The sequence below is a fragment of the Harpia harpyja genome, chromosome 9 (genome assembly GCF_026419915.1).
Source record: "Harpia harpyja isolate bHarHar1 chromosome 9, bHarHar1 primary haplotype, whole genome shotgun sequence".
Lineage (NCBI taxonomy): Eukaryota > Metazoa > Chordata > Aves > Accipitriformes > Accipitridae > Harpia > Harpia harpyja.
Window position 1 is genome coordinate 27,653,808 of NC_068948.1, and position 60,948 is coordinate 27,714,755.

The 60,948-nt window shown below is 48.6% G+C and overlaps 6 protein-coding genes across 20 annotated transcripts in view; 3 read left to right on the forward strand and 3 right to left on the reverse strand.

Annotated features, from left to right (window-relative positions):
- Positions 1-14,055, reverse strand: part of LOC128146155 (EF-hand calcium-binding domain-containing protein 12-like) — a 17,090-nt gene extending 3,035 nt beyond the window's left edge. For 3 of the 4 annotated variants that reach the window (XR_008236695.1, XM_052797316.1, XM_052797318.1), the window contains exons 1-15: positions 13,974-14,055; positions 13,268-13,320; positions 10,943-11,072; positions 10,494-10,618; positions 9,964-10,123; positions 8,751-9,007; positions 7,841-7,914; positions 6,144-6,238; positions 5,152-5,269; positions 4,388-4,478; positions 3,269-3,415; positions 1,493-1,750; positions 1,158-1,352; positions 506-659; positions 1-22 (exon numbers count right to left, since the gene is read on the reverse strand). The exon at positions 1-22 is cut by the window's left edge and continues 205 nt beyond it. Coding sequence is in view for 3 of the 4 variants with exons in the window: in XM_052797316.1 (XP_052653276.1) it covers positions 1-22; positions 506-659; positions 1,158-1,352; positions 1,493-1,750; positions 3,269-3,415; positions 4,388-4,478; positions 5,152-5,269; positions 6,144-6,238; positions 7,841-7,914; positions 8,751-9,007; positions 9,964-10,123; positions 10,494-10,618; positions 10,943-11,072; positions 13,268-13,300 (1,859 nt within the window). In the remaining variant the exon portion in view is untranslated. The remainder of the gene's footprint in view (positions 23-505; positions 660-1,157; positions 1,353-1,492; positions 1,751-3,268; positions 3,416-4,387; positions 4,479-5,151; positions 5,270-6,143; positions 6,239-7,840; positions 7,915-8,750; positions 9,008-9,963; positions 10,124-10,493; positions 10,619-10,942; positions 11,073-13,267; positions 13,321-13,973) is intronic. The other variant, XM_052797317.1, reaches the window with a different exon arrangement.
- Positions 14,056-14,454: 399 nt separating this feature from the next.
- Positions 14,455-17,783, reverse strand: LOC128146537 (translation initiation factor IF-2-like). The gene is made up of 5 exons (XM_052797968.1): positions 17,721-17,783; positions 17,246-17,664; positions 16,861-17,098; positions 15,440-15,524; positions 14,455-14,540 (listed from the first exon to the last, which is right to left on the reverse strand). Exons 1-4 carry the CDS (start codon positions 17,781-17,783, stop codon positions 15,462-15,464), a joined length of 783 nt encoding a protein of 260 aa, XP_052653928.1. The 3' UTR covers positions 14,455-14,540; positions 15,440-15,461.
- An 856-nt stretch (positions 17,784-18,639) lies between these two features.
- LOC128146159 (EF-hand calcium-binding domain-containing protein 12-like) lies at positions 18,640-23,587 on the reverse strand. The gene is made up of 7 exons (XM_052797324.1): positions 23,154-23,587; positions 22,819-23,013; positions 22,167-22,320; positions 21,457-21,683; positions 20,401-20,614; positions 19,759-19,924; positions 18,640-18,998 (listed from the first exon to the last, which is right to left on the reverse strand). Exons 1-7 carry the CDS (start codon positions 23,565-23,567, stop codon positions 18,836-18,838), a joined length of 1,533 nt encoding a protein of 510 aa, XP_052653284.1. The 5' UTR covers positions 23,568-23,587; the 3' UTR covers positions 18,640-18,835.
- Positions 23,588-27,410: 3,823 nt separating this feature from the next.
- Positions 27,411-42,239, forward strand: HORMAD1 (HORMA domain containing 1). Its single transcript, XM_052798127.1, has 13 exons — positions 27,411-27,457; positions 27,842-27,986; positions 28,310-28,373; positions 30,014-30,050; positions 30,451-30,471; positions 30,572-30,598; positions 31,317-31,384; positions 33,271-33,422; positions 34,020-34,276; positions 35,626-35,689; positions 39,234-39,310; positions 40,065-40,148; positions 42,108-42,239. Exons 1-13 carry the CDS (start codon positions 27,425-27,427, stop codon positions 42,186-42,188), a joined length of 1,110 nt encoding a protein of 369 aa, XP_052654087.1. The 5' UTR covers positions 27,411-27,424; the 3' UTR covers positions 42,189-42,239.
- A 1,921-nt stretch (positions 42,240-44,160) lies between these two features.
- GOLPH3L (golgi phosphoprotein 3 like) lies at positions 44,161-50,997 on the forward strand. 9 transcript variants are annotated; one of them, XM_052797440.1, is made up of 5 exons: positions 44,161-44,288; positions 44,978-45,172; positions 49,271-49,408; positions 49,590-49,704; positions 50,217-50,997. In XM_052797440.1, exons 2-5 carry the CDS (start codon positions 44,990-44,992, stop codon positions 50,642-50,644), a joined length of 864 nt encoding a protein of 287 aa, XP_052653400.1. In that variant the 5' UTR covers positions 44,161-44,288; positions 44,978-44,989; the 3' UTR covers positions 50,645-50,997. The 9 variants fall into 9 exon arrangements, with proteins under 9 accessions (XP_052653400.1, XP_052653404.1, XP_052653403.1 ...); XM_052797443.1 differs by having other exon boundaries at positions 44,162-44,288; positions 49,271-49,402; XM_052797441.1 differs by lacking the exon at positions 44,161-44,288 and adding an exon at positions 44,400-44,537.
- A 1,312-nt stretch (positions 50,998-52,309) lies between these two features.
- Positions 52,310-60,004, forward strand: ENSA (endosulfine alpha). Of its 4 annotated transcripts, none has more exons than XM_052797181.1 (3): positions 52,310-52,532; positions 55,781-55,906; positions 57,763-60,004. In XM_052797181.1, the coding sequence occupies exons 1-3, from the start codon at positions 52,476-52,478 to the stop codon at positions 57,931-57,933; spliced, it is 354 nt and encodes a 117-aa protein (XP_052653141.1). In that variant the 5' UTR covers positions 52,310-52,475; the 3' UTR covers positions 57,934-60,004. The 4 variants fall into 4 exon arrangements, with proteins under 4 accessions (XP_052653141.1, XP_052653140.1, XP_052653143.1 ...); XM_052797180.1 differs by lacking the exon at positions 52,310-52,532 and adding an exon at positions 52,575-52,693; XM_052797183.1 differs by lacking the exon at positions 52,310-52,532 and adding an exon at positions 52,579-52,727.
- The last annotated feature ends 944 nt before the right edge of the window (positions 60,005-60,948 follow it).

The window sequence follows — 60,948 nt, forward strand, 5'->3', positions numbered from 1 at the left end:
TTCTGGAACTGAGCACCTACACCTAGGATAGATTAAAAAACAAATAAACAAAAAGCCCAGAGAAGCCACGTTAGAGCATAGGAGAAAGGAACATCTGATCCATGTTTAAGACAAAGGGGTTTGGGCACGTTGTGCTGGTTGGAACTCCCAACAGAGCTTACTAAAGAATAAGCTCTTTGGGGTTTTCCAGCTGCCACCAGCAGCTGGAGAAAGGGTCTGCTCTGGGTGAGCTGGATGATGAATGCTAACAAATAAAAATCCAGTACAGGACGTTAAACCACAGGGTTCAGGCTTTGATCCCAACCTGAAAGATCGGCTAACCTGTCTCCTGCAATTGGGCTGACTATGATATTGAACATCCCCCAGATCATTCAGCTTCTCCCTACAAGTCTCCTTCTGGCCACTCTGCTCTAGGACAATGGTCTCAAGAAGCCATATTCTGGACCGCCTTTGGCATTTCCTGTGTGTGTAGAGATGCCTTCCCAACCCAGTGCTCTCCTCTCACCGGTTTTGGTCTCTTGGGATTGTCCTTTCCTCATTTCCAGCCACTGCTTTTGACAGTCAATCAGATCTTCAAGGCTTATAAAATTCCCCGGTTTTGAGGAAGTCAAGAAGATGACCACATCCTCCAGATCCTTCTCACTGATGGAAACTTTGGTCTGGCAACCAAAACAGAAAATGACAGTGGGATTACCAAAAGATCAAGGCTTGCCCCAGAGCGGGAGGGGCAAGCTTTGCTGTTATTCCAGTGAGGCCCAGTGTGAGCCGTGCTGTGTGAACATGTACTGAGAGGCAGTGCAGTGGGGAGATGTAGGAGCCTGGTGGGAGAAAGACCCAAGTATCAACACTGGGAAGTTCGGTGCCAGTTCAGGGTCTACAGCAGGATCCTGGCAGCCACATTACTGAGCGGTGACTGTCTTCCAAATCTATGAGGCAATGGGTTTCCTCACTCCCTGCTAGGACTCACTCTGCAGGTACATCTCTGCAGCTTCCCCTTCCCTTTGCCCTTCAGCTTTTCACAGGTTGTGGGAGCCATTCTCTGAGAGTAAGGCAAGCGAAAAGGCCCCTTGCTGAAGCTCTTCCGCTTGCTCTGGGTTGGCATGCAGGAAAATAGGGCAGAGTGGCAGCAGTTCATCACTTTTCTGTTCCCTATGTACCTCCTTGATGACTTTAATGAAGTCTGCTCTCTTGATCTTCCTCCCGTCCATACCAGCCTTCTTGAATATGTCCACCATGCTCAGCTTCTTTTTGTGCAGGAGGTTATGCAGCGTGCCAAGAGCCTGGGGGTATGGTGCACAAACAAGGGGAACGCTACCCTTCTTCCAGGGCTGGCTGCATTTTTGTGGTGAACGCTGAAAAGGATTAGAAAATACCCTGAGATCACCATTATCCAGGATCACCATGCCCATCAGTGTGGCATCAGCTGGCATAAAGCAGCGTCACTCCACCGATTTGACAGCAGACGCTATCTCCCACGCACTTCCGTACTTACGTCCAGGCTGTCAGTCACGGCTGATTTGACAGCAGCCCTCCTGTCTGCTCTGCGTGCCTTTATTCTTTGCCAGCACCTTTTTTCTTGATTGCTGAGGGAAGGTTTTTGAGTCAGCCATTTTTCAATGTCCCCTAAGCTTTCCAGCTCAGTTCGAAACTGCCTCCTCGCCTGAATCCAAGCCTCCGCCGTTTGTAGACCCTCTTCTGTATCAGAGGTGGTCCCTGGGGAGCTCAGGCTATATTCTTCCTCCCGGGGCAGCTGCAAGACAGACAAATGACAGAAATCCATGGCTCGACTTGGTTTCAAAAAGGGAGAAGCCAGTCTTGCCACAGGTGGAGCAAAAATAATGCGACACCTGGATTTGGATGGCCCACACCTACTTGCTTTTGGTTTAAAGGCAAAGGTTGGATACATATTTCTCCAATGGCGTCATTGGAAACGTGTGGGATACTTGGAAAGTAATGGGCACATAGTGAACAATCCAGACACGATAGAATTGATCAGTTTGTGAGCCAAGGATGTTTTGTAGGCAGTAGACTTCAAGGATGCTTTGCTTGTGGACACATATTTAGCTAACGGTAGTAAGAGCATTCCAGCTGCCTTTAGAAGGCCTTGAACAGAATAAACAAGAAGACAAAAAAAGAAAGATGCCAATTAGAAGAACACAGGTGCGCATTCCACGATAAAGGGAACTTGGCAAAGAACCTCATTTCCACAGCTTATCTTGACCAATTAGACTGAGACAAGTTTCGCATGTTTTATTTAATACAACCAATTATGCCTTATGTTTATGCGCGTGTACAGTGTTGTTATAACCAATCATTAGGTGTAACTAGGCGCGTGGACAGCTCATGCTAACCAATCTCTAATTTGCTTATGCATGAACAGTAACTAGAATGAACATATAAACCGAGCTATCTTGGCAATAAAGTGGCATCTGCTTGATCATATTGATTGTGCGCAGTGTCCGTGACTTCCACGTCTACAGGAGACCATGCTCCAAGACCACTTCTGGCTTGACATCAGTCAAACTCTCGATCACAGCCTTGCTGCTCACGCTGGTACTTTACACAACAACAGATGCACTTCTTGCAGAATCGAGAGCTGGGGTCAGGTGGATATGGTGGTTTCCAAAAACGGCAGCAAGCCCATCACAGAACAGTACGGAAACATGCATGGTAGGACGTGGTCAAAAACGGCGGCCTCCGTGTGTGTAGCGGGCAGGGGCCTCCAGTTCTGACGTGCTTCTGGCTGAACTGGGAGGTGTGGGGTGGGGTGGGATGGAGACAGGGCCGTCAGCAAACCGTAGAGCAGCATGAAAACAGGTGGATCCTGCCATGTCACAAAATGCTGGCTCCCTGCCACCAAGGAGCAGCTGAAGTAGCATGTCGGCCACTTAGCTTATGAAGAGCAGCTAGAGTGCTCTCCATACTACTTGTAGAGACAGCTCTCCCCCTCCACACCACTGAGTGGAGCTGACTCAAGCCATGTGACTGGTAGAGATCCTGCTCAAGCCCCAGAGCCAGTGTGTGGGCAGAGGTGGCCTCCTTTTCAGGGATGGAACAGGCCCTCTGATGCCCTCACACTGGCTGGCTGCTCGTTTTGTCCCTTGGCCTCTACTGGCAATTCCTCCCTCATAGCAGTGAGCAGGTGAGAATGAAAACCATAGCCACCCACCCTGCTCTTTGGAGGGAACAATGCTCCTGGCACTTCCAGACCTTCCCAACTCAGTGCCACCACAACCAGAAAAAGGCCGCTCTGTTGACAATCCCATACCTGGGCCCTCTGCATCTTGTCACTTTCTCTCCCAGCTTGCTGTTGAGGCAACCTTCCTGCTTTTCTGTTCTCTTCTTTCTCCTTCCTTTTGGCCATGGATGCCTCCAATTTTCTTCTACCGTTCAGCCCAAATACAGACTGTTCTTTCTACAGAAACCCAGAAATGCAATAGCAGCAGTTACTCATCTTTTTTTTTTTTTTAAATAATGCTCTCATCTCTCTCTCATCTTCCCTTTTTTCCAGTTTCTGTCAACAGACAGTTCTTACAGATGCAACCAGAATGTCCTTTTGTTACGACCAATGAACTAAGTCATCAAAGAGCTACTTTTTGAAAAGGGCTTGTTGTGGTTTAACCCCAGCCAGCAACTAAGCACCATGCAGCTGCTCACTCTCTCCCCCCCCCGCAGTGGGACGGGAGAGAGAATCAGGAAAAAAAAAAAAAAAAGTAAAACTTGTGGGTTGAGATAAGAACAGTTTAATAGAACTGAGAAGAGGAAACTAATAATGATAATGATAACACTAATAAAATGACAATAGTAAGAATAAAAGGATTGGAATATACAAGTGATGCACAGTGCAATTGCTCACCACTCGCCGACCAATGCCCAGTTAGTCCCCGAGCAGCAATCCCCCCACCACCACTCCCCCCAGTTTATATACTAGACATGACATCACATGGTATGGAATTCCCCTTTGGCCAGTTTGGGTCAGCTGTCCCGGCTGTGTCCCCTCCCAACTTCTTGTGCCCCACCAGCCTTCTTGCTGGCTGGGCATGAGAAGCTGAAAAATCCTCGACTTAGTCTAAACATTACTTAGCAACAACTGAAAACATCAGTGTGTTATCAACATTCTAGTACTGAACCCAAAACATAGCACTACACCAGCTACTAGGAAGACAATTAACTCTATTCCAGCCAAAACCAGGACAGGGCTACAGTTCCTTTTCTGAGATGAACAATACCCAAAATAGGTAATTGAACAGGAAAATGAGCCACAGTAAGAGATCTAGTCAGAATCGGTATCTGTGTATTTTTTTATGTACCTATTTCTCCTATGATATCCCCACTTGATTTTCTACAATCAAGTGACACAACGGGTGCCTCAATCCGTATTATGTACCTGTCCTGTCTGCCTGTGTTCTTCAGAAGTAGGCAATGGCAATTCAGGGCTCTCAAAAGGAGGTTCTTTGTGCTGCCTTCCTGGAAACAGTCTGAAAATACACACCAGTGTGAGTTGGTACGAGCGCAGGAACAGTTTCTTCTCCATCCTGTGCTCACGCCGCTCACCTGCTTTGGCAGCAGAGCGAGCTCTCTTCACCCAATTGTCTTCCCCTCCACAGAGATAGGGATAACCCTGAGCTGTAACGCTCAGATGTGCCAACAAGGAAGTCAAGGAGATGAGCTTTTTCCATAAGGCTCCGGGACACACAGCCTGATGCGGCCCTCTTGATGGAATGGGAGGATTTGCATCCTGTGCAATGACAGGCACCTGGAGATACTGGTATCTCCCTCCTGGCCATTACACCGACCACTGCAAAGCAGTCCCAAATACTGTGGGACTTCCCATCCAGCAAGGAAATGCACTGTGTGGCGATGTCTGTTAACAGCCCTTCTGAGTTAATACAAACACTGGGTCCAAAGGAAACAGGGGAACAGGTTTCTCAGAGAGCTTGGGCAGTCTGCATCCCTCAAGGCTTTGAAGACAAGCCTGGATAAAGTCCTGAGCAACCTGGTCTGACCTCAGCTCATAGCTGACTCTGCTTGGAGCAGCTGGTTGGACTAGGACCTCCCAAGAGCCCTTCCATTACTGTATGAGCCTATAAAACATCCCACACAAGTACTAAAGCACAAGGCCACTCTAATCGAGTCCTTTCAGAGTTTCACCTGCCAGGGGGCCCTTTTCCCTCCATTTTCTCCTCTGCTTCTTCCTCCATCTCAGCTCTGGCTAAGCAGTCTGGAGAAACACCCGTTTGCAGAAGGCGTAATGTGTGACGAACAGCCGCTGCAAGCATGAAAGGAGAAAACCTTTTAGAACAGGCAGGAGGAGGCACAGATCTGCTCTGCAGTGTTAGAAGCTGTTTAATGCCTCACTGGGATTCCTTCCGAGACCTGTTTTCTCAGAGGGAGATCTTGAGTCCTTTCTGACACCAGCCCTTGATCCTGTTCAACCCTTGATAGCCGAATTATTCTCTTCGGTGTGAGTTTTCTCCTGCTGCAGCTAGTCCTTCCTCTGCACAGTGGCTTTCGGGGCGAGACAGATCTTGGCGCTTAACAGCCTCTTTCAGGGGAACAATTTCTTAGCATTGCATACGTGTTTGGTATACAAAAATTTGCTATCATGGCACATTCAACTCAAACATGTTATAGCTCTGATGTTCCGGAGGAATTTAGGTCAAGGAGCTAGACTTCCCAGCTTCAAAAGAGAAATGAGGTCTCAGCACAGCTTAGCACCTTTGGCACAGTTGTTCTCTACGCAATTTTTCTCATTGAATCATGCCGCAGGGATTCCAAGAGATACACCAACCCCCCAGCCCCCCACAACTCAAGGCAGAGTTTGTGATTCACAGTGCTGATGGACTTCCCAAAACATTTACTCCCTCCTGCACAAACTCCTAAAATGGAACACTCCAGGGCATGGAGTGCAGGGGCAAAACATACTTCAGCACCATCAACTGCAGTTGGTGGTGCTGAGCCCACCTTGTTCCAAAATGAGTCCCTTGAGACTTACCAGGAGGGGTAAATAGAGGCACACAGGGTGCCTCTACCATCCCAGGCATCTCTTCTAGCCTGGGCCCTAAACACCCACCCGTAATGAAGACAGGCAAATGCGCAAACCTCTGCCAGGAATCGGTCACTCTCATTCCCATGCACATTACCTCTTATTCCCATGCTGCTCAAAGCACTCTCGAATTCTGCACATATCTCTTCGTCTGTGAGAGAAGCTGTTCGAGGCACAGCCCTAATCTCAAACCTGGAAATAGGAAGAAGGCACCATTCTGAGAAAAGGGCTGCTTTGCCAGAGGAATGTCAAAGTATCTCTATAGAGAGAGTCAACCTCACGTTCTAGGCCATTAAGGGAACCACCGAGCAGTGCTGGCCTCAGGAATGGCTCAGCAACCCCTCGCCAGACAGAGGTTTTGGTTTTTTGCCTCAGTCCTCCTGTGCCATCTTGACCCAAGCAGGCATTTCAGAGATACCTTTAGAATCATAGACTCATTTAGGTTGGAAAAGACCTTTAAGACCATCGAGTCCAACCACCAACCATGCCCACTAAACCATGTTCTGGAGTACCTTGTCTACACGCCTTTTGAATACCTCCAGGGATGGTGACTCAACCACTTCCCTGGGCAGCCTGTTCCAACGCCTGACAACCCTTTCAGCAAAGAAATTTTTTCCTAATATCCAATCTAAACCTCCACTGCCGCAACTTGAGGCCATTTCTTCTCGTCCTATCTCCAGCCACCTGACAGAAGAGACCAGCACCCACCTCACTACAACCTCCTTTCAGGTAGCTGTAGAGAGTGATAAGGTCTCCCTTCAGCCTCCTTCTCTCCAGACTAAACCACCCCAGTTCCCTCAGCCACTCCTCATAAGACTTGTGTTCCAGGCCCCTCACCAACTTGGTTGCCCTTCTCTGGACAAGCTCCAGCACCTCAATGTCTTTCCTGTAGTGAGGGGCCCAAAACTGAACACAGTACTCAAGGTGCAGCCTCACCAGTGCCGAGTACAGGGGAACAATCACTTCCCTGCTCCTGCTGGCCACACTATTTCTGACACATGTCAGGATGCCGTTGGCCTTCTTGGCCACCTGGGCACACTGCTCGCTCATATTCAGCCGGCTGTCAGCCACCACCCCCAGCCTTTTTCTGCCAGGCAGGCAGCTTTCCAGCCACTCTTCCCCAAGCCTGTAACGCTGCATGGGGTTGTTGTGACCGAAGTGCAGGACCCAGCACTTGGTCTTGTTGAACCTCATTCAATTGACCTCGGCCCATCGATCCGGCCTGTCCAGATCCCTCTGTAGACCCTTCCTACCCTTGAGCAGATCAACCCTCCCTCCCAACTTGGTGTCATCCACAAACTTACTAAGGGTGCACTCGATCCGCTCATCCAGATCATTAATAAAGATATTAAACAGAACTGGCCCCAGTATTGAACCCCAATACTGAGCAATACTTTGATTCACGTGACTTTCACAGAAGGCACGGAAACGTCACAGGCAGAGGACTTGCATGCATCCGGTCTCTGATCCACCCTCTAAGTGAAGCTTTCCATGTTATACTCAAAACAACAGAAATATTAGGGTCTTATTTCTGTTAAATGTTTGGGCAGTCTCTACCAATGGAAAGAGAATGAGCAGATGAAACGTTAGGAGGGTTGCCTAAATTCCTCTGCCTAGTGAACCAGTTCCCTCTGATTGGGGGTAATGGTAAAATGCAAACCACAATCAGTAATGGAGGATGCACAACTCCAGACTACGCAAAAGCAAGGATGACATTAACTGCAAACCAGTAATTTGACAAAGTGCTACATTTGCACTTGGTCAGATGAGGGCTGCAGAAACAAATATACTCACTGTGGAAACTGGTGGACACGGCCAAAACGGCTCAGAGAGAGAGTGGCTTCTTTGTCCGATATGACCCATTTCTTCTGCAACAGAGACAGAAACATCTGATGTGACTCCAGGGAAATGAACTCAATGCTCACAACGGCCTTTCCATAGCTCCAAGAATTAGCAGCCTCTCAGCAAACTTCTGGCCAAGTGCCTCAGCCCCTTGCTAAAACAAGCTGCACAGCGTATAATCTGCTAGGGCAAGGAACATTGCCAGCCTTTTTGCAAGGACCAGACTTGACGGTGTCAGGCAGGAGGCTCCTTGTTTACCAGGGAAGAAGTCAATGGAGGCAAACACATGGGAAGGCCCATTACGAGCCTGGGTTCCTGGCTGCTGGTTGCAGTGAGGTTGCTCGCTTTAACTATTGCTGAACTGAGAGCAAATAGTTCCAAGCTGATTTTATCCCCAGAGTCCTTCCAAAGACTTCCAAAGAGTATGCATGCCTCTGCAGCATGGAGGAATCCAGCCACCGGCTCCTTCTCTTCCATCAGGCCAGGAGAACTACACCAACAGCGTGCCAGCAGCCACGAGGGGCTGGTCTCAGCAAGGCCTTGGCATTTCTGCGCCTCAGCCTCATGTCCAGAGCGTGGGGTGAATGTCACCACCGCTGCCATTGCTTTGGCCTTTTTCCTATTTATGGCAAGGCCCTTCCAGGGCTTTCCCTTGCCCAGCAAAAGTAGTACAACGACGTGCCTTCCCAGCACCCTTGAACCACGGCAAATAAAAGAAACTACAGAAGGCTCTCACTGCTACACACCATGCCTAGCCCAAGTGACCCAGCAGGTTACAGCTGGCCAGCAGGGCTCAGTTCCCCAGTCCTTTGACGGGACGTCAAACCCTCTCTAGGTAGCACTGCAAAAGCAATAAACTTACAGTGAACAACTTCTCTACCACGTATGTAGACTCGTTGAGGCTTAGTAAAAAGTCTTCGCAAAATGCCATTGTCACTTCTGTTCCCCGGATAGCAAGAGTGCCAATGTCCTTTAAAATGAAGTCCGTGTCTTCTCTGTTTGTTAGGATGAAGTAGAAAAAGTTCAGGGTTTCCTGCATGCAGTTCTGCACAACTTCCTCAGAATATGGGACGTCTGAGTGGATCTTCTTGTAGTTCACTGACACTTGCTTAATCTCGCCTGGAAAAGAGGAGGAAGACTGTAACTCAGACAGCAGTTGAGCAGACTCAAAGTGCCAGCAGCTCCCGGGTAAAATACTTTGCTATAGCATTGTCTGGTCTAACCACCTGGTACAGCTCCTTAAAGGAGCTGATGTAGGCCCCTCCTCAAGTTAAGGTCAAATCACTCCATTAATGGATGTGCCAAGCCACAGCCATGATTCCTAAACAGAATGAGGAACATCTGTGTCCACACTGTGCAGGAGGGCAGGACAGGGTGGGACGAATGGGGTTGGTTCCCATGGGAAGAGCGGAGGGTGCTGGGCCATGGAGCTGAGCCCACACGTAGCACATTCCTGGTCTGGGGAGACTTGCATATAAACAGAAATAAACCACCAAACTCTTAGCGTTGCACAGGCCCTATCAATGGCACACTGCAGAAACAGCAATGGCAGCAATGGTCAGAAACGGCAACAAATCTGGTCATCAGCAGGTTTCTGTGCTAGCTATCATTTCCGTCTCTCATTCAAGGCTCTCTACAGCTGACTTTGACCCACTTCTCTGCATAAAAGTAGCTCTGAGGGTCTGTGGGTGTTTGCCTCAACAAGGTCTGGTGCAGTGCAAGAACAAAGCATCAGCATCATCTCAACGGCTTTATGGTAAACAGTTCCAATAAAGGACCAGCAGCCAGCAAGCATCCTACAAATCAATACATGTGGCTGGCACGAACCCAATTGCTCAAGCAGATTATGGAGAGATGGTCTAACTTTGTACAGCCTTAATAAAAACTAGTGCAAAAGAAATGGCCCCTTTCTAGGCATTGCTGCTTGGTGGGCTGTTTGTGTCATCCCATGGAGGTTGTTCTCGGGGCCTTCTGAAGGCCTCTGATGTGTCCATCATTGCTTCTAAACAGCAACCAGCATAAACACCAAATATATGGGCGTACGGGAAAACAAAGAATTTCTTTGCTGTTCTTACCAGGAACAGGTACAGAAGCACATTGCAGCCCACGGATCTGTGCAACAGTCCTGGACAGCAAAAACACAGGTCTCTGAAACGTGAGCACCTCGCCATTTTCAAAAGAGAGCCATTTTTGAAGATGAAATGTCCCCAGTCCTGTTACCCTGACAGCCCGAGGCTGGGAAAAAGAAGAGAAGGGCAAGCATTTGTAGGTTGAAAAACAGAGTAAGGACTTGTGAGAGCTTGCAAGGGGGGTGCCTTGCGCCCTGCCGCCTCCTGGTGCGGAACGCTTTTGCACACCTCAACCAGATTTTTATTTCTGTATTTATATATTGCATATATATAAAATATATATTTTATGTTACTTTTTAAAAAATTAATTTATTTATTTTATGTGTCTCAATTTATGGAGAAGCTGGTCTGGCACATTTGTGGCAAATCTGTAAATCGCAATGCAGTTCTGGGAAGAACAACAGCACTTGCTGGCACAGGGCTGCCGGGACGCCTGAAGCCATCTGGGCGAGGGGAGGGGTAGGGTAGGATCCCACCTTTCTCTTCAGGAGCTGTTGCCGAACATACTTAGACACACTGCTCCAAATAGTAGTGACATCTGAAAAGCAAGGGAAAGGCACGTCAAGCTCTAAGTCAGCCAGCTCACGTCCTGTCAGCACATCTGTAGACAAGGAGGCAGCAGATGCAAGTGTGCTTCAACACGCCTCACAGGATAAACCCACCTGTGACATGGGCCAAATCTTGGATTGGCCTCAGCCTTCTTCCCGTCACAGCCAGGTCCCTGAGTGTGACCCACTGCCGAGGGAAACCCGTCCATGGGACTGCCACCACGGCAAGGGGAGGGTGCTGCATGCACCAGACTCTGTGGGGCTCAGAGTGTTCCCAGGGGCCTTCTCGGCAGGGACGAAACCCCACTTCTCACAACTATTCATGCCATTCATCTTGTCTGCAGTGATACTCGTCAGAGAGCTCCCGAAGACCTTACCGTTGACAGAAAGCTTCTTGAGGGTGGGAAACGTGACCGTGCTGTAGCCGTCAGCCTTGCTGCAGAGCTCAATGTTGGTGATCAGCTCTTCCGGGTTTGTCATGTTCTTGCTTTGGGTCAGCACGTGAGGCTGCAGGGGGAACGATTTTAATGTCTCCTGCTAGGAAACACCCCTTCTCCGATGTCCTCCGCTGTGCTTCACAAAACAGCTCCCACACTGTCCTTTGTCCACCTCCCTTTGTCCTCTGCGTCTCTGAGGTACAGGAGAGACTCCTCATGTCCCCTGGATCAGAGACCTTGCCGAGGCCTCACAGGGAAGTGAAGGAAGGGTCTGGGGCACGGGGTTATGATGAGGAGGGGCTCTGTGACACAGGCTGGGGTCACAGAGGGATGACCCTACATCACCCCCATGCCCGCTGACCCAGCCAGGTTTGGTCCTGCAGTGAGAAGGGGGCTGCTCCCTAAAACACACACCCAATCTTCACTCCCCAAGGAGGCCATGGGGCAGGGAGAGCCTCCGAGATGTCACCAAATGATGGAAATGAGGACACAGAATCACACAATCACGGACTGGTTGAGGTTGGAAGGGACCTCTGGAGGTCATCTGGTCCCAACCCCCCTGCTCAAGCAGGGCCAGCTCTTTTTTTCCAAGTAAAACTGTGGTGCCTACAGTCATAAAGGACATCCCATTTTCCTCCCTCCAGTTCAGCACTGAGTATTGTGACCATGACACAGATATCACTTGGTCTCTGTGCATTGTTGATGGAATTGTAGACTTTCTTGGAAGAATTAAAGATCCGTTTCACTGTCTGAAAATCCTGTATGTGGTATCTGGAGGCAGGAATAGGTGGCAGAAAGAACTCCAGCTGGTCTGGCTCCGGCTGATAATCCTGTCATCTGGTGGTGCTCCCCCAAGTACGTACCTCTCACAAGATGCCTCAGCTCCCTTTTCCTACAGCCCAGCTATTTGATGCTCAAATCTGCCCACTTCCTGTCCCTGGCAGCTATGCCATAGTTTGCTTGCCCAAGGCATGGCAAATTCTTGCCAAAAAAGTGGGACAAAAACATTTCCTTGGGAAAGGGATGGTGTTTCAATGGCTCCTCCAGCTGGGAAACCTCTCACAAACCATGTTCCACTCCCACACCTTCAGCTTGAGTATACGTTCTTTAGTTAATACGTTTATTATATTCAGAAGCAGAGCCCAGATCCCCTGAGCTGACTGAGGGATCACAAAGCTGTGCACACATCTCCTGCTGCTTGGTAATAGTAATACTAATATTAAATTTAATATTTTAATTAAAAGAGTAATAGGGGCTGGCTGGTGATAGACAGTAACTGTAGCTCCGTTGAACGTCGGACTAGAACCTGTGGCTGCTTTCACTACTCCATTAGTAATTATCTCTTTAATTCGGTTAACAGCTCCTAGTTGACAGAATACGAAATTAATTTATATTTCGGCCCTTGTCAACTGCCCAGATTAACCAAATCATGAAATGACTAGGGTTACTTTCCCATATTCTGCAACAGCAGATCTACAGGCAAAAAGGTTGCTTCTGACAGCAGGGCCCAATATTAGCATCCTGGGATTGCATCACAAAGGATGGCAACAAGCATCAGGGCTCCTTCTCCACTCCCACCCCGATAAAGCTTAGGCTAATATAGGCAGGTGGGCGGTTTTAGCCCACATATTTTAGCAAATGCTAGAAACATCTACATTAACCCTGTACAGAATTTACATCTGCATGAATGAGCAAACTAACATGTAAAAAATGTTTACCGGCTGTGGAAATCAAGGTAGATACAAGTGGGCAGCTTCAAGTTTCAAGAGACAACTGAGGGCAAGCCCGTGAACTGATACGCAGAACAAATGAACACCTGAACAGTTTATAGTTTTCCTTTTTTTCTGGCAGGCATAGGCAAGACCGGAGTTCTTTGTGCTTCTAATGGAAATGTAGCTACCTCACAAAAAACGTTCACACTTGTATAGTAAAGGGAAGGTCTCCCTGTCACGACCTACTGTAATGGGATCTCAGCATGTTATCAGCAAATAAATTCACACAGAAGAGCTACACCTGCCTAGGAACCCTACTCACTCCCCCCACCTTCCTTGTTGTCTATCAAAAGTTTTATGTTAATGACTAATGCAGTACAGAGCACCTGAGGTAGTTTTGAGGCAGAGATCTTAACATCAATGTTTAAATGGGGTCTGTTATCGACACCAAGATATTTATAGTACCAATCCATACCGGTCACAACAAAGCCCCTTAGTAAAACCCCTTTATCACAAACAATGACAGGAAAAGAAGAACGCTTTGTGCACTTACTGTCAACCAACTCCCGTGTCTGACCCTGGACATGAAGATACAAAGGACGCTCCCTGGAAAGGAAACGTCAAACATACCATTAAACCCACAGAGAACATACAATAATGGATTCAATCTAATTATATTACAGTCATCTAGACACATGAAGTCTTCCATAAAGATCTGAAACACTCTTCACATAAGGAAGTAAATACATGTTCATTGAATATCACAGTGCTCAGTAAGCAACGCTTTGCACTGAAAACTGAAGAGATTCAGGAGTTATTTACACAACGACTTATTAAAGTTATACCACTGAAAACGTTAATTTGCTTGTCCACATGAAAGGTTAACTAACTAAAAGCCCCGAGTCTATGAAATATTAGCTCTCTTTGGGCAACTTTCCGGTTACGTTCTCAGCAAACTGCACAAGGGATCCAGTATAGCGTTGAGTCGAAGAAGTTCAGCACAGTCTGATCTGTCACGTTTGTGGTTTGTCTGGTTTTTTTAATTTCACCCTATCAGTACCAAGCAGGTGGGAAAGCAGCTATGCAGTCAGACTATCATAACAGTAAACATACTCGAAACACTCAACAGGCAATTCGCTCTGGCACCCAAAGGTGACACTGCTCACGAAAAACCAAAAAAAAAAAAAAAAACCAAAGCCCCCACCACTTAGCCACCCAATGAGAAAAAAAGCATAAGGCCCAAAAAAGAAAATACAAACCCGGGTCCCACTTTTGCTTTCTCTTCTGCAGTCATGAATCTCCCTCGAGTAGAGACAGCCGCTCCACTCAGCTGACTTATCTAAAACAATTTAAAAAACCCAGTGACAAGTTTACCAATAATAAACAAAGCACGCACAAAACACCCAAAGTGGTTTAAGCTATGTTGTTGTATAAAAAGACCAGAAGCCGTTAATAAAGTGGGAAGAGAATGAACAGTGCCTGCTGGAGGATACCAACTATGCTACCTTACCTCATCATATGACATTTTATCGAACAAACCAATAAACTACGAAATAAAGTGTCTTAGAAAACACAACAAGTTTTGTAAAAAGAGGAAACACCCACTGAATACGGTTTATTGCAAGCTCTTTTAACCTCACAAACAGGTACAAATGTGTTGCCAAGCCTAACAAGTCAGACGTAGATCCTGAACATACCTCATCCTGAGTCTGTCCTCTCGTCAGCAGGTTTCTGCATGTGAGGGGGACATCGTTGATTTCCACCTCTGCCACCACAAGGTCATCTTTGCTCTTACTTGTAGCCGGACCTTTTCCCAGAGCCTGCAGCTTCAAAGACAACCGTTGCAAAAGACCAGCAGTTGGAAAGCAGAGATAAATGATGTAACAAACAAATTGGCCCTAGTACTCTAGAGGTGAATATCCTTTCCATTCTCCCCTTTCAGCTGTTGAACCCAAAAGCTTTACAAACATTAGAAGAAAGCACGTTACATCTACTACTTAATAATCTACCTCTTCACAACCTTGTGCCCAAGTAAAAACACTAGTTTTATCCTCAACACATTTTAATATAATAAGTAATTACTGTTTCTGTTCTATAAATGGAGAAACACGTGTAGAACTAAGCAGTGAAGTTGCTCAAACGGAAACCAAGGCACCTCACACTTGAGTTGGCACCTCCGACAGAAATCTGCGAGACTAATAAAACATGCAATTCATGCTTCTCTCAACTCCCCTTACACAGAAACAGAATTTAGAATTTCTGTTCAAGATCTAAACTCATCCAACACTACAACCACGCTTGCCCCCACCTTGTTTTTTTAAAACAAGGGCATAATATTTTGTGTCAGTATCTAAGCGTCTAAGAAAGAAAAAGCCACGGAGCCACAAAGAGATGCAGAAGATATGACAGAAGACTTGTAGTTACAACAAAGACCTTATAGCTTTTCCCACGTACATAGAGTTAGATAGTACATCCTCCTAAAAATTTTGAAATGCTTTTGGGGACATAAGCATAAACCAAGACTCTGTAAAAAAAGAGCCTTCCAGTAACATCCAAAAGGCACACATCCGGTCTCATCAATATCACATGAAGCACAGCACTTGCATGAGAGCCAGAAGGCAGCTATAGAGGGACATAAGTCTAACGCGTTGTACATGCATCCTGTTTCTCCCTTCCTTCCACATGTTAACAAAAAAAAAAAAAAAAAAAAAGTACATTCATTAACCTGCAGGCTCCTCGGTTTCCATTCACTCACAACCTGAAGTGCCATCAGAGTTAATTACTCTGGAAATGTCATCATTGAACAGTTCCTAACAAAAGCAAGATATGCAATAAACAACCAATCCCATTTGCAAATTAATTGGCTAAGCAGTTCCCACAGCAATATAATTTGTCACAGGATGCCAGAATGCCACCAAAGCTTATGGAAAAAACATAGATGGAAGAATGAGACATCAGTATCTTCCGATTTTTAGGTGTTTCAAACTGCCAGTAAACGAACAGACTTCACTTCCATCTGGTATGACTGCAGAGGCTACGTGAAACCAAGCCACGCATTCTTCAATGCTGAAAATTTCACATCCTCAGGTGGACATTAAGTATCAAGAAGCAGGCACCACCACGCAGCACACAATGTGTTAAAACCATCTAGGACTGCCGATAGCAATGATCAAAGAAACACTCACTAATAAACCTCACGTATTAAAAAGGCTGTAACAATCATTTCGGATACAGAACCTACAGAAAACCAAATACGGTGAACACGTGGCAGGGTACATTTGCCACTCTTCCCTATATTATCTGTGAATAAGTCCAATGACAAAATGAAGACTCATTTTCATGCTGCCTCACAAGGCAAATGCCTAGAACATATCTGGCAGTCCCACCAATACTATGCATGTGAAAAAGAAGACACAATCCGCCCTGAAAACATACTCTTCTTGTTAACTTTGTATTTGAGCGAGTTTGGAAGGCAACGTGAAACAGCCTTCTAAGCTTGGCTCTAGCATAGGCTAAGAACACACAGGAAAGCAAGACTGTTCTTGTTACTGAAATGGGAAAACACGCTTGAAGTTACACTTGCTTTAGAATTTAAAAGTTCAGTTGGAAGGGACCTACAACGATCATCTAGTCCAGCTGCCTGACCGCTTCAGGACTGACCAAGGCTCACGTCAGGGCTGACCAGAAGCTGACCAGGTTGGTCAGCACTTGCACATACGGCTCCGACTGATAACTTGCTTAAGCATGAGAATAATTTCGTCTCATATTTCAAACCGGCGGTTTTATACAGCAGTTTTTATGTCAGCTGTACTACTTAGAAAATACTTCAGAAAAAAGTTTATCACGTTCCTACAGATCTCTTTGGTTAAGCCTTACAGAAGAGCAGCGGGACTGACCTCGCAGCTACGCCACTGTTTTCTGTTGCTGATAAAATTTGAAGAAAGGTTTCCCGATTGTTTTTTGTCACATCCTACTTCACGAAGCAAACCTCCATCGTTTCCCGTCTCACCGAGAGCCATTCCGACAAATAAAGGACGCAGGTCTCCAGAAAACAGACGCGGTACCCACCCTCGCCCACCACCTCCGGGCCTGGCGGTCCCACCGGCACGGCACGGCGCGGCTCCTGCCGCCCCTCCGGGCACCCACCTTGTCCGCCGTGCTGGGCGCCGGCTTCAGTTTCCCTTTAGCCATTAACATCGCGTTGATTTTCGCGGCCACGGCCGCGGCCGCATCCAGCGCTCCCGAGGGGGCTGCGGAGCTCTCGGAGCCCGCCACAGCGGAGCCACCATCTCCGCCGCCGGGAAAGGGGCGCCCAGGCAGCGGCGCCGTGCCGGGGAGAAGGAAAGCGGGGGCCGGGCCGGGCTGGTCCCACTTACTGCGGCGCCTGGAAAAGAGAGAGGCCTCAGTCCCGGCCGCCTCCGAGCCCGCTGCCCCGCGGGAGCTCCAGGACCTGCCGCGCCTCGGAACCGCCGCACCGAGGCCCTTCTCCAGGGGTGCCCGACGACCCGCCGCGCCCGCGGGCCAGCCTCACCCGCCAGCGGCCCCAGCGTCGCGCTGCCCTCCGCCACCCGCTGACATGGCTCCGGCCCGGCTCCGCCGCCTCCGCGCCAGCCGCGCCGTCATTTCCGGCCTCGAGGCCGCCTCGAAACGCCCCTTCCGGGCGTTGCCACGGAGACGGCGCGGCCCGCGGGCGGCGTCCGCTCCGGCGGAGGGGCCGGGAACTGACACCGGGCAGGCGAGGGGGAGCGGGGCGGGGCGCGGTACCTGCCCCCGCTCTCTTAGCGGGCGGCCCGCTCCGTGGCTGACCGTGGGAAACCGCCCACCGACCGCGCAGCGCAGCGGCAAAGGCGGGGCAGGGTGGGACAGGCCGGAGAGCACCCACCCCGCGGGGCTGCCGGCGATGACGTCGCGGAAGACGGCGGCTGCAGTCGAGCACGCGCGCTCCCGGTCCTGCAGACTTCACGCACGCGCACTGTTGCCCCTAGTGGGCCGGCCGGGCAGCCGACGCATGCGCACAGCCCCCCTGCCGCCTTCGCGCCAGCCACACTCTGCGCTGCCCCCTGGCGCATGCGCGCTGCTCCCTGGCGCGCTAAAGCGCGAGAGGCCGGTCCTGCCACGTTGAGTCCAGCGGCAGCTGAACTCTCACCTATGCTTTCTCCAGCTGGACAGAAATGGACAGAAACATTTCCCTGGGAAAGGGAGGGTGTTTCAAGGGCTCCCCCAGGAGGGAAACCTCTCAGAAGCTTCGTTTCCCTCCAAAGTATCATCCTATTCCTGAAGGAAAAAGCGGGGAAGAAGTCAGTTCGGGACTTGCCATGTCAAGGGCCCCAGCAGGAGCTGGCCCTGCTCCATGAGGAGACTGATGAATCCTGGCCCAGTAACGACTCCTCAGGTGTCACAAGGGAAGGGGACCATCGCAGCAGCAAATGCTGTGACAGCCTCCTGCACAGGGGTCATCTATCTCCATTAAATAATTAACAATTGCTTTGTTCTTTGCACTCCTAACTGGGGTTCCTGCAATCCTTCCCCAGGATCCATCAGGCTGATCATCTCTTCCGGGACTGAACTAGAGGCTCAGCGAGCTGGCAACCATCCTGAGCCCTGCCACACGTGTTTTGCAGATGGCTGCTCCACGGAGCCCCCAGCGTCTCCCTCTCACGAGACAGGGTCAGACCTCGGGAAGTGGCAGTGCCAGGTGCCACCCAGGGAAGGGTCGGATCCCGGCAGCTGAACGTCAAGAAGGGTGTCCCTCTGCCACCCGCTGCCCACATGCGCACTTCAGCTACAGCTCTTGGGCTGCAGAAGCGTACTGTTTGTTACCCATCACAAAATGCTGACGCCTTTTGTTACCAGGCAAGGGGAAAAGCTCCCAGTGGAGAAGTGTATTTTGTGGTCAGTCTGGCTCCCACGCCTTCAGCTCGAATATATGTTCTTTATTTAATACGTTTATTCTATCCAGAAGCGGGGCGCAGGGCCCCTGAGCTGACTGAGGGATCACAAAGCTGTGCGCGCATCTCCCGCTGCTTGGGGAAGAGCTTCAGGTGGAATGGGTCTTCTTGAAGGCAGTGTCTCTGGAGGCCAAGTGTCCTGGCTTGCTGAGGGGCTAGCTGCTGTCAGGGCTTTAGATACCACAGTAGGCGGGCTTGGTTGGATGAACGTAGCTGAACAAGGCATGTGCCCTGTCATGCTTCTTTTCAGGAAAGTAAAGGCATAGCTTGTCCAGGAGATGACCCGGCCAGAAGTTATTGTCGCTTGACTTTTGCATCTTACTCCTCTGAGGGTGCCTGTGAAAAAAAGCGGGGGAAAAAAGGGAAGAAAAAAAAAAATGTATATAAGAGAGAGTAGCAAGCTTTACAGAAATAAAATTCTGGGCAGTTTCACTGCTTCTCTTAGTCAGTGCAAAAGCGAGCCTGACAAGAACCGGCTATCTGGGCTTCCAGGCCCTGGGAAGCTCTGCCAGACCCGTGCTGACCCTGTAGGTACGTATTGGACGCGACCGACACAGGAAACGCCAGCTTGTGAAGCAAGTATCTTAAGAGCTGGCACGTTGCCCATCACTGTAGTATCGAAACACTTCAACTGAGATAACCAAAGACTATTGTGCTCTGCTTTGCAGTGTTCTTTTCTCTCCAAAAGCTTCTACAGCCATCCAAAGCTCGGCTCTCCAGGACTGTCTTTCTTCCACAAGAATAAACGTTCTCTGAGGGGATTTCAGACAAGCGTTGGCTCAGTCTGAGGAGAAGTTTTGTCACCTCTGTGGTTCAGAGCACAGAGCTAGTCCCAGCTAGTCTGCAAGGCTCCTGCCAGGCACCACAAACTGTTCACCAGCACCATTGCAACCCAATGACTTAGCTAAAACGCGGGAGTGGGCGTGTAGCTGAGAAGAGGATCTGCCCCTTCGCTGTTGCTCGCTGCCTTGCGGCATCCTAATGGCTCACTCCAGTACCTCGGTACTGCCTCTGACGCCGTGGGGACTGAGCACAGAGGGGTGGTACACAGCAGGACGGCAGGAGGGGACCGATCTTCAGCCCTCTTTGAACAAACCTATTTTCTGCCTCCTTGGCCTGGCTTCCAGATGCAGTTCCTGATCTGGAGGTGCTCCCAGGTGATGAAGCATCAGCACGTCCTGTGCTGTAGTATCCTCCAGGCTGCCTGATCTTCCTTATGTCTTCTCCTTCCTTGATGATCTTGTCTCCTGGATGCAGCAGGGCTGTTGGCAAAGTGCAGAGAGAAGAGAGTCATGCCTCGCCCTGGGATCATAAGCCCCGTTTCAGCTTAGATGTTGTAGGCGTAGCAGTCTGCAGCTCAGCCACAGCCATGCCTGTTCCTGGCTACGAACCCACTGATCCCGACCCTGGTCTGACTTCCCGGCTTGACCTTGGACATGCCCCATCACCACAAACTTGCTTCGTGAGCTGCACTCTCGGCTGAACCTGGCTACCGTTCCAGGGGCAACGGGAGAGGGCCCTGGCTGATCTGCAGAACCCTTTGATATCTCAGCCCTGCTCTGGCCCTGCTGATGATATTGCTGACCCCAACTGGCAGCATCTGCCGTGGCCCTCTGAGGGCTGCAAACACGCTCCATCAGCAGTGCCCCCTGACATTAGTTGTGCTTCTGGGCTTGGGAAGAGACATGAACTTGTCAGGTTTAGTGCATTCACATCAGGCTCTGGGTCTTTGCTCTACCTTTCTGCAGCGCTGGCTCGGCAATGTGAACGTTGCGCTCTTTGCACAGCTTGGAGCTCTTCAGATAGCTCGTGACGGCATTCCTACGATATCGGTCAACCAGTTCTCCCAAATCGGCCTCTACAGTTGACGGCAGGCAGTGCTCATCAATGGGGCCATCCCCAGATCTCACCATCCGGCGCTTTTCTTTCCGTTCTATCGGGCTGTCTTTGTTCTGCAAGTAAAGGGCAGGTCCCGATTAGCATTTGGTGGGGCCCTGGAGTTGCTGCATTCCCTTCAGGGAAGCTACAGGCAGGGATTCATCTCAAAAGTATGTGCAGACAGGAGCTGCCACCCTGCAGTGGCATCACAGGGACAGGCACTCCTCTGGGAGTTCGGTTCCCATCCAGAGCTGGGTCCTCAGACGGATACTCCCTGGAGAGCTTAGTAGAAGAGCAACACACCGGGCACAGGTGCCTCAGATGAAAAAAGCCTTGCAGTCACCTTCTCATTTCTGATTTTGTCAGGGAGCCAGAGGCTCTCCCCATTGCCGGTGACTGTGGCGCAGCATGCTGGCAAGAGGAGGTAGCTCTGGATTCTGCCGGAGTTCATCCAACCCAAGATGCTCCAAAGAAAACATTTGGGAGTGAGCGAATGAGTGAGTCACTGTTATGTTTCCATTGGACCGCCTTGCACTGAGCCTCACAACTGAACAGGACAAAGTGCTTATCAGCACCTTAAGGGACAAATCACCTGTCTGGCGGACAGGTTGACGAGATGATCAGAAGACAACTCCGTCCCCAGACGTAGAACCCGCTTCAACTTCTCCTCCTCCTCCTTCTTGCCAGTTACCCAGAAAAAGCGTTTACCTCACCAGAGTGTTCAGAAGCCAAACGAATTGTTTGAGATGGCTTGTAGCACCTCAGCTGCAAGGCACCACGTGCTCAAGAGACTACTGAGAAGCTAATACTCACGATAACGCCTTGCCCTTTCCTCTACTGCTGCACTGTCCTCTAAACCACCCCACATTCACCAAGGCATGGAGGTGCACTTGTTCTCCTGCCTCATACACAGTACCTTCTCCCACCGTCTCCTCTCTCTTAAGTTTTTTCCAATCTCTTCCATTTCATCACAGCTCAGATGCCGTCGTTCTGGCTCGGTGTTGACTGGTGGAAGTTCCAAGCGTATTAACTTTCTTTCAGGCTTGGTAGGAGCATGAGGCTTCATCCCTTTGGCTGTGCCCCCAGAAGAAGGTAGACAAGTGGCAGTTTTGCAGGTGGCCTTCTGGAACTGAGCACCTACACCTAGGATAGATTAAAAAACAAATAAACAAAAAGCCCAGAGAAGCCACGTTAGAGCATAGGAGAAAGGAACATCTGATCCATGTTTAAGACAAAGGGGTTTGGGCACGTTGTGCTGGTTGGAACTCCCAACAGAGCTTACTAAAGAATAAGCTCTTTGGGGTTTTCCAGCTGCCACCAGCAGCTGGAGAAAGGGTCTGCTCTGGGTGAGCTGGATGATGAATGCTAACAAATAAAAATCCAGTACAGGACGTTAAACCACAGGGTTCAGGCTTTGATCCCAACCTGAAAGATCGGCTAACCTGTCTCCTGCAATTGGGCTGACTATGATATTGAACATCCCCCAGATCATTCAGCTTCTCCCTACAAGTCTCCTTCTGGCCACTCTGCTCTAGGACAATGGTCTCAAGAAGCCATATTCTGGACCGCCTTTGGCATTTCCTGTGTGTGTAGAGATGCCTTCCCAACCCAGTGCTCTCCTCTCACCGGTTTTGGTCTCTTGGGATTGTCCTTTCCTCATTTCCAGCCACTGCTTTTGACAGTCAATCAGATCTTCAAGGCTTATAAAATTCCCCGGTTTTGAGGAAGTCAAGAAGATGACCACATCCTCCAGATCCTTCTCACTGATGGAAACTTTGGTCTGGCAACCAAAACAGAAAATGACAGTGGGATTACCAAAAGATCAAGGCTTGCCCCAGAGCGGGAGGGGCAAGCTTTGCTGTTATTCCAGTGAGGCCCAGTGTGAGCCGTGCTGTGTGAACATGTACTGAGAGGCAGTGCAGTGGGGAGATGTAGGAGCCTGGTGGGAGAAAGACCCAAGTATCAACACTGGGAAGTTCGGTGCCAGTTCAGGGTCTACAGCAGGATCCTGGCAGCCACATTACTGAGCGGTGACTGTCTTCCAAATCTATGAGGCAATGGGTTTCCTCACTCCCTGCTAGGACTCACTCTGCAGGTACATCTCTGCAGCTTCCCCTTCCCTTTGCCCTTCAGCTTTTCACAGGTTGTGGGAGCCATTCTCTGAGAGTAAGGCAAGCGAAAAGGCCCCTTGCTGAAGCTCTTCCGCTTGCTCTGGGTTGGCATGCAGGAAAATAGGGCAGAGTGGCAGCAGTTCATCACTTTTCTGTTCCCTATGTACCTCCTTGATGACTTTAATGAAGTCTGCTCTCTTGATCTTCCTCCCGTCCATACCAGCCTTCTTGAATATGTCCACCATGCTCAGCTTCTTTTTGTGCAGGAGGTTATGCAGCGTGCCAAGAGCCTGGGGGTATGGTGTACAAACAAGGGGAACGCTACCCTTCTTCCAGGGCTGGCTGCATTTTTGTGGTGAACGCTGAAAAGGATTAGAAAATACCCTGAGATCACCATTATCCAGGATCACCATGCCCATCAGTGTGGCATCAGCTGGCATAAAGCAGCGTCACTCCACCGATTTGACAGCAGACGCTATCTCCCACGCACTTCCGTACTTACGTCCAGGCTGTCAGTCACGGCTGATTTGACAGCAGCCCTCCTGTCTGCTCTGCGTGCCTTTATTCTTTGCCAGCACCTTTTTTCTTGATTGCTGAGGGAAGGTTTTTGAGTCAGCCATTTTTCAATGTCCCCTAAGCTTTCCAGCTCAGTTCGAAACTGCCTCCTCGCCTGAATCCAAGCCTCCGCCGTTTGTAGACCCTCTTCTGTATCAGAGGTGGTCCCTGGGGAGCTCAGGCTATATTCTTCCTCCCGGGGCAGCTGCAAGACAGACAAATGACAGAAATCCATGGCTCGACTTGGTTTCAAAAAGGGAGAAGCCAGTCTTGCCACAGGTGGAGCAAAAATAATGCGACACCTGGATTTGGATGGCCCACACCTACTTGCTTTTGGTTTAAAGGCAAAGGTTGGATACATATTTCTCCAATGGCGTCATTGGAAACGTGTGGGATACTTGGAAAGTAATGGGCACATAGTGAACAATCCAGACACGATAGAATTGATCAGTTTGTGAGCCAAGGATGTTTTGTAGGCAGTAGACTTCAAGGATGCTTTGCTTGTGGACACATATTTAGCTAACGGTAGTAAGAGCATTCCAGCTGCCTTTAGAAGGCCTTGAACAGAATAAACAAGAAGACAAAAAAAGAAAGATGCCAATTAGAAGAACACAGGTGCGCATTCCACGATAAAGGGAACTTGGCAAAGAACCTCATTTCCACAGCTTATCTTGACCAATTAGACTGAGACAAGTTTCGCATGTTTTATTTAATACAACCAATTATGCCTTATGTTTATGCGCGTGTACAGTGTTGTTATAACCAATCATTAGGTGTAACTAGGCGCGTGGACAGCTCATGCTAACCAATCTCTAATTTGCTTATGCATGAACAGTAACTAGAATGAACATATAAACCGAGCTATCTTGGCAATAAAGTGGCATCTGCTTGATCATATTGATTGTGCGCAGTGTCCGTGACTTCCACGTCTACAGGAGACCATGCTCCAAGACCACTTCTGGCTTGACATCAGTCAAACTCTCGATCACAGCCTTGCTGCTCACGCTGGTACTTTACACAACAACAGATGCACTTCTTGCAGAATCGAGAGCTGGGGTCAGGTGGATATGGTGGTTTCCAAAAACGGCAGCAAGCCCATCACAGAACAGTACGGAAACATGCATGGTAGGACGTGGTCAAAAACGGCGGCCTCCGTGTGTGTAGCGGGCAGGGGCCTCCAGTTCTGACGTGCTTCTGGCTGAACTGGGAGGTGTGGGGTGGGGTGGGATGGAGACAGGGCCGTCAGCAAACCGTAGAGCAGCATGAAAACAGGTGGATCCTGCCATGTCACAAAATGCTGGCTCCCTGCCACCAAGGAGCAGCTGAAATAACATGTCATGTTTACCCAGAAGTTTGGCCCAGATCCCCTGAGCTGACTGAGGGATCACAAAGCTGTGCACGCATCTCCCGCTGCTTGGAGAAGAGCTTCAGGTGGAATGGGTCTTCTTGAAGGCAGTGTCTCTGGAGGCCAAGTGTCCTGGCCTTGTATTGTCCCACTGAGGCCCTCACTCTGGGCGGCTGCTCTTTATTTTTGTTTTGTTTGTGATTTGGGAATGGAGGGTATGGACCATACTATTGCTGCCAAAGTGTGGGGAGGGAAGGTAGCCACTGTCAGTGGTTTCACGTTGACGCAAGTTTTGGCCATAATGACACTGAAATTAAGATGTTGTCACTGGCACTTTCAGCTGCCATTGGACCCACACAACAACCTGGGATCAAGCACAGAGCTTGCATCGAACAGAGAGGTAAAACCAATTCTGAAGGAAAAAGGTCTTCATGTATAAACTGTTCGTTGAGACTGCAATCTCACTAAAACCGTTTCTTCATGCTCAAGCATAAATTACACTGATATCATGTTGCCTCAAGCCTTCAAAAGACTGATTAACAAATAAGAAGGCAGAGGTAGCTTAAAGAAAAAAAACCTAAAACATGAGAAGTGTGATATGCTTGCTATTAAAGGACTGTTTAGATTATGTGTACTCAAGGTAAAGCTTATCTAGTTTAAGATTCTGCTCACAACAGAGAATGCTTAAGGAGTGTTTGCATAATAGTCAAGGCACCAGGTAATAGACATTTCAGAGTCACAGACTTGCTAATTAAGGACATACATCCTCCTTCGGCATTGAGAAACTAGGAGGTGGCAAAAGAAACAGAGACCCTGGTGTCCTCAGATGACACATGACCGTAAAAGGAGAAAAGGAGTAGGGGTATTCTTCCCCAAATGACCACCAAAGACCCCCAAAGACCACCAGAGCTCCCGCAGAAGAGCAGGCGTAAAAGACTCTGGGATGATTGCTCAAGAGAACAACACGTCGTGCTTGCTCAACATAATGAATATGCAATAGTTAGAATCATAGACTCATTTAGGTTGGAAAAGACCTTCGAGATCATCGAGTCCAACCATCATCCATGCCCACTAAACCATGTTCTGGAGTACCTTGTCTATGCGTCTTTTGAATACCTGCAGGGATGGTGACTCAACCACTTCCCTGGGCAGCCTATTCCAAAGTCTGACAACTCTCTCAGTAAAGAAATTTTTCCTAATATCCAATCTAAACCTCCACTGCCGCAACTTGAGGCCATTTCCTCTCGTCCTATCACCAGCCACCTGACAGAAGAGACCAGCACCCACCTCACTACAACCCCCCTTCAGGTAGTTGTAGAGAGCGATAAGGTCTCCCCTCAGCCTCCACTTCTCCAGATTAAACAGCCCCAGCTCCCTCAGCTGCTCCTCATAAGAAACCTGGTTAGGTGGAAGATATGTATTGGATAGGTGCAGTGTTTTAACTGCAGCGTGTTAAGTATAGACTGAAAACCTCAGTAGGTGCGCTCGAGTTGTGGAAACCTTCCACCTTGCACCCTGCCCAGAATAAAGCAATGTCTCCTCTCTAAACATACTCTGTGTGTTTTGGGAGTTACTTTCTGATCAATAGCAATAAGGCTTACACGCTGGCTTAAAAATCCTTTAGTGAACAACAGCTGGTGTGAATCACTTTTGTATTTAGTTGGGCTAAAGAGCTAAGAGTGGCAATGCATTGCTTTAATCCGCGTGTGTAAATTAGATTAAAACCCAACTTCACGCCAAACTCACCTCCATTTTCCTGTGGAGAGAGACGGGCACTTCGTGCGGCAGCGCTGCGCACAGCCCATCGCACTGCGTGCCGGAGGGCGAGCCCTGTCCCGACGTTTGCACACGGCCCCTTGCCGTGCGGAGGAGGTGGGGCGAGCAGAGGCCGCGCCCGGCAGTGCCACAGGGTGAGGGGGGGCGGCCAGGTCGGGTTGGGCCTGTGTGGTAGTGTTGTTCTCGGGCGTGAGGGTTGTGTCTGGTTCCTCACTTTCTGTGGTGTTTTGGCTCTGTTCATGCTGTTCTTGCCTTTTGTCTCAGTTTGTGGGTGGCTTTTATACCTTGAGGAGGCAGGTTTTTTTTTCTAGGGGTGATAGTGCTGGGAAGGGGCTCCTCTGTTTCTGCATTTCTCTCAAAAGTGCTGAGCTCAGCTGTGTACTGAGATCAAGTGGGTTTGTGGAGGCTCAGCTGAGGGGCAGCTCAGTTCCTGCGTGGTCCAGTGCCGACCTCCTGCTTAGGAAAGGCATTTTCCATGTCCTTATGCATGGATGCAGTTCATTTTTACAGATGGTGGGGAAAGCTTGTCTTGTGGAGACAGGCGCACGGTGCTGAGGGTTGAACGCTTAATGAAAACATGGCTCAACAAAAAGAATAGCTGGAGAGGGGTCTCTTTTTCCAATACTCATTTAAATTACAGAGAAAAATAACCCAAGCCTGGAGGCGTTAAGGTGATGGCTCAGCTTTGGCTGGAAGTGACTTAAATGTGGGGAGCCACTTAGGGTCCTTTGAAAATCTGTTAGGCTGGGTGCTAGTTAGTGCTGCAGAGCATTGCTTTCAAAGGCTCATGTTTCATATAAATAGGCACACAGTATTCTAAGTGGCGCATACTGCAACCTTGGGGGAGGTCTGTGCTGGTGTGAAAATCAAGAACCTAATGCTGGTGGTGATTAGATGAACAATCCTGCTCTGTTTCCTTTAAATTATGGGGTTTGTTTGAACTGATACAGATTAATTGTGCAGGAAGTGTTTGTAGGTTCAGGTACTGACTTGTTAAAGCTGAATAGCTACAGTCTGGGCTCATATGCACTTGTGAATGGTGGCCGTACATGTGTTAATACAGATGTTTTATTAACAGACAGAAGAGCATCTGCAAAATGGCAACTGCTCAGAAGCAAAGGAATTGTGTGGTACGATTTTCTTGTGTATTTCAGCACAGTATATTATTTGAATTGGAAAAGTCAGTGGATTTTAGCTGAAATAGTGCACCCAGCTGCTGTGTATTATTTCTTCACTTGAAAATTACAGGCTAATTCAGTCTTTTAACTATGAATAAAGATGCTTAATAGCAAAATAGTTTGAGTCTGAGCTCGCGGTCATGCACTTGGTAGAAATCAGCAATGTCCTAAAAATATAGTTACACCAAGTGTTAGGAATATGCTTAACTTTATAAATGATGAAAGTCATACTTTTCAATTAATTTAAAATGTTAAGCAGGCATTGTACCAGATTGTAGACTGTACAGGTTTGTTGTTGTGGTCAGAGATTAATTCTTTTCTTTCTCTAACTTTCAGAGTGCAGTTGTATTTCCTAACAAAATATCTACTGAACAGCAATCCCTGATGCTAGTGAAGAGGCTCCTGGCAGTAGCAGTATCCTGCATTACATATCTGAGAGGAATTTTTCCTGAAAGTGCCTATGGAACAAGATACATGGATGGTAACAGGCTGTTTTCTTGATTCTTTGCAAAATCTGTTGTCATAGGGTTGTAAAGAAGTTACTGAGTGTTTTTAAAGCCACTTGGTCTTCTTAACTAAAGATAATAGCTATTTTCAATGATTGTAATGGAAACTTCACTAATACATTCATCGTTGAATTTTGTTAGTGGTGATGCTAAGTCATCAAAACTATGCCTGCACCTGTTGGTAATGTTAATTTTAGTCTGCTTTGATATATACTTTTAGGGAATGAACTTCACTTTCTTAGCAATGTAGTTTCATTTTGTCCTAAGTAAATATGTATGCATATATTCTTTTTTTGAGATGTCTGTGTCAAAATTCTGAGGGAAGACAAGAACTGTCCTGGCTCTACTCAGCTGGTGAAATGGTATGTTAATTACAGTGCATATATAACACTTGAATAGTGTATCAGTTCTGAAAGATACCTTTCTGGCTGCTTGCAGTTACAAAGAAAAAAGTTCACTTGCTGTGAGTGAACAACTGCTCAGGCAGTGCTTTTAGTGCATGGTATTTATTATGTTGACAATTTTTTTTTTTAAATGGAAAGTCAAAATATGTGTGTTTTCAGTAGAGATGTAATTGACTTGTATAGTCATGTTTCTAGAAAGGCTTACAACTTGGTGCTTACTAAAGCACAAATCTTTGTTTACAGAATGCTTATACTTACGTTTAGTTTCTGTGGGTGTATATGCATGCTCAAGGGCGCATGTAAATGCAGAAATCTAACCAGTAGTTCCTCTCTAGTTGAACAGGAGATGCAGTGTTACCATTTTGCATTTTGAATTTAAAGATTTTGCTCTCAGACTTGTATAAGAAAGCGGTACTGTTGGCCTTTATATTCAAAGGCAGAGTTGTGTCTGCAAATGATAGTCTATCTGCTTGTACATTCACACAGTTGAGTGTAAGTATGTCATTTGGGACTAGAGGTATTTATTTTGATTTTCTTTCTGCTCACAATAACTGTGAGATTTGTTCATGGCTGCTCTCCTTGTTGTTTAGAAAAGACTATGTAAGGCCTTTGCCTTATATACACATTCCTATTTTTTGTTATCTCTATAAAAGTAATCTTTATTCTTTTCACACTTTTACCAGTTGTAGTACAAGGTAAGGCATTAGAAATGATGCTGCATTCAGGAGAGGGGGTTTGCAGCCGCTGTCAGTGTTGAGGTGTTCAGAGATGTAGGTCTGAGTTCTGATGTTAAAGGTGAAATTAGCCATCCACTCTTTGTCCACGTGCCGTCACTAAGAGAGAGGGGGTAAAAAGGCTTCCTTTACTGTAACCTGGAATTTCTTAATTGATCTTCTGTAGTAGAGGAAACTGAAGCGGTGCCAAGTGCATTCCACCTTACCCTCATGCATCAAACTTTAGCAAGGGCAGTGGTGTGGCAGCCTGTGGATGCTGACAAGGAAAAGCTCCCTGTTTTTTGTGGAAAGGGTGTGTGCTACCTTTTTGGAGTTTACAGGTGAGTAGCCTTTCTTAACTCAGCATCGTGTACACACCAAAACCAATTTTTGCTTGTTGACTATATTCAAAAGAAATGTTAGAAAAAAATTAGGGTAAGTTTTGGTTCACTGTTTGACTGTTGTTTACATGTTATATAAAAAGCAAATTGCAACATCTAAATAAAGGCAATAACACTCCTTTGTGCTTCAGAGATGATGGTGTTCACCTGAAGCACTTATTTGTAAACTGATTAATGAATACATGTGTTAGAAGGTGTTTGAAAAGGGTAGGTGTACAACTGCATTATGTTTTTACTGATAAATTACTTACAGATTATAGTTTTACTTATTCTGCAAAGAAGTTAGGATGATGTGGTGTTACAAAGATAGTCATCGCTTGTATCACTACTAATAAGATAGAATAATGGAATAAGTATTATTTATTGCTGTAACATAATATTAAGAAGGCTAAGCAAGAATTTCATTTTGGGGGACTTTTTTGTAGTCAGAAGCAAAGCAAATGGAAATTAGTAGTAGATGGACAATATGATTTGATTTTTGCAGGATGTTAGGATGCTATGATGCCTTGCAGAAGAAATACGTAAGTCTTCCAATACAATTTAGCTATTTTAAATGTATTGAAACATTCATTTATGTAAGTCCATTAGCTGCCAGTGTAATTATAGGATTTGGGAATGGCTGTGCTTTAATATGTTAAAACAGTTAGCTACAATGTGGGATGCACAGACACTTCAGGATAATATTCTTTGTAAACAAAACCACTTAAAGTCAGGGATACGTAGGCATTTGCTTCTGCCAGTTGAGGAAGTCCTTTCTTAAACAGATAAAGAGTTAAGCATATGAAGAGGTTTTTCTCGAAACAGGCCTTAGTTGTCTATATTGCTTTCCAGAGCTAGAGAAACAAAACAGTTTGGTAAGCAGAAATGGGCTATGGAATACATTTAATGTTGTTTTTCTTTCTCTAATTATGTTTCTGACAGCTGAGAATGATTGTCCTGGCAGTAAGTATCTTTCAAAAGTAAGGTACGCATTTTTTAAGGTAGATGCTTAAAGATATGTACAGTTCTTACTCTGTTTCCTCTCTTTACTTTAAAAATACAGGTCTATACCCATCCAGAAGATCCTCAGGTAAATCTGCTAGAATATTTTACTGGTGTGAAGAGAGCAACGGGCTGGAGCTGGCTTCAACCCATGTATTCCTTCCCTGTGACTGGGGATGCCCCATGTCATGACCGTGTATACGAGCAAGAGTGTCACATTAAAAAAAAAAAAAAAAAAAGACATCTTAATATCTAATGTAAGAATCACTAGAGCTAATCAGAATTGCCACACAGTGAATTGCCTTTGAATATCTAGTGTCAGGTTATTCTCAGGCCAGTACAAGAAACCCAAAGTGTTGTTGCAGAGTTAAATGCCCGTAAAGATGCATCGTCCTAACTCTGTATAACAAATTTATGGACCTTCTTTGTGAAAAACACGGTATGTTTTAACTGACCACTGGGTGTCACCATGTCTGTTACATGTGTGAAACATTTTTGTAGTGATTAAAATTTGAATGAGTATTTCATTCTGAAAACATAAGCTGATGTTTCAAAATATTTTATCATGGTGATTCCTGGAAAATAATGTAGATCATAATTTTTATTTGATGACAATTATATACATTAATACTGTTAATTGTTACAGCATTAGAAAGCTGTATTCAGTGCATGTAAGTGGATAAGACAGGAGTTGGGCTATCATTATTTTCTTTAAATGCAAGGTTAATAGATTACTAGACAGAAGCAGCAGCAGTAGTAGTTTGCTTGACAGCTGATAGTTTAATAATTACTGGACTTGTTTGCAGACAATTACAGAATGTTACCACTTCAAATTCAAGTACACCCACAATGGGCCACTCCTGGATTTCAGCAGGTACTGTCGCTGTGATTTTACTTTGCTCTGTGGTTTTACAGTCCATTTCCATACACCTGAATGTAAAAGCTTTGGATTTTATCTGTTTGGTGTTTCCTTTTTTAATTCTGGATCTTAAGACTAATTTTATCAACCTACACTATTAGCTTAGACTTAAAATACAATGAATCGTTTTGTGAGATTATGGTCATATTTTTAAATATCCACTCAAAAGGTGATTCTTAGTGTCAGAGTCCAATACTCTCTGATAAGGTTTTTTAAAATATTCCATGAGTGGAGGGTGAAATGTTTCATATCAGATTTACTTATCTGAAGATACTTGATGTTACATGGGATTTCTCATTTAGCAGAGTTGATACAAAATACACTGAAAATGCAATACAAATGTAAGCTATGCTTATCAAAGCATAGCTATTGCAATACACAGTTCAATCATGATACCAATGCGATTCCCATTACTGGTCTCTATAATACGTTCACAGTCATGATATGGGGCATCCCCAGTCACAGGGAAGGAATGCATGGGTTGAAGCCAGCTCCAGCCCGTTGCTCTCTTCAAAGTTCTTCTATTAGTTGTTTAGTTCTTATACTCTGGACTGAGCCACATATTCACTCCCCCCATACTGGTCTGGCTAACTCAAGCAGACATTCATGCACTTCTAATGAACTTGGGGAGAAACATGTACACCACCAGTTGATCCACTCAACTGACATAGCTATTTATCTAAAATGAAGGCCATGGTCAGGTCCCCTGTGTGTTGAGATAAAGTCAGCTTCCTTTGCAACAGCTGTGATGACCTGCGTTACTCCCTGAGCTTCATGGGCACATCACCCTTGCCCACCTCCACTGAGTCTTCTGTTGTAGGGGTTTATTGGTCAGTCACAGCTGCAAGGAAATGGCTTATTTTAAGACAATCGAAATGTAGCAAGTTCATACCTAACAAACTTCTCCCAGCTTTCCTCCTGCATAAAATGCTTTTTAAATTAGAAAAAAAAAAAAAAAAAAAAGAAGAAAGGCTGCAGTGCTGCAGACCTAGGTCCCTTGGGCTGCATTTAGTTACTTACCTCTGAAGGAGGTTGTAAGTCACGTAAAAAACACTGGTGGAAGGGGATGTGACTCTCAGCCACACCACTTTTCCTTAGTGTATTAGCATAAATTCATGCCAGACTAATTTGGAAATATAAGGCATAAGCCTACTTCTCTGACACCCTGCAGGGAAGGAGATAGCCATCTGCAGAGGGGTGAGACATTTGAAACCATCACAGTTTAAGGGTATGATTCCAAAAGACAGGGTTACCCAATGAAATAACTCACAGTTGCTTGCCTTGCACTGGCTGTTCAGGTCCTCGGGTGCCTCTCTAAGCTGTGTGGCTGTGAGGAGCAGGGGAGTAGAGGGAGAGCATTTTTAGTGGCAGTAAGGTACGATTTGGGTCACCTGCTGGCAGAACAGGAGCATGGAAATGTCAGAATGCCAAGAGTCACTTAGACATGCATTTTTTTATCAGTAGCCATTCTTGTCAAAGTCAATACTGTTACTTTTTTTATTTAAGGGAAAGCAAGTATGTAAGACTTCTCAGAACTGGGGCCTTGAAAAGTATCTACTTTTTTCTTTCTTTCAGATTGGGTGGTTTTTAGGCATTGTGTAATGTAAAATACAGTAGTTGGTCACAGCTGCTGAACCATAATGCTTTCATGATGTCCCTGGCTCAGGATTTGATCTTCCAAGGGGCAGAGAACATGCAGGTCACTCAGTATTAGGAATTGCAGTGCATGTAATCTCAGACCTTAGGAAATAAATGTGATGTCTGTTAAACAGTCATCTGTCAGTACTAGAAGCAGCTTACTCTGTATAAAAAAAAAATCTGAATACTTTGTCTATTTTTAGTAAGAATAAAAGGAATGATTCCACGATCACCTGTGCAGACACCAAGAAAGCAAGTGTCCTCCTCATTCGCAAGATTTATATTCTGATGCAAAACCTGAGTCCATTACCAAATGATGTTTTCCTGACTATGAAGCTGTTTTATTACGATGAAGGTAGGATTTCCATATTACCTAGATTTATCAACTGTGTTCAGACTTTGAAAACAATTCAACGAAATATTTTAATGGATAGTCTCTATGGTTGCTGGGACCTCTTAAATGATGTTATTTTGCATGTCTCTGTTTCTCATGACAATTTCTAAAATCCAAGGGGAACAGATTTGATCTTGCTATGGGAACACAATCTTGTCATTGACTTCATTGGAGCAAGGATTTCAGTGTGTTTTAAAAACAAATCAAGTGTTCCTGATTATGTTAGGATGTAACATGTTTGCCAGACTAGTTCTAGTTTAGGTGACTATTTAAAAGTCTAGCTCTGCTTTCAGAATGTATTATTGCTTTATAATGAAAAATCAGAGCTTCTAGCTCATCTCTTTGCATGTATAAACTGTTTCAAATAGCGTTAATTGGGTTTTGCCTGTTGAGTAGGGGAAAAAGAACTTCATTTACTACAAGTTGAATATTGATTATTCCCCTCCCCACACACAACTTTTTTGGAGTAGGGAGAAGAGTCTTTTTGCTGCACAAGTTAAACTTAATTTTACAAGAATGTGTTTCATCCTAACACATTTAATGAATTCTTTTCTGCAGTTACACCGTCTGATTACCAACCTCCTGGTTTTAAGGAGGGTGAATGTGAGGGGATGATATTTGAGGGGGAGCCTATGTATCTGAATGTGGGTGAAGTGCCAACGCCTTTTCATATGCTGAAAGTTAAAGTTACAACTGAAAAACAACGAATGGAAAATGTTGATAAAAGCATCCTAAAGCATGGAGAGACTGACGTGCCTCTCCAGGTGCTCAGAGTGGACAGGGATGATCCAGAAGAAGAGAACCAGGACATGAATGTAAGAGCGCAAATGTTTTATGTAGCTTGTTGAAATTTTTTGCGATTTATAGTCTAGAAAAGGGCCATTGTTTTACTGCGTGTCTTACTATAACATCAATAAAAACCTGCGTTTCCAGATATATTTAAGCAAGACAATGTCTTCAATACATTTTTGCTTTAATTTTACTGCTCTAGTTAGCAATCTGTCATTCTTAAAACAGTATTGAACAAGTGTATCCGCATAAAGTCTGTCAGCAGCAGCAGCATTGTTAGTAGTCGTGTCTCTGTGAGACTAGAGAGGAGCAGCAGGGTAAGAAGCAGAGGGGCAGCTTCGTGCTGTGGGTACAGGTGCCATTTGTTCAGCTCCACGCACAGGACACAGGTGAAACCTCCCTGGAGCTGTCCCATACTAGTCCCAAGTGAGCTGCTGCAGCCAGGCGGTTTTGACTGGCAATAAATTTGCTCTGGGATCCTCTTGTATGGCAGTACACATACAACCAGTGATGCCACAGCTAAAGTTAAAACAAACCCAATTCTGTATTGGGATTTTTCCCTGGGGAAATTGGCCTAGAAAAAAGCACAAAGCAAAGCTTGCTGAAGGCACGAGTGCATGACAGACTTGTGCATCCTGCTGCTGATGGTAGAGCGCCTGAGATGGCTCTTTGGACTGTGTTTGTGCAGGCTTCAGCAATTGGAGGCATAGATTTCTGGGGTCAGTTCAGGCTGGCAGCAAATACCTTTAGTCATGTTAGAAAGTGCAAATATGTGTGCTGATCTATACTGTTCATAGGTGAGATGGAGGCAGAGCCTCAAGGCCTTTGGCTGCTTACTTTCACAGCTTACTCTGGACCTGTCTGCCCTTTTCTCTTATTGCATACATGGAGCATTTTGATAATTGCAAGTGAACATTTTTAACTTTAGTTTTAATAGGCACAAGTTCTAGCAAAGCATTTTTGTTGGTATGAATCTTGGCAAACTGAGTTTCCTCAGTTAGCATTGGTAGGGAGGCCTGTAGGTGATGAGATGGAAATAAACCCCTTGGCCCTCTAAATCTGCATATGCCTCTGAATTGCTGTTTCACAGGCAATAGGAGGGTGGTAATTGATGCGCTGATAGTATTCTTTCAATATCAATTGTTACAATTTTAGTATTTTTTACAGATGTTTTTCTTGGTAGTTGAATTAAATGTGCGCTTGCATTAATAACTAAATAATGCTGAGCTAGTTTGTACGTTCCATGTCAGTTTCAATTATTTCAATACAGTTTGTTCCACTGAGAATCCATCTAAAGCTCTGGTCCTAAGCATCTGAGTACAAACCCTCTTCCTTATTTGTCTGCAGTAAGTGATAGACCTTTTTCTTAATCTAGGAAGATCTTGTCTTGGATAATAAAGTAGAAGATAGGAATAATGTACATATTTCAGAAACTCAAGGTAACGTTTACATATATTTTTCCAAGTCTTCAGTTTGTGCCTCTTTTTCCTGATGTTACTAAAACGAAAACTCAATTTTCTGACATAGACCCCTATATTAAAATTTGCATTCTATTTTCTTCATATACATTGCTATGACTTTATTTTCTAGTGTGGCTTTGTTCTGTGAAGCGTTTGGTTAGCAAATGCACATTTTCATGTTTGTGTTCTAAAAATCTGATCTTTCATTCCATTTTATCAGATAAGCTAAATTTAATGGGTTAAATATTTAGAAACTAATTTTGCTGTTTGATTGTTCTATTATTATTGTTACTGTTGTTTTACTAACGTATTTAATTTCCACATAAAGCTTGCAGAGGTGTTTTGCTCTTGAGTTCATTATTACAGACTTGAGAAGCAGAATTCTGTGTTCAAAAAGTGGTCCAGGTCTATTTTTCTTTAAATCACAGCTGTTTGGACTATATCCTCACAGCTTCAGCCACTAAGTAAGTTTAGCAGAAATACCACTTTTAGCCACCTTTTTTCCTTAAGCTCTGACTGTGGTAGGACCATGGTCTGATTCTGCAACGTATACATGCTTCAATCTGTCTGGTTGTGGAGGAGTTGAGACTGTTGGGGCTTGTGCACACAGAAGAGTTTTTATGTTGCGATAGACTGAATGATACCCATGTAAAAATACCTATGTATATGATGCATGTTCTTCTGTACAAAGGAAGTTGTTCATTACTGTGGTGTGCTATTCCTGATACAATCAGTAGCTTCATCTCAAAATATGTTTTGTTTTATGAATGACTGTATGATTATGTCTGTGCTGCTGGCTATTTTTGTGCCTTTTCTAGCTGCTTACTTTCACAGCTTACTCTGGACCTGTCTGCCCTTTTCTCTTATTGCATACATGGAGCATTTTGATAATTGCAAGTGAACATTTTTAACTTTAGTTTTAATAGGTACAAGTTCTAGCAAAGCATTTTTGTTGGTATGAATCTTGGCAAACTGAGTTTCCTCAAGTAAAACCCTAACACTGTAAAATCTGTCAATGTAAAGCTATACAAACAATGTGAGTAGCAGCAAAAAGCAAATTCCAGCCGGAAGCCTATCAGGCAGCACTTCTCAAAAAGGTACCAAAAACATTTACTTCTGTTTCACTTAAAAAAAAAAAAAAAATTTCATATAACAACTTCAATAAGCAATTGAACTGAGAGTTCTGCAGAGAGTACAAATAATTTTATGTTTTGGAAGCGCTCTGAGGACTCTTAACACTGCAAGGCAAAGCTGCCTTCTCCCTTGTTATCAAATAAACAGTTATGCCCTTCCCACTATGCAGGACATTAGGAAGTACCTGCTTATCCTTTCTGATGAAAAACAGTAGCACCTCTTGTCGGATTTTTCTTAGCCTTTATAAATAGATAGTTTCTGTGCTGTTTACTTAGGATCATATAAGTGTCCTCCACTGCAAGCTCTGAATGCAGAAGTGCCAATAAAATAACTGCCCTGACTATACCATCCTGACTGCAGCTCCTACCAGAAATATGCCCTGGAAGCATTCCACTCTTTTTTTTTTTTTTTAATCAGTGCTCCATGATGTGGACCCAGACCATCTCCAATTCAAGACATGAGACAGCAAACTCTGTCCTCAGGGATCTCTGTGAGCAAAAGCTTCCCTTTAAGATTTTAGAGAAACTGGGAGGAAAAGCAGAAGATGATTTATCTTCAGATTCCCCAAGATAGCCCAGGGGCTCCAAGATTGAACTTTGCTACCAAATGAACAGAAGAATGAATTGCTGCTTGTTGATCTGCTCATCTTGGAGATGCTATATAGGAAGCATCCAGACAATACTGGTACCCATTTGCTGTACATAAAGCATTTCAAACATAGCAAAGAAAGATGAAAAGAGGAACTAAGTGCCTGTTTTGGAAGAAGATTAAGTAGAGATGATGTAGACAAGTATGCTCAGAAATGCTCTGATATGCTGATGTAAAATAGGATAGATAAAGGAACACAGTTCTCAAGACTGTGAAGTAAAAAAACAAACTTTATGACCAAAACCGGCGGTGGGGGGTGCAACCCTTTATTTGGATGAGAAGCCTATGTAAAATGCTTTTTTTTTTTTCTGTAGCAGACGTAGAGGCTTCTGTGGAGCTAATGAATATATGGCACTCCTAGAAGAAGTGCCCGTTAGTGCTGCTGCTTGCTCTGTTCACTCTTCTTAATGCATTTCCCTAAAGTTGCATCTGCTTTGAAATATAACTCTGGTTCTGCAGACTTCAGAAACACCAATTTTCCATAAAAACTTCCAGACGTGTTGCTTTCCACATAACTATAAAAGTGGCAACTGTGTCAGTGCTGAGGCTTTTGGTCCTCCCAACCCAAACAAGACTAGCAGCTTGTTGGGGCTACCATGGTGTCTGAGTGCTTGCAGAGGCAGCTGGACAAAGCAAGTTGAGCCTGGATTTTATATTTTTAGAATGGGTTGGAGTGTCCTGTCATTCAAGCCCAACACTGAACAGGCTGTGCTGCATATTTAAATAGTGACATTAATGTTGGCTGTGTTTTTTCAGAAATAAAACATGCAACTTTGCAAAAACAGCTAACATTTCCATGCTGTTCAAAAATGATCATGGAAATGTGTAGGAAATGGTATGTGTAGATCAGCGTGCTTATCTTGACAATGCTAGTAGGCTGCAGAACTGGAATAACCACATAAAGCTGTATCTGGTGCTTTTAGATATTCATGGAAGTTCCAAAACCATGCAAAAATGCAGTGAATTGCTTGTCTTGTGGAGTTGGTATGATGTTTTATTTACAGGAACTACAAGACACAGGAAAATGCATTTGTCACCCTGAAATTCTTCAGTCATTTCCACAGCTTAAGCACAGTCATCTTGAACCAGTTTATGCTTATATCTGTATCCTAGAAAAAAAAACCCAGTATAGATTAGAAACAACAGCAACAAAAAAAAAAATCTCCAGAACTGACTGCTCATTCTTCATGGCCTGTTCATGCAGCTGCAGGCAGTGACAAGGGAACTGTAGCTACAGGAACTGCAGCCAAAGTTGCTCAGTTGTGTGTGGTTGGGTTACAAATGGGAGCCGTCTGCTGGCAGTGGGTTCAGAATAGGCAGAAGCTGTGCCAGAGTGGCCCCACAGAGCCGTTTGCCCATTCTGCAGTGCAAAATGAGCTCATGAGGCTTTTTACTTGGAAGCAAATACCAGTGTAGGTGAGCCTTTACCAGTACAGTGTACATATGAGTTCAGGGATCAGGCCCACTCTTCCGAAGAGCCCTGTGTGTAAATCTGTACTACCTAGCATCAGCATCTCTTGCGTGCCTGTCATTGGAACTTGTGATAGGAAATAGCTGAATTAAATATGTAAGAGAGTGTAATGCTTGATGGCGTTAGTGACTTGCTTGCACATAGAGAGTTAGAGCCCTTTTGAAGCACCTGTTCCCTGCAAGTGCATGTGTTCCTTGTAGCAAAACATCAGCGTTAAGAGGCTGCTAGTGTGTTGTCAACAGTGCGCTTTATTATTTAACTCTTTTATAGAACCAAATTTAACATGTGAAGAAGATGAAGTTACAAAAGCTGGAGGGAACCAGAATCTATATGTTTCTAATCCTCAGGTATGAAAACTGCACTCTGTCTTAAACTTGTACTAAAGCTTTTGTGAAGCTTCTTCCCTACTTTGAGTGATTAATAGGTAATCTGCTAAAGGTTTATTTAACACAGTCAATATTTTCAGTAATGAGATGCCTTTACATTTTACTTTTTGGTGTTTTACAAAAAACAGTTAATATTTTAAAGCAATCAAAAGCAATAACAAAAGGCTGTTCCTCTGTGGTACAGTTTTCAAACCAAACAGATGGTCTGACTGTTATTAAGAGAAATGGAAACGTAATTTCCATGTTTATGAACTGCCATAACTAAACACTCTGCCTAATAGAAATTTCTCTGCTAATTCTGACAGACCAAAATTTGTTTAAAGGGTGATGAAAACTTAAAATGCAGGTTTGTTACTCAGACTTAAAACTCAGGCTATATTCCTTGCATATAGCAAAATGGTACAATTTAAATGTGGAGGACTACTTCAGACGTAGGTCTGTAAGATTTCTTAAAAAGGAATAACCCTAGGTAACTGTGAGTGACTTACCGTATAAAAATAACTGATGCTTTGATCTGTCAGGGCTCTTTGACACATTCAGCTGTAAATAGTGCTGTTGACTTCAGTGGGTATACTCCTGTATTTAAATTTCAGCTCAAATGCTGTGGTGAGCAAAGCCAGAGCTCTTTGCACGCTACAGCACTGAACCCTGCTCTAGCCTCTAATATATATTTTTTTACTGCTGTTACAAGGCCACATCTATTTTGTGATTTTAGGTTGATCATTTGGCAAGCAGGACGTCTGAACTTAATGTCTCAGAGAGCAGGACAAGAAGTGGAAAGATATTTCAAACCAGCACTGTTAGTACTGCTTTTTCTCTAGTTCTGTTCTTTCTATTTCTGTTCTTCTTTAAGCCTTTTTCTGTTCCAAGCAGTGAATAAAACTCTAAGCTTTAATACATTTCATGTTGACAGAATGAAATTCTCATCACTTCTAAAATTCCCATTAAATTCAACACATTTGGATTCTTAGTGTCTAAAAAAATTTGGTTCCAAAGAGTTAAAAGCTGAGTGTGGATGTTGTTAACACAGGTTGAGAAAGATTGATTAGGATTGATTTATATCTTCTTGATAATGTGTTTAGCCAAATTTCCCCTGGTTTAACCCATTGTTGGTAGGAGTGTGTGCCAGCAGAGATCCCCCAGACCAGTGTACAGTATGCTTGCTAATGATTTTGCTTGGAAAATAAAAGGCCAAAATTTTAACCTCAGCTCAATGGCTCACTAATACCAAGAAAAATCCGTTATTTCTTTGCTTAATCACATTGCAGCAGATAAATCTTGTAGTGGGCACTACTTGTGGGGAGCCAAATTCTTCCAGCCTTGCACAGGTGGATGGGAAGTTGTCTCCAGGGTGGAATTTGGCCTGTGAGGATGGCATTGGGGGCCCCCATCTGCCTGTTTCTGCTGCCTTTACCAACTCAGCTTGGTAGCCTCAGCTTTGTGAGGCTCTGGGGGGCCTTCACAAGACCTCAACATCTCTGTTACTTGTGAATGTTCAGGGTTACTGGTAGGTTCTTCTCAGAAAAAGCTGTGGGGTGAATACTACCATTCTAGTAAGTGCTCTTCATTTAGAGTCAGGAGGGGAAATTACATGTCTGCCAAGGAAAATCATACCCTTCCTGTCCCTGCTCAGAAAAGCGCTTCGTTAATTTTTAGTGCAGTAGTTGTGTTAAGGATTCATAATGTACAGCTCGATTGTTGCCAATAGTTTTCTCCTAAACTAATAGTTGCCTTATTTCTGTAAAGGCTGATGGAAATCAAGCTTGGGACCATGCAAAATTCATTCCTCAGCAGAATGTTCTAAAGAAATCCAGAAGAGAAATTGGTCTGTGTCTTAAAAATATCTGTGTATGAAAGCTGCATGCGAAAAGGGCTATCAGCTTGCAGCAAATTCATGAAGTGGAGATGTTAAATTCAGAGTATAGAACTAGTAGATTCAGTCTTTTTGTAAAGTACTGCTTACTGCCGAATACAATTTTTTTTACTTCCAACCCAGGGTCACATGCAGTATTTTTTATGTTGTTCACTGATGTGGGGGGGCGGGGGGATAGAACATCATTCTGTATGCTCGCTATCACTGTATCTTTCTTCTAAAAAAAGGTTTTGTTACTGGAACTTAATACTAGAATTTAAAGCACAGCAGAGCTAAAAAGCAGCTGTGCTTTTAAATGATCAAAAGCACTGCAGAGTTAAAGGCTAAATGTCATCATTTCACACATGTGCAAGTCAGAAATAATGGGATTAAACTCAGTAAGGCAAGCCTGTCTGGTGCTGAGCCCCCTCTCTCATTGGTACGGGGCACTTGGCTGTTGTGCAAAGCCCTCCTGGTGCCGCCTGGCTCTGCACTGTCTGGAGTTGGGGCCACTGTGTTGGGTCCCAGCTGCTCACGGAATTGGACTTCAGGTGTGTTGCCTCAGTGGAGGGAGAACAGCCTTCATTATGTTCTCTTGAAGCTGTGACACACAGGAGGTCCTGCCCTTACAGTATAAATACATCCCAGCCCTCCTTCAGTAATTTGGAGGGAGGGTCAATTCTGCCAGAAAAAATATACAGATGTTACTCCAGGCTTAGCACCTCTGGGCAGGGACCAGGTAATAGCGAGGTTGAGCCAGATGCTTGACATGCAGCTCTCGATGCATCACACAGCTGTCTTGTTCGGGGTGGGCTTTTTCCATGTTAAACTTGCTAATGCTACGGAGCAAGCCATGGTCTGTGCTGTGTGGCAACCTGTAATGCAGTATTTATTTTCCCTTGGCAGGTTCATCAGTTTGAGCTCTCATCTAGTCAAGATGTGCTGCCAAAAAGGAGAAAGATCAGTGAACCAAAGGAGCAGTTTTAGATAGCCATCTCCCCTGCTGTTTGTTTATAGAGTTCTTCTCCGTACCACTTCCATTTTGTTGTTTAATGTGAATGTTCATATTTAAATATCTTTCGGGGATCTTTTCTGTTCTATTTGTAGTCAAAATGGAGGGTATTTTAAGGAAAGAAAATCTGTCAAGAAGCCCAGCTGAAGCAATCAGAACTTATTTTTTATAGGAGGTCACACCCCATCAGGAAAGAGAGAAGGTACCTGACTACTGATGTAATTGAGAAAATTTCTGTTAACAAAGGTGACTTGGGAGGTTTGGACTCCCTGCTTATAGTGTTTTTAAATCCTGATGGTGATTGTGTAATGTTCATTACCCACAACACAAGGTTTCATCAGTAACTTTGGGCTGTATTTCAAAGCTGAGGAACTCCTTGTGCATAACCTGCCTTATGGGGCACAAAACCCCTCAAGTCTTGGGTTAATTTCTAGAGCTTTACATGGCAGGTTGAGGAGGGCTCTGTTGTCAGTTACAGCAGTATTACATTTTTTGCTTTTACTACTGGGACAGTTAGGGGGGCTTGATTCTTTGCATTTCTTCCAGACTGAAGGCAGCAGACCAGTTTGTAAAAAAACAAACATTCTTCATACCTTGAATTACATATTTCATGCCAGAACACAGGAATTTCTGTACAGCTGTGATAAAACATATCTAATTACAAAGTCTTAATCTGTGACAGGCATCTATTATAACGGCATGAGATTATTTGAAGAACCCACATGTACTTAAAATGATTAATTGCAGAAGTTGGACATGGCGCCATTTCTTTTTCTAACAAAAAAATGTTAATTTTTCCTGGGCTGTGAATGAATTGGACTGAAGCTGTTTCTGCATGGCGAAGAGCTGCTGCTGTCTTTAGGTAGGAATAGCTAAACATTTCTTGACATTTTTGACTTCTAACTTAAGAATGTCTTTTTATCATTCCTCAGTTAAAACAATGTTAACATTTAGTTGCTGTGTATTTCTTTACCGCGTGGATTGGCATGCATACGTTTGGGGGCTTTAATGAAATGCGGGTAATACTTGGGAGCTCTAGCTCTGTAGGCTGCGGCTCCTTGGTCTTGTTCCAGCTGCTGGTTCTCTGGGGCTGACCCTGTATGGGATGATCAGAGCAGGGGTGTGTGGGCAGCAGGTCGGAGCGAGGCAAGAGTGAATTTGGCAAAAAAAGTTGAAACAGGGTTTGTTGGTGGAAGCAGCTGTGCGGGGCAGGCACTTGCTGAGGGTGCGCGTTTCTCTTGGGATCATCGCACTGAACCGGATCCCTGGGATTTAATTGGTGAGGACTGCTGGTGCCTTGGGCTGGTTTGATGAGGTTGGCTGCATGACTGTTGATTAATGCATTTATTTCTGTAGGCTGAGAGAGTTGGGGTTGTTCAGCCTGGAGAAGAGAAGCTTCTGGGGAGACTTTAGAGCAGCCTGCCAGTACCTAAAGGGGCCCTAGAAAGGGGCTGGAGAGGGACTTTTTACAAGGGCATGTAGTGACAGAACAAGGGGTAATGGCTTTACACTGAAAGAGGGTAGATTTATATTAGATGTAAGGAAGAAATGTTTTACAATGAGGGTGGTGAGGCACTGGAGCAGGCTGCCCACACAGGTTGTGGATACCCCCTCCCTTGCAGTGTTCAAGGCCAGGCTGGATGGGGCTCTGAGCAGCCTGCTTTAGTGGAAGGTGCCCCCTCCGCCATGGCAGGGGGGATGGAACTCGATGATCTTTAAGGTTCTTTCACCCCAAACCGTTCTGCGACTCCACAGCCGAGAGCTGCCCCGTCCTGCCGCCCCCTCGCCCGGCTCCGCGTGCAAAGCGGTGGGGTGCGGGGGGGGTCGGAGCCGGCAGCCCCCCCGCTCGCGCCGCCTTCCTCCCCAGGAGGAGGAGGGGCGGTCCCACCCCCGGCCGCGCTCATTGGAGGCTGCCGGCCGGGCGGGCTCCCATTCGCCGTCGCCGCGGGCCGGGCGGAGTTCCCGGAGCGGAGGAAGCCGCCGGGGCCGGCAGGAAGCTTTTCCTCTCCGTGGCCCCGAAGTTCGATCGCAGGGGGAGGAGCGGGGGCGGTTTGGGAAGGACCCGCCGGGCAGGGGTAAGGTCGGGGGAAACATGAACCAAAACAAGGGCTTTGTTTCTCATCCCTGAAATTCTGTGGGGGGGAGGGGGGCGAGGGCATGGCCATGTTTCCCCCCCCGCTTGCTGTTTTTGCACATTTCGCAGGGAAAAAGTTGTGGGATCTTGTTACTAGTGCGTGGGGTGTGGGGTGCTCGCGGGAGGTTCGGGGTTGGCAGCGTGGGAGCGCGAACCCGAGTGTGCAGCTTGTTATAACGTCCGTGAAAAGGCGAGTGTCACCCGCGAGCGGGTCGCCCCGGGGGGAGGTGGGAAAGAGCCGTGCCAAGGCAGGCGCTGCTTCTGCATCGCCCTGGGACCGAGCCGGGTGTCCCACGTCCCGTGTGGGTGCGGGACCTCGTCTCTGTTGTGAGCACACGGTCGGGAGGTCCCTTGGGTGCAAGGACTCGGCTGTGGCTCAGATCTGCCTTGCTCTCCTTTGAATGTACATTCATCTCCTCCAGCGTCTCAGGCAACGAACGAACAGCCGCTCACTATCAGTGACTCTTGTACAGCCATCCTGGGAAGGGTGAGCTGAAAATTCCTGGGTAGAAGGGACGAGTGTCCCTTGTCCTTGTCTGTGCCTCCCTGGAGCCTGGGTTTTGGGGCTTGGAGCTTAGCGCTGTTGCAGTCCATAGAAACAGGGCAGACCTCTGTTCTCTGTGTGCCCAGCCGGAGAGGGAGATGACGACGCTAACGCACCGAGGACGGCGTGCTGAGGCAGGAAGGAACTCTGACAAGAAGCCTGACAGTGAGGAAGATGCGGCTGCAGACAGAGACCTGAATGACGATGATCCTGGCGACTTCAAAGATATCCACCTCACGCTCATGGAGGAGGTGTTGCTCCTGGGGCTGAAGGACAAGGAGGTAAGGCAGGTGTCTGCGACGGCTGCATGTGCAGCAGTGGCAGCACTGCCTTGGTGTACCTGGAGGTGAGGTTCTGAGTGTGCAGCAGAAGCGACCGTACGAGTTCCTCTGAATCCTGTTCAACAAAGCCTGCCTGCTTAGTGCAAACCACCTTCATCTGTAGCTTAAACTGAGCTGTGGTGATTGCTTGCAAGTGCTGTCCCACCAGCTCTGCCACAGGGACTGTAAGAAGCAGCTGGAGGCGAGGGGTGCCTTATGGTATTGCACAACTGCCACTTGCAGAAAAATGGTGGGTTTGTTCTTTGCCGAGGTCAAAGACGTGTAGTAAAAGGAGCCTCACCTTGTGCATCAGATGGTAAATGTCCTCTTCCCTAGCCCAAGTGCACTTTCCTATCCAATACACAGGGACACTCTGAGCACTGTTTCTACTTTGTTAAAAATTGGTGTGAAAAATGGCAGGGGCACGTTCTGAGAGAAGAGGGCAAGGTGAGAGAAGGCAGCTGGACTGGGGGTTGAAAGCAGGTGCAGGATGGGTCTGAACACAGCAATGGCAAAGGAGGTAGGAGGCATGTCTCTTTTTTCAGGCTGGTAATTTCCTTAGCCAGGTGGGAATGGCGTCATGCAGCTCCAGGCTTGAGGGGATTGGGGCTGGATGGGAATCTCTGCTGGGCACTCGTCTTACCCATGTGTGCTGGTTTAATGGCTTTCCTTGGCAGCAGTGGACGAACTTCACAGCCGGTTATATTCAGGGGGTTGTTCTCTGCTGGAAAGGGACCCTGGTCAAATGGAATTGTTTTGTGCTTATCAGCCAGTAGGAACTTGTTTCTCAACTCTGCCTAGAACGAGCTGGGGGGAAGGGAGAAGACATCTTGTGTTGAGTTCTCTGAGCTGCTTGGCTCTTATCTACTGTGTCGGCATGCCTTTTCTTCTTTAGTGCATGCATCATCTTGATCTCTTTGGGGGAATCTGATGCTGCTATTCCTGTCAAGCAGATGGGGAAATCTAGACCAGGGAGAGCTAACCAGTTGCCCAAGGTGCTTCTTGGGATGATAATGGGAGAGGAGAGCCTTAAACACAGGTTTTTCAGCTCCAGGAGCATTCTTCCTCTGAGCCTGTCTCCCACCCTAAGGAAAGGAGATGCTGTGGTTGTCAAAGCTGTGGTAGATGGGCCACCTTCTCTTTATCTGTTTCTCTGGGTTGAAATTAAGCCCCTGTGAGGTGCCTGAACTTTTTTTTCCATTGTGCCCTGCTACTGCTGAGTTAGTCTGAGCTGGTGCCTTGCTCTCACATAGACCTGCTCAGGCCATGGCTTCTGACGTGGACCACACTCACAGATCCAGCAGGGAAGAGCTGTGGGTTGTGTGAGTTACAGAGGCTTGTAGCTGTCCTGTTTAACAAACCCAGATAAGATCTAAGACTTGCTGAGCTGAATAGGAAGTAACAGGAGAGCAGGGCTGTAAAGACAACATCATGCAAATAATTTTGGAGCAAATATTTGAGAGCAGCCTAGGAGCGTGGGATGGTCTGCTTTCTTCCTGGGCTATGTTTAGCGTTCTTGGCTTGGTTAATGTATTCCTGGGAATGGTCCTTCAGTCACCTGGAAGTTATGAGAGCACAACACATGTGAAGAAAACTTGCCACACTTTCCTCCCCCCACCCCCGCCTCCCCATTCTGTCCTTCCATGTTCCTCCATCTCAAAAGGAACACCAGAGGCAGCAGTAGCCTGGCTGTGAGCTGGGCTCCCAGGTATTGGGTTTTCCCAGCCCTGTTGTTCACTCATGGTTTGATGATTGGGGAAAAAAAACCAAGACAATTTTAGCCAAATCCAATGAGGTCACACTGTAATTTCATTATTTTAAGTACCAGCCTGTCCCCCTAGCAGAAACTGGCTGCACACCAGCCTGGCTTTTGTAACCAGTCTGATTCCAGAAGCTGAAAGTAACCCAGGAGCTTTCGACTTGTTTGATTTCAGAGCTCTTAAAATTTTCTAGGGGTAACTTGCCTTCCAGCCCAGTAAATTGAAACTTTCGGCCACCTCCACACCCTTTTCTGGAGAACGTGTTCGTAAAGGGCGAGTGCAAAAAACCGTGTGTCTCCTATGGACAGAAATCAGCAGGACAGGGATGAAAGGTTGCTTTGTCTTTCCTCACAAGGAAATGAAGAAAGCAAATAAAGATTTTCATTTCTTTTATGGTTCTCTGCTATGCAAGCTGAGCAACCCGGTATCCAGATGCACTGTATAAACAGATACGCTGGGGACAAGAGTTGACCCGTACAGACTGTAAAAACTTCCATGTAGGAGGGCTACATATTCTCAGCCTTTTTTCCTTAGGAACAGGGTGTGTTAGGTTGCTTTGTCTGGAGTCTCCTGGTAGCTTTTAGACCTGCCCTTTCTCTCCTCCTACCCACTCCCTCCAGAGAAAAAGAGCAACGAAAAGGGAGTTACGAATGGGCCGTAGTGTTTCTGGTGTATTGGCGTCCCCCTGCAAACAAGCACATTGTGACTTTGCATCCTGCTTGGCTCACCCTTCCCTTGGGCCCATCTCAAACACCAGTGCCTGCCCCATTCCCAGCCCTGCTGCCTGCCTGGACAAGCCTCTCCTTGCAGCCCTGCCTGCTGTCTGCTTGCCCTGAAATCCAAGGACTGCTGCCCTGCGTCTGTGCCACAATGCAGCAGTCATCGGGCTGGAACAACCGGGCTTTGTTCTAATCAAGGGATAAAAGACGAGTGGAAGAAGGGAATGGAGAGGTCGACTAGGCTGTCCCATTGCTTCAAGCCAAGGTTATCTCTCTCCTGAGAAGCATCAGTTGAACGTTCTTAAACCTCAAGGGGCAGAGACTTCCCTTCCCTGCCCCCTCCCTCCATTCCTGGAGCCCTCCTCATTCCTGGGCTTTCTTGTCCAGATGGTTATTTCTTTCTGGTGCCAGCTCCAATCTCTCTGGCTACAATTTTAGCCCAGGATTCTGTCCCATGCACAGTGGAAGTGGGAACTGGCCATTCCCTTCCATTCTGCTGTTGCCTTTTATGTGTCTGACCCCCCTTACCCTATTCTCCCTCTGTCTTCTCTTCCCTGGACTGAAAACCCTGATTCAATTGCTGGTTCCTTGTGGGTCATATTTTCCAGACCTCTGCACCTTCCTGTTGCTTTGCTGAATGCCTTAACAATTTTGGAGCTTGCACTTCTTGGGTTGAGGACCCTGTCCCATGGCAGGCTCAGAGAACAGGGCTTGGGGCCAGGTGTGGAATGTGCCAAGTCCAAGCAGATCTGGTCGGCAGCAGTCCTAGTGCTGCACTGCTGGTGGGACCCAAACTGCTGCACCCCAGTCCCAAGGTGCCCGCTCTGGGGGGGAGAGGTGGGATGTATTTTCTTGTCCTTCATCCCTGACTGGAAATCTCTTGCAGAAGTCTGCAGGCAGATTTGAGCGAGGGACTGGGGAAGCTCTTGTGCCCTGTGGTGGGAACAGGGGCTTGCTGCAGCCTGTGCCCTGTGGGATGGTGCTGTGGGTAGCAGGGAAACTCTTCTTCACAGTACTGATGAGCGATTTTTTCGTACAGCTAATTACTCTCAGGGCATGCCTAGAGCTAGCGGGGGCTTCTTCAAGGAGAAGAGCAGATTTTGCCTCCTGTTTCCCCTGGGCATGTCTGCAGCAGGCGCTGTGGCAGGGCAGAGCAGAGCTCATGTCGCTGGTTGCAGCCTCACAGCAGCAGCAATGTCCTGTGGCCAGGGGCTTGCCAGGGGAAAAGGCCCCACTTTTCTCATTTTCGTTCGGATTTTTTACAATCCAGGGTTGGGTGCAGCTGTCTGGCCAGTGCTGGGGTGTGCTGGGTGGTTGTGGGTGCAGTGGGAAAGGCACAACCTGAATTGCTCAATGTTTACAGGGAGGTTTTGGGCAGGGAGGGGGTTAGTTGGGGCTGCCAGGCACTTTTCACCTGGTGGGGAAAGTCCTTTTCTCCCTTTGGCCTGGGAGGCAGAGCTGTTAACGGGAGTTAGGAGAGTCACCTGGGCAGGGCCAGAGCTGTCCAGGAGGGGTGGAGGGCTCAGTAGAGTTCCCCTTCCCATCTCTCTTCTCCCCTTTCCGTCCATCCTCTCTCCAAGGGCTACACCTCCTTCTGGAATGACTGCATCTCTTCAGGCCTGCGAGGTGGTATTCTCATTGAGCTGGCTCTGCGCGGCCGGATCCGCCTGGAGCCGCTCTCCATCAGGAAGAAGAGACTGCTGGAGAGGAAGGTGAAGGTGCTGCAGGAGCTGGGCTGGGGGCCTGATGGGCTTCGGGGCTCTCTCCACCCCAGCTGAGCTTTCTGGCAGTGAGCTTTGCTGAAGCAGCGCTGCACGCCAGGGCTGGCGCCATTCCTTCAGGAAGGGAGCAGTAGGTCTGCATCCAGCCTTACACCATGTTTCCACTTTGTCCTTCCAGGTGCTCTTGAAGTCAGACGCGCCAACTGGTGATGTCTTGCTGGATGAGACCCTCCGACACATCAAGGCCACGGAGTCTGCAGAAACGGTGCAGACCTGGATAGAGCTGCTCACTGGTAGGGCCAGTTAGAGACGCCATCTCCCCAGCTCCCTCAGGGCCTGTCCCTGCCACCTGTCCCCTCTCCATGGCTTGGTCATCCCCTCGCTTCACTGGAGATGGGCAGGATACAGACGGCAGAATAGGGGAAGGCTGAATGTAGGGGCAGAGAGTGGTTTTCTGGGTCTTTTTTGTTGGGAACTTGGTGGAACACTTGGACCTCACTCCCCATTGCCTCTTTCTTCATGCTGAGTCTTCACTGAGTCTAGGGTCCAAGGTCCTGGATAGAAGGGGCTTTCCAAAGGGATCTGCCCCAGGCTGCTGTGCCTTGTGGCCACTGAGAGCTTTGCCAGCTTGGACTGATGGGAGAAGCGGGTCAGAGTCAGGCCAAGGGGAGGAAGAGGGTTCTTGCAGCAGGGACTGGTGTCTGTGAGAGCACAGATGGTCCTGGGCTGGAAGCAGCCTGGGTGCTGGGGTTGGGTGGCAAAGCTGTCGCTGCCCCAGCGTTGAACGGGGTCTCCTCTCCTGCAGGGGAGACCTGGAACCCCTTCAAGCTGCAGTACCAGCTGAGGAACGTGCGTGAGCGCATCGCCAAGGCGCTGGTGGAGAAGGGCATCCTCACCACGGAGAAGCAGAACTTCCTGCTCTTCGACATGACCACCCACCCTGTCAGCAATGCCACCGAGAAGCAGCGCTTGGTGAAGAAGCTCCAGGAGAGCATGCTGGAGCGGTGGGTGAACGACCCCCACCGCATGGAACGCAGGACTCTGGCTCTCCTCGTGTTGGCCCACTCCTCAGATGTACTGGAAAACGTTTTCGCCAGCCTGGCAGATGACAAGTACGATGTGGCAATGAACAGGACCAAGGACCTCCTCGATATGGACCCTGAGGTGGAAGCTGCCAAAGCCAGGGGCGCAGAGATGATCTGGGCTGTCCTGGCAGCCTTCAATAAGTCCTAAAAAGCCCCTGAACCCCCCAAACCAGCTGGGTGGCCTTACCCCCTCGATGTGAGGCCAGGGGTATATGCGCATGGAGTTCCTGCAGCAGCGGGTGGGCTCAGGTTGGGGGGACGAGGAGGTTTTGCTCTCCCGCCTGGACAGGGTTGGGAGAGTGAGAGTCCACCTGTGTGGGCAGGTCTTGCACTCCTCCAAAAACTGGTGCCTCTGGGGAGAGGTGGCTGTGCTTCTTCGCTCCCCTTCCAGTGCTCCTTGCCCATGGGCTTCCTTCTCAGGCCAGTGCAGAGCTGGGAGGTGGCAGAGCTCAGCTCTGCCTCTGCGTGCGGGAATCAAGCCACTCGGGCCAAACCCCAGCAGAAATGCTCCCCGTGCACGGGCTTGTCTGGCTATCTCTATGGCTCCCTGTTCCACGCACAGGTCTTGCTTCTGAGCTGCCTGGGCAGTGCAGATTCCCCTATGGAGCACGCTGATGTCCTCCTGGGGCATGGTACATGGTACGGCCAGGAGAGCAGGCAGGGGGCTGGTTCAGAGGGGTCTGGCAGCTGGGACCACCCCATGCTGGGCTGGCACAGGGCAGCCCAAAGCCCTCGGTGCATGTTGCCATTGAGGAGCAGCTCTGCAAAGAGCATGGAGCCCTGCCCTGGGCTGTGCCCTGTCACACACCTGCTCTTTCTAGTAAGAGGAGAAGTTAAACTGTGAAATTTTTTTTTTTTTCATTCTCCCTCTCCCTTCCCCCACCACTTTAATCTCCTGTAGTTCATTTAAATGTTATTTCTCTACAGCTCAAGGGAGTCCTGGGTATTTAAATCTGTCCTCCGTAGTTGCAGTGGGTTCAGCTGCCCGTTCTGGTAACAGGGTTTGCATCTGAAGGGGCTCTGGTGTGGCAGAGGGGGTCCTCCGGGTTCCCAGAGGTGCTGGTGGCACTTGCATTATGAACTTGCCGGGTGGTCTCAGCTGCTGCTGCCTGCCTGCACCCAGCCGGGGGTCTGCAGGCAGCCGGGCTGGGTGCCATCTCCCGTCCCGCTTCCTGTGCGGCCTGGGCCTGGGGGGCACCGGCCAGGTGCCATCACCCCGGGATCCATTTGCCTCCCCGCGGGCCCGTCCCCTCCCGGCCCTTCGTCTGCCTCGGCTGCCCGAGGGCTGTCCCTTTGCATCTGGATGCTGCCAGCGGGTCCCCAAAACCCGTGGGTGGGGGAGGGGGTCCTCCTCGCACAGGCGTCTCTCCCCGCCCCCCCCGCGACGGGGCCGGAGCGGTGTGCTCCCGGGGGTCACAAGCGCACACGCAGCCGCCACCCCCACGCCCCCCGCCGCCCCATCCCCACCTCCACCGCCCCCCGTCTCCCGGGCCCTGCACGGGTGGTTTCGCGCTGCGGTGGGTGCCGGACCCCCCCGGCGGCTCCTCCAGCCCCGGCAACGCTGGGGGTGGTGGGCCGCGGCGGCCCCGACTCCCCGGGAGAAGGGGGAGGGCTGGGGCCGTGTGGGGGCGCCCCCGGCCCCGCCTCCCGCTCTCGCGCGCGGAGGGCGCCGCGCTGGGCCGGGCCCGGGCCCTCTGCCCCGCCCACGTGGTGCTGCCTCACTTCCCATTGGCCAGTGGCCTCTCCAGCCAGGGCGGCCCCGCCCCGTCACTGTCCCCGCCCTCGCGGGCGCTGGTTGGTCGGGTATGACGTCACCGCGGCCGCCTCCCTATGCCCATTGGGCAGCGCGCCTGTCCGTCAGGCAGCTGAGGCGTTAGGGGGCGGTGGCGGCCATTTTGGAGCAGAGCGCGCGGCTGGGCGGAGCGGAGGCAGCGCGGGGCGCGGAGGGAGCGCGGAGGACACCCCACACACACCTCGCTATGGCAGCCACGCTCGGTACCGGCGCCCGCGCGGAGGAGACCGGGCAGGAGAAACAGGTGGGGAACCCCGGGGCTGGCCCGGCCGGCTCCCATTGGCTCGGCTGCACTTCGCTCTTCACGGTCCTGTGCGCGGATTGGTTGGTTCTGTTGTCCGTCTGATGAATGCTAGTCTCTCATTGGCTGCGGGGTTGATGTGGGTTGGACTTCCGGCAGGCCTGGTGGGATAGCTCGGTTTCGATGGCGGCGTGGGGGGTGCGTGGGGTCTTGTGCGATACTGGGGGTGGGGGGGCACTGGTGGGAGGGGGCTGTGGGATGGAGGGTGCTGGGGAGCGCTGGGTGAGAGGGGGCTTGTGGGTGCTGGGGAGTATTGGGATGGGAGGGGGGCTGGGGGGTCCTGGGGAGCGCTGGGGCGCGAAGGGGAGCTGGGGGGTGCGGGAGTTGTGCCCCGCTGCCGAGGGGCCGGGCCCGGCTGCGGGTGGGGGGGAGGCCGCCCCATCAGCAGCTGGCTGAGGTCCTTTCGCGCAGGGGCATGCCGGGGTGCCGCAGTCCCGTGTCCTCCCCCCGAAAACCGTCGTTGGCTTTAGCCCCGCGCCCCCCCCCCAGGTTCCCCCCCGGGACCAGCGCGGGGGCTGAGCGGACGAGTGATGAGCCCTGGCTGCGGCTTGTCGGGTGACCCGGTGGGACAGAGCTGCCTGCAGGTATGGGGGGATCCGGGCTGGCGTCAAACAGCGGGGCTGGGCAGCGGTTCCAGGCGGCCCAAGCGGCTGCTGCGTCCCCGGGCGCGAGCCTGAGCCCCCCACGGGGCAGTCGGACCCCTCCAGGGCACAGGCAGAGCTGCTGCCCTCCCGTGCTGCCGGCCACCTTCAGCCATCCCGCTGTGGCCAGTGTGGCCTAGCTCGGACGTCACAGCAGGAGAAGCTTTTTCCACTTCCCTGGCATTAGTTTAGCTCTGGGGGTGGGCATAGGAAGGAAGCAGACGTACTGCCTTTTAGGCACCGAGAGAAGGTGGTGGGCACTTTCCTGTGGTGGAGGGACATGGTGGGAGGCACTGCTGTGGGCGGCCCCATGATCTGCTGGCAGGTGTTAAGGATGTTGGCAAGGCGTTTGCTCTGCTGAGTGCCACAGAAGAAGTGGTGCCTACGAGGTGGGCGAGCAGTGGGGTGCAGTGGCACACACCAGACGGTGTGGGAGAGATGCGGTGATGGGAGCCAGTGGTGTTTGCAGCCAGGCAGGGAGGAAGGAGGCTTGGAGATGAAGAACTGAGGTGATGGAAGGGCTGCAGGAGGCAAAGCTTTGGCTTCTGCTGCCAAAACCTGCCTCGACGCATCTGATGGGGTGCCTGGCTCTGTGGCAGGGCCAAGTGGTGTGCACTGGCCATGGCTCTTATTCCTGGGAGCTGTCATGGAGATGGGTAAGAAGAGCCGGGCTCCTTCAGGCCGTGTGTGTGGGCAAAGCCCTGCAGCATGCAGAAGCTGAAGATCGTGACGAGACCCTCGGCACCTTCCCCCGCCTTCGATCCCTGTGGACTCCCATGGACGGGGGTGTAAGGAGGAGCCTGCACGGTTGGGGCTCCAGGTGGGATGCACCAAGCCTGCGCATCACACTGCTGCTCCCAGCTCCAGTTGTCCCAGTTTTGACTGTCAGGAGCTGCCATTAACTCAGGTTTGCTTTGTTTTTTTGAGACGTAGCCGAGGAGCTGTTCCATGGCAGCTTTTGTACATGCTGTCTTGCAGCTTCTCAGGGAGCTGGCCCCCAGGGCCACAGCCACACTGCGAAGAGCTGCTCCCCTGGGTCCACACCAGTGGAAGATCACATTGGAAACGTCTTGCAGTGCCAGCAATGCTTTGCAGCCTGGGGGCTTGTGGGCTCCAGCTTGCTCTTGGCCACTTGGGAAGGGAAGTCCTGGCAGTCAAATTGCACAGGAGCACATCTCCTTAATGCCACCAGGCTGAGCTTCAGTGCCTTGTCCTTGGGGAGCCTGGGACTCCCATCCCCAGCCACCTCCACCCTGCATGATTGCCAGCTGCATCCTTCCAGCTTGCTGGTCCCATCCGATGCCAAGGGCTTTCCTACTTCACAGTTGCGGTGCGGGCTCGTGGTGGCAGTGTTCTGCCACACTTATTGCATGGAGCATGCCATCTCTGGTGGGCTGGGAGTGGTTCAGGGCCTCAGCACTGGGGAGAAGATGCACATGGCATCCATCGGTGCAGCCAGGCTGGCAGGAGCGGAGCTGCTGCTGCTGCCAAATCTGCCAAGAGCATCCCTGCTGGAAAGGGAGCAGTGATGAAAAACACCCCTTGCCAGCATCCTGGCAAAAAACAACTCGCACTCGTGCAGTGGCTTGGCCCCAGGTGGCTGCTGGTGGAGGTGGCCAGCAGTGACGCATTCCCGTTGGAGCTGGGCCAGTGGCTCGCCAGAATTTTGCCTTGCCGGGGGTGAGGTTCTCCAGGCCCTGCTGGGACCTTGACTCCTTCCCACCCCAGACCGAAGCTCCTGTCCCCAGGTCTGCAGCCCTTCCCTGGAGGGGAGAACGTGCCTCCCTGAAGAGAGAGGCTGGTGGTTGGGAAGCAGATCCCGAGCCCTGTACTGGGAACCCCCGCTTCGTTGCTCGGCTGATGCTACTTCAATAGCTGGGTTGGGGGGGTGTCTCAAAGCTCCTGCAGAGGGGACAGGCGACAACCAGGTTCTGGCACCTTATGCTGGAATCGGTCCCAGGCTTCCAGTGGGCTGGGTGGCTTCCCAGAACATCCTGAAACTCCTGTGGTTGTGAAAAAGGTGCTAAAATGCTGCTTTGCTGTCTGTGCAGGTTTCATTCCCGATAAACTGGTTTTGGAGGAGAAGGGTTTCTTCCATCTCAGCTGTACTGCAGTGGGGTGCAGCAAGGCTGAACCCTCCCAGCACCACAGTGCACTGCTGCAGCCCGTTGTGCTCTGGGCTGACATTTGCCAATGCTGGTCAACCTGTCGCTGGTCAGGGGAAGACGCTTGTCCAGCAGCGATTTGCGGTGATGTTTTAAGCCCAGTTTGCAAAGCCAAATGTCAGTGCAAGTGCCCATAGGGGCTTTCATCTGGGAAGGAGGCAGGGAGAGGGTCTCTGCCTGTTTCCACAGGTACTGCAGGTAAAAGCTCTTTTCTGGCTGGGAAGGTGTTCTCTGAGCGTGTCTGGGTTTTCCAGGGGACCACACCTTGCTCAGCAAGCCAGGTGCCAGAGTTTGGACATGCTGCCGAATATTGTGTTACAGCTTCACAGGTGCATGTTTTTTCTGTGGGGCTGAAAGGCTTTCCACCCCCCTCTCTGTTTTTCAGGACATGCAAGAGAAGGAAACCATCACCCCTGAGAGAGCAGAAGAGGCAAAACTAAAGGCCAAATACCCCAACCTAGGCCAGAAGCCTGGAGGCTCCGACTTCCTCATGAAGAGACTGCAGAAAGGGGTATTTATTTCTTAGCCATGGCTCATTCACATCCTCTCCTCCCTTAATGGCACAGGCAGCCAAGCTCCAACCAGGCCAGAGGAATCACACCAAAATTCCCCAGGCCAAAAAGTCTGTTGAACTCATGGGCCAGGCTCTTTTCAGTGCCTGTGCTGGATGTGGCACCCAGCGGGAACAAGCCCGAAGCAGCGAGGGCTGCTGTGGTCAAGCAAGAAGGGCTAGTGCCTGCTCAGAACCCAAAAGCTGCAGCCTCTTGGTTGGTTTTGCTCTGCGTATCTCCCCCAGAGGTGGATCCTACCCTGTCCTCCACACCCTGGCCCAAAACCTGGGGTCTAGAGGTGAAACGAGTGCATAAATCCCCCCCTGCCTCTGCTGTGCTCCCTGGGGTTCAGTGGGCCACTGAGATGCTGCGGACCTGAGTTTTTCTCTCTGGTCTGCACTTTGCCTGGTTTCTTCGCTGGTGCAAAAGGCACTGAGAATGCCAGTGAGTCAGCTGGTTGTATCTCCATCACTGGCACCAGCGTAAAAAGCCAATATTCTGACTGTGCTCCCTGGAAGTGTAATTAAATCCCTCTCTGAGAGCCATCTGTAGCCTGCTTGGGTTGTCACTGCTGGCTCTCCTCCTTGTGGAAGCTGGTGCAGAAAACATAAATTCCTCTTGAGCTGCTGGCAGCCAGTGGCCGCGTGCCTTCCCCAGCTCTGAACACATGGTGTCTCCCCGTCACACTGCTCGGGGTTTGGCTCTGTCCTGCTGCTTCCGTTTCAGCTTGTAATGACAGCTGTCCCCTCTGCCTGAGCAGCTGCCATGGGCGCTTGCTCTCACTGTTGATGTGATCACCGGGACTGTTATTTTAGGTACCGGCTCCTAAAACAAGCACAGAAAGGAGGGTTGTTTAATGGCTTGGCACTGAAGCGGGGCAGGGCTTTTTGTCAGGACTGGGCTCATTGGGGCCTGACAGTGCATCGGGGCAGAACTGGGCTCTTAAGAGCTCCTTGTGCCCAGCAAAGCCCTGACTGTAGCACCAGCACAAGCTCTGCTTTGGTGTTCAGCCTTTCCTACACCGCTGTGGGGGGAGAAGGAGCACAGAGTCCCATGGTGATGTGTGCGATAAGGGAATGAAATGCCCTTTGAACCCTAGGTCAGCGGTGCTGTGCAGCAGGGAGGTGTCCTCTGGCCACGTCTTCGCAGCCATTTCCATGCATCATTTCAGCTGCTGGGAGCCTGGGCAGTCCAGTGAAGGCCTTGGCACTGGCCAGGCTGTACTCCCTGGGGAGAAAATTGTGCCTCTGTCACACCAGCTCATCTGTTCACCAAACCAGAATAAACTGTATCAGCAAATGTCCCCTGGCTTTCCTACCGTAGCTGAGCCTCTGCCTGGAGGCATCTGCTGACGTGGCTGTGCCTATGTTCAGCTGTCTGGGGGTCTCTGGACCGGGATTGAATCCCTGTCACGCTGAGTGTGGTACAAGGGCAGAGCAGGAAAAACCTGGTCTTTACTCAGCAAGTGCCACGCCAAGCAGCAAAAGTTCACAGGCTACAAACATTCAAAGGTGGGTCAAAGGGAGAAAATGCACCCTGGTGTCTTGAGTCAGACAGGCAGCTGCTGTGGGGCAAAGCTTCTTCCAGCTGGGGCAGATCTGAGTCACTCTGGGTTTGTGTGTGGGTGCTAAAGGCCTTTTAAATTGGGCCAGGGTGCCTTGCTTGGATTTTCCCTTGCATAATGTTTTTGTGACCTGGTTTTGAGCAACCCTAGCAGCTCCTTAAAGGATCATATTTGTGGCCAGGTGTCTGTATCTCTGCTGTGTCCCTACACTCTTGCAAATCAGAGTAACCGAAACACCTCTCCCTCTTCCAGCAAAAATACTTCGATTCTGGTGACTACAACATGGCCAAGGCAAAGATGAAGAACAAGCAGTTGCCAAGTGCAGGGCCAGACAAGAACCTGGTGACAGGAGACCACATCCCCACGCCACAGGACCTCCCGCAGAGAAAATCCTCGCTTGTAACCAGCAAGCTGGCAGGGTAGCCTGTGCTCACAAGCTGGGTTTTTTCCTATTTCCTTTTTTTGTTTTGGCTAAATGGATTGAACTTCACTGTACCATAGGGATGGGAGCACCAGAATCCACATAGTTATTTGAGTATTTACAGCAAACACACGCTGAAACTGTGTTTCAGTGAGAGGCGAACAAGAGGTGTCTAGCCTGGGATGCACAGGCAGATTTGATTGGGCCATTCCTTTTAGCAAGTCAGTTTGCTGCCTTAATTTTCATGCTGTTTGAAACCATCCTCGCTTGCAGAGCTACTGAAGCACTGCTTCCTTGCCTGGAGAGTCAAGCAGCCCCAGGAGAAGCAGGAAAGTGCTCAGAGGAGTTGCTTGCGGTTTGCTTGGCACCGGTAGGAGAGGAGAGCTCAGAGCTGTGGCATGTGAATGCTTTTCAGGTGTTGGGTGTCTGCAGGGGAAGAACTGGCTGGGCAAAAGGTGTGATACATAATCTGGAAGTTTAAATAGGTGTGCACGTTAGAGCTTCTAAGTGAAGAAATTAGCTGATATGCAAAATATTACATGGCTGTGTTGCTGGGCTGAGCTGCCTGGGATCTGTCCCCTGCTTGCACAAAGCAGCTGAGCTCGCAGGAGGGGACGATGCATCTGATGGTTGCAGGAGAGGGGCCAGGCAGTGTTTGAAACAGTCCTCGTGGCTTGGAGCTGTGATGGGGCATTTGCTGTTTTGGGGGTATAGCCCCACCACAGCTGCATCCAAGCGTAGGGCACAGTGTGAGGCTTGCAGCTGCCCCACAGGGTTTGTGGGCAGTTTCTGTCTCCCCGGTCAGTTCTGGCCAGTGAGGCTGGCTGCCTTGGCAAGGGTGAGAGATGGCGCCTCTCCCGGCTGCTGGGTAGGCAGCAAAGGTGGTGAGCTGAATCCCACCAGCAGCAGGGTGCTTGGCACACAGGAGAGTGGCCAAACAGGCAGGCAGACCCCTGTCTGGTTGCATGCAGCCCCTGCCTGATGCCCAGACTTTTGTGCTTGCAAAGCAGGGGCCAGCAGCAGCCCGTGAGACATATGTGAGCTGTTAGAGCTGATCTCTGAAGGGAGAGAGGCAGGACTGGGAATAACCACCCCGGAAGGGAAAAAAGCACCGGAGACAGAGAACACGGAGATTAGGAAGAGAAGAGCATAGAGGCAAACCTGTGTTGACAGTGTCAGGCACCCCAAGCTGGGGTTTCTTTCTTTTTTCTCCTTTTTTTTTTCTTCCTGCCTTTTCTTTGTTCCAGGCCTGAAAAATAACACCCAAACAAAAAAAACCCAAAAAACCCCAAAACAAAAGGTTGGTGTGATGGCTGCAGCCTGCAGAATGATGTGCATGCTTGGTGTGTGTACTGTCCGCTCCTCATGCAGTGGAGATGGACTCCCCTCCTGTGCAGTGGAAGGTCTCAGCATGCCTGTGCTAGGGCAGTGCTAAACCTGCCCAGTTTAGGCTTAGTTTTGAAGGCATGTGGGTAAAAGGAAGTCAAGTGGATGTCTCTTTTTTTTTAATTATTTTTTTTATTTTTAGGGATTCCCATCAGGTGGGGAGAAACCAAGGCAGGGAGGCAACAGGCGATGCTCTGCATGGGCACAGCTTTCCTTATGTGTGTTCTTGGCTGGCTGACTCAGGGTTTCCTGAGAACCTCTTTCATTCATCATGCTTTCCTGCTGCTGGCCGGAGCGAGGAATGTGGTGTTGCTTCCCAGGAGAGTGTTTGCCAAGGGTGTGCTCAAATGCTTGCGTTTGCCTTCAGGTGGTTTGGAGCAAGCCAGCCACAGCTCCACTCATCAGGGCACAGTGAGCAAGGGGCTCTGTTGCCATCCCTGTGACCGCAGAGGACAGTTTTCTCTTTGTGGAGTGGGCAAGGAGTGTAGCAGGATTGGGGGCTGCCCACTTGTAACCATAGGTCTGTGTTTCGGTCTCTGTCACCTTTCCAGACCCTGTGTGACCTGGCCAGGGTGGTGCTGGCAGTGGCTGTGCAACCTCCTTGGATGTTCTGCTGTCTGTCCCAGCCATGTTGTAAATAGATATTAATCATATATATAAAAATATATATAATTTTTTACATGTTCATCTCTCCTCTCTTCTAGAGTGCTATGTTGTTTTGTTTTTTTTTAAAAAAAAAAAGAGGAAATAGTGAAGAATGCAAAGGGGTGTTGCAGCTTGGGGGCTGCCCCTGTGCTGAGAGGGGCAAGAGGGAGGGGACAGCTCTCAAACCACACCTTTCCCCGGTTTTCTGAAATTCCAGGTGTGCTTGCGCAGGAGGGGGAAGTGATTGTCAGGACACAGGATGAGAACTAGGAAGAGCAATTTACAAGGGTAGTAGCCATGGAGCAGGGTTATTTGCATTCTGCCCCCAGAGCCAGGCAGGCAGCAACGGTGTGATGATGCTGCCTGCCCTGCTGCCCACCTTGTACAGGAAGGGGTGCAGTGGGAACTGCCCTCGATCTGGGAGGCATTCGCATTCTCATCCTCTGCTGCTTGTAAAATACTACCACAAGAATGAGGCTGGTAGTGGTGGGAGGCTTGATGCCCCCAGGGCTGTTGGGGTGAGCCAGCAGGAAGAAAGATGTTTAGCATGAACTATCGGGGTGTCTGAGGCTATTGGGGTGTCTGAGGGACTTGTGTGGCTGGAGCAAGGCCATCAAAGTGCAGCTGTGGGGTGGGATGGGGCACAGAGGGAGGGCTTGGGCTCACTGAGCCCATGCAGGGTTTCACTGAGGCAGGGAAGGCAGGTGTGGCCATGCTCCTGTACCCCAGGGATGGACACTGGGTGGGAGAGGGCATGTGGAGAGACCCCAACAGCCTCAGGAAAATTGCTCAAAGCCCCTGCTTTCTTCCTCCTCCTTCAGGGCTCATTTCAGCTACTGCTGTGCAACACCTCCCCCAGCCTGGATATGTGAGCAGTGTGGTACCCTTCTCTGCGGGCTGTGTGGGGGCTGTGGAGTGTCTGTGGGGCTGTCCCCCAGCAATGGAGTCATGGGGTGTACGTGGGGTTCATCCCCAGCTATAGGGTG

Bases quoted from the DNA above. Each gene is read 5' to 3' on its own strand.
- HORMAD1 (XM_052798127.1), top strand. From the start codon at position 27,425: ATGGCAACTGCTCAGAAGCAAAGGAATTGTGTG. The intron at 27,987-28,309 runs GTAACAGGCTGT...TCTTTTTTTGAG, and splicing joins TGGAACAAGATACATGGATG to ATGTCTGTGTCAAAATTCTG. The intron at 35,690-39,233 runs GTAACGTTTACA...ACTCTTTTATAG, and splicing joins ACATATTTCAGAAACTCAAG to AACCAAATTTAACATGTGAA.
- ENSA (XM_052797180.1), top strand. From the start codon at position 52,634: ATGAATGCTAGTCTCTCATTGGCTGCGGGGTTGATGTGGGTTGGACTT. The intron at 52,694-55,780 runs GTGGGATAGCTC...TCTGTTTTTCAG, and splicing joins TTGGACTTCCGGCAGGCCTG to GACATGCAAGAGAAGGAAAC. The intron at 55,907-57,762 runs GTATTTATTTCT...TCCCTCTTCCAG, and splicing joins TGAAGAGACTGCAGAAAGGG to CAAAAATACTTCGATTCTGG.
- LOC128146159 (XM_052797324.1), bottom strand. From the start codon at position 23,567: ATGTATCCAACCTTTGCCTTTAAACCAAAAGCAAGTAGGTGTGGGCCA. The intron at 22,321-22,818 runs GTACATAGGGAA...TTTGGTTGCCAG, and splicing joins TCATTAAAGTCATCAAGGAG to ACCAAAGTTTCCATCAGTGA. The intron at 21,684-22,166 runs GTGAGAGGAGAG...AATCTATCCTAG, and splicing joins ATCCCAAGAGACCAAAACCG to GTGTAGGTGCTCAGTTCCAG.
- LOC128146537 (XM_052797968.1), bottom strand. From the start codon at position 17,783: ATGCGCCAGGGGGCAGCGCAGAGTGTGGCTGGCGCGAAGGCGGCAGGG. The intron at 17,665-17,720 runs GTCGGCTGCCCG...TGAAGTCTGCAG, and splicing joins CAGGGGGGCTGTGCGCATGC to GACCGGGAGCGCGCGTGCTC. The intron at 15,525-16,860 runs GTGGGTGCCCGG...TGCTTTTGTTAG, and splicing joins CGCCCAGCACGGCGGACAAG to GAACTGTTCAATGATGACAT.
- GOLPH3L (XM_052797440.1), top strand. From the start codon at position 44,990: ATGACGACGCTAACGCACCGAGGACGGCGTGCTGAGGCAGGAAGGAAC. The intron at 45,173-49,270 runs GTAAGGCAGGTG...CCTCTCTCCAAG, and splicing joins TGGGGCTGAAGGACAAGGAG to GGCTACACCTCCTTCTGGAA. The intron at 49,705-50,216 runs GTAGGGCCAGTT...CCTCTCCTGCAG, and splicing joins CTGGATAGAGCTGCTCACTG to GGGAGACCTGGAACCCCTTC.